This window comes from Uloborus diversus, chromosome 1 (assembly GCF_026930045.1).
Source record: "Uloborus diversus isolate 005 chromosome 1, Udiv.v.3.1, whole genome shotgun sequence".
Taxonomy (NCBI): Eukaryota; Metazoa; Arthropoda; class Arachnida; order Araneae; family Uloboridae; genus Uloborus; species Uloborus diversus.
The window spans coordinates 176089208-176153628 of NC_072731.1; the positions used below are offsets into that span (position 1 = coordinate 176089208).

Below are 64421 nucleotides of genomic sequence, written 5' to 3' on the forward strand. Positions count from 1 at the left end.
ATTTGAAATAAAAGGCACAATATATAAAATCAACTAGCTGCGTTGCCCGGCTTTGCCCGGTCTACCTTGAAAATAAAAATTGTGTCAAGTGACGTATATTCAACAATCAGGCGTAAAAAATGAATTAAAAAAACATCATGATTTCCCTTTCAAACAATGACGACAGATATTAAAATACTCTTAAGAAATTAAATCCAGAAAGATGGATTTAAAATGCGTAACCATGGAAACAAAATAAAATAAGTTTAAGGAATTAAAACGCGAAAGAAAATGGTTCACAATTTGAATGCAATCTAGATTTCTTAAACTTGATTTAAAAAGGCTTGTAACTTTTTTTCCTTTCGAGATAAAAAGCTTATTTTTTCGACCATAGGTCGAGTTAGATCTGGAGTAAAAAAAGGTCGCTTTTTCGAATGGCGTCAAAAAGAAAGCTGTGGGACAGTTCCTTCACTTTTTATTGATTTATTTAATAAAGAAAGTAGTACCTAATTTTCAGTTAAGCCTAAAAAAATTTCAGCTAAAAACGCAAATAACTCCCGCCGTAATAAAGTTAAAGCATTGAAACAAATTGCGTAAAACGCGGAAAATTCTACCCTTTCTAACGATATCTAATATTAATATGTGCAAGTAATTTTTCACCCCCATATTCGGGAATTTCTGTGAAAATTGTACGTAAATTGGAATAAAAAAAGAACAATTCATCGAATGTTTTTCGAACTGGTCTGCAAACCTTCTCAGGACTTAAAGGAACAAATTGTGAAAATTTCAGCGAAATCGGCCGGGTAGTTCTCGAGTTTTGCGAGTTCAAACACACAGACGGTTCTTGGAGACTTCATTTTATACTATGTAGAGATTATCACGTGGGTAGACTCAAACATGTAAATTTTAGTAGAATTAATAGATATGGATATCAAAAATGGGGTTTTTTCATTAATTTGACATGGAATGTTCCCATGGTTTTAATTTGACTTTTGTATGTATCCAACTCAAAATTTCGTTAAAACACCAATGTACAAGTAGTTTTTTCTGAAAATTGTATGACTTTCATGTTTGCGTGTAACATTAAAAGTTCTTTTTTTAAGCGTTAAGGGGGGGGGGTGACACCACAAAAACAAATTACTACCCCGGATGTCACCCATGCTAAGTACGCCATTGGGTGATTGTCTGATTCACATTTTTGCTTCGATTAATAATACCAAAGCTTAACTCGATATGCGTCTTATATATAGATACGCCTTTGCAAATTTAATTATTAATTTTACAATTTAATATCATAATTATATTTTTAAATTGGCTGTTATGGCTCGATTTATTTTTGTGTATGTTCTGTTTTCAAATTTGCGGATATGTAAAAGTGTATTAAAATTGTTTGAACTTAGATATAAAAATTTCTTACTGTGATTCTTAAAATTTCTATGTACTGAGCTTGCAGAAAATTTTACCTTCTGTAAAGGTTCTTTCAAAAGAAGTAATGATTTTCTTCAAAAGAAATTTCATTTTTATAGGCATGCTTAGGTGAGTAATAGTTTTGTAAAAAATTAACGGGGGTTATTAAAAAAAAAACGTGCAGATGTAAAATGTAGGAGATATTTTGATAATTGGGAATCCGGCACGGTCGTCTCAATTTTGGTCGTCAAAATATACTTTCCAGTTATTTGAATTTTGGCAATATTTTTTCGTAGTTCGTTTGGCATAAGATTTCGTTTATGTTTTAAATTTTTGACGTTTTTGAGCAATCACATTGCTTATTGTTCTCATTTGACTGTTTTGATGGTAGGATTACGATAACTGCGTCGCGGCGATAAATATTTCATTCTGGCAACCCGCTACCTTACCTTGGCGATGGAGCAATTTTGGTAACCGTACACCAAAGCTGATTTGCTGTTCGTTTGGCCAATCAAAAATTTCCGAATTCATCTTTACAAAATTGTAATGTATTTGTTCAATTCGCAACTCCAACGAACTATAGGGGACACTGCAGCCACTGTCTAATGGTGGACGAAAAAGGTAAAACAAACGCACGCCGTAGCATAGAAAATGCTAATAAGTCCAGTAATTTGGGGATATTTCGATAATTGAGAATCTGGCGCGGTCGTCTCATTTTTGGCGTAAATAATTTTATTTTGGTAACCCTGCTGATTTATAGTAACCCTATGCGAATAGATGTTTCCCATATCGTTGTTTTAATTTGCAATGAAAAATACCTCTCGCGCAGGCGCTGGAGCCAAAAATTGACGCCAATGAAGAAAGATCGCCAGATTCCCAATTATCGAAATATCCCCAGTAATTTTTGTTTGTATGCATGACATTTTTGTTTTATTCTTTTTAAATTAATTTTTAAAGTCTTGTGGACATTCGTGCCCACGTAAGAAGAAATGAGAATTCAAGAATCATTACTAAACGTAAGAAATTAATGCAAATTTCGAAGTTCGTAGTTGTAAGCAGCCATTTCCCCGATGTTGAATTCAATATTTATCAATGGGGTCGTTTCCAAAATTTTAAAAGTATTTTTTTTTTCTGAAAGAGCAACATAGGATCCGACCATTATTTAAATAATTTGTTTAACTTTAATTACTTTAAAAAAATTACTTAAATCTGTGAGCTTTCATTATTTATGCTTCTGCCAATGACATCACAAATGATGAAATGCCATTCAGTGTTGCCATTCACGGTCCAAAATATTTAATTCGCGTCTTTACTCACGTGTATGATGAGCAACGATCAAGTTGATAGCAAGCGTAGAGCGCAATTTTAATTCCCTTCTTGATTATCATTAGAGGAAACGCGATAGAAAGATGCGGCAAAGTGCATCATTTGTGACGTCATAAAGACCACGCCTTGTTTGAAAAATCGGACATTTAAAAAAAATATTTAAAAAATAACTGTTGGGAAAATGAAAGTATTTTCTGGGTTCATGTTTTTTTTTTTTTTTTTTTTTTTTTTTTTGCTTATTCTATCAATTTCAGTGACAAAAAGTATTATACTTTTAACTGAAAGAAACAACCCCATTCTTGATGGAACTACATTTTCATTGTAGCCATAAGAACACTATAAATATTTCATGTAACAAAACCTTTGTTTACCAGTGTTATCAAAAGAGGAAAATGATAACATTTTTGTCTTGCTTGGCTAGAGCTAATTGTTTTACATTTGTTGCTGAGTTATTTCTCAAATTGCCGAATTGGTTAATTTTCATTTTTTCTGTTTTGAATGTTTCTAATTTCTGAATTATGATTTAATTCTGCATGCATCATCAATTAAGTTTTCACGGATACAAGGTGGTAGTTTTCTTTTTAATTGATCTTCCGTTATTTCTTTAAATTCGAATTCTGTAATCTTTCTACCATTTTAATCTACACATGATAAAAAATAAAAATGGTTTACAAATGACATGCGAAATCTCGCCAAGGGTTCTTTGCTATCACAATACTAAAACTATAACCCTAAACTATAATTGCACCATTTTGACGATGAAAATTCTCAGCGTTACACATTTTTCATTTCGTTCTACGATAATATATTCAAGAAAATATTTTGCATGCTGTCCATTCCAGCTAAGCTGCAATAAAATAAAGTTATTTAAATTAATTAAATTAATTATTTTTAAACTAGGCGGAAATGAAAGCCTTAATTCTTCTGCTAATGTCATCAAATCCTTCTTTCGAGCTTAAGATGGAAAAAAAAAAAAACATTCTTACAAATTCACACAAAACAATAAAAAAAAAAAAAATACCTGGTTTAACGTTATCATCTTTCAAAAAAAAAAAATGCATCGAATAGATAGCATATTTGTTGCTAATGGGGTGGTTTCCTCTAAGCTTTAGTTTCCCCCAGTTAAAAGTACTACTTTTAATCATCGAAATAGATAGAATGAGTAAAAAAATTACATGGATCCAGAAAATACTCTCATTTTCCCAACAATTTTGTTTAATTAATTTTTTTAAATGTCCGATTTTTCAAACAAGGCGTGGTCTTTATGACGTCACAAATGATGCAATTTTTTTCGCATCTTTCTACTACGTTTCGACGTTATGAGAATCAAGCAGCGAATTAAAATTGCGCTCTACGCTTGTATATCAGCCATATCGTTGCCAATACACGTGAGTAAAGATGCGAATTAAATATTTTGTTCTGTGAATGACAACAATGAATGGCATTTCATCATTTGTGATGTCACACGACAGAAGTGTAAACAATGAAAGCTCACCGATTTAAGTATTTTTTTAAAAATATTAAACTTAAATAAAATATTTAAAAAATGGTCAGATCCTATGTTTTTAAGCATGCTCATTCAGAAAAAAAAATACTTTTAAAATTTTGGAAACGACCCATTGCATGCAATGCGTTAGTAAATACGCATAACAAAAACTGCCTATGTTTACCAACAGACACACGTTTTACCTTTTTCTTTAATTTTGTAAATCACCGTAAGGTCGCGTATTCAAGCGCTGGAGTTGCGATATTCGCAACTCCAATAAACTATAGGGGGAGCTGCAGCCAATGTCTAATGGCGAGTGAAAGAGGTAAAACAAACAAATGCCGTAACTTATAACTTGCTTTGACGTTTAGTGAATGGCAGTAATTTTTCATCGTAATTGTGGGAAGCTTTCTTTTCTATTCTTCTGAAATTACATCACACAACAAACTGTCTGAAGCCGTAATACACCCCAAAGAAAACACATGGAATGGAATGTTTTACCTTTTTCTTTAGTATTGTTCATCACCGCAAGGTATCGTATTCGAGCTCTGCAGTTGAGAATAGGTTTTTTCCCTTTTAGTACCGAGCATTTATATGAAAAAATAAGGTTAAGTTTCGTAAGGGTAAAATTATTCCATTTCTGAAATACAACATTTACACTAAAAAGAATAAAGTAACAGAATTTTTTAAAAAATACCAAGCACTTTTCATAACGCACTCAAAAGGACAAAATAACCTTTCTGGGTCTGAAAGGACAACTTAAGGATTCCCGTTGTTTTCGCAAATTCCAAGAAAATGACACCACAAACGAAGAAAAGTGCGGTTCTAGTCATTTCAAACCAAAATTTCCCAATAAGAAAAATATGCATGTTTCAACACTCAAAGTTAGTATTGAAAGCTAGATAATGATAAGAAATTCTTTTCATGACTTGAGCCTCACTTTTCTTCGTTTGTGGTGTTGAATTTTCTTGGAATTTTCGAAAACTACAGGAATTTTTAAATTTTCCTTTCTGACCCAGAAAAGTTATTTTGTCCTTTTGAGTGCATTATAAAAAGTGCTTGGTATTATTTTAAAAATTCTGTTATTAACACTTGCAAATGAGTCAGTTTTGGACCTGAGACTATTGAGGTCAATCGGCTTCTTCTTGTACACGAAGTCTTTCGAGTGACCGTGAAGATAGAAGTAGCACGGATTCATATCCGGTGAATACGGTGGCCAATGCAATCCACCAGGGTGGTTGTTCGGATATTGGTAAGTAATAACCCTGGTTCCAAATACACTGTTAACGGTGTCAAACACTCTGACTGCTCAATGTGAAGAGGCACAATCCTGCATGAACCAATATGGATCAGTGTCCTTACCCAGAGCACGGATCTGAGGAAAAACGAATGTCTCCAGCAGTTCTTCATACACATTTTTATAATGGCCTGAAACCAACGTGAAACAGTTTCCTTTCATAACCTCCGCCACTGCATTAATCAGCAGCTCCAAGTAGTGAGTCTCTACGAAGTTATTTCATTTTAAAGTTGTAGGCTAATTAAAAGACATGCAAACGCAGTGCTGCAGTTAGAAAAAAAATTTGAGGGGATTCGCCAAAAAAAAAAAGGTGGTTTACAATTAATTTACATTATATTTGCATAAGTTTATAATACCAAACCAGATATTTCGGGGGACAGGCCAACCTTTTCTCACCCCAACTACAGCACTGTATATGATAAAAATTGCATAGTTTTTTATTCATTTGCTTTTCTTTTCCTTTTAGATTTTGCTACGTCTCGCTCATTTCTCTACAAATCATACGTAAGTATATTTATAAAACAAATGTTGTTGCGTATCAATCTATGCTGATATGAAATATTTAACATCGTGACGGGGAAAAAGGCACAATAAATTATATAGGGTTGGTTGAGGGAAATGGAACGTCCTCCCCACCCTCCCCCCCCTCAAAAAAAAAAAAAAAAACCTGAAATATGCATACATGGCTTTTGAACTTTTTTAGACTGATCATGTGACATTTCGTCACAGCGAATGGTTTTGCGAAATTTGAGCTTCGTGGAACTTTTTCTAGGTCACAAAACTTCTGTTTAAAAAAAAAAACTGAAAAATATTTTAAAGGAGTTTAAGACACATTTTTCAAAAAAGTGTTTTCAGGTTAGGGTTTTTTTTTTTTTATTTAACTTTCATGTGTAGTTTAACTTGAAGCGCATACTGTAACAGGAATTTTCACACAAAGTATTATTTATAAGTGTCTAAGAGGAGGAGTCCCACTTTCCCTGCAAATTTTTCCTATATGGAGTAAGTGATTCCCCTCCCTATAGGGTAGGTGGGCCTCCCTCTTATACTGGCGATTTCAAGATCAAAAGCATTTTTGACGAAAAATATCTGTTAATAAAACACAAGATAACTATTAAGACTTCGAAGGAATTGATAATTCAGCTACAAAAACTTCAAAAGCTAGTGACTATGTATTAGTGAAACTTGCATCAAAGAAACAATAAAGTAGTATGCAGCTCTAAATTTGAAATCTATACTAACATTATAAAGAGAGAGGGCGAATTTTGGTGTGTTTATATGTTCGAGGTAATCTCCGGAACCACTGCACCTATTTGAAAAATTCATTCACTATATGAAAGGTGCTTTCTTACTGAGTGACATAGGCTATAATTCGAAAAAAATCCGATAAATAGTTCTTTTTTTTATTCCAGTTTAGGCCAAAATTTCATATAAATTCCCGAATATGGGAGTGAAAAATTACTTGCACATATTAATATTCCATATCACTGAAAAGGGTAGAATTTTCCGCGTTCTAAACAATTTGTTTCAATGCTTTTACTTGATTACGGCGGGAGTAACTAGCGTTTTTAGCTCGAACTTTATTAGGCTTAGCTGAAATTTAGGCACTACTTTCTTCATTAAATCTATTGAAGGAATTGTCCCACAGTTTTCTTTTTAACACCATTGGAAAAAGTGACATTTTTTAGTCTAGATCTCTCTCGACCTATGGTCGAAAAACATAGCTTCAATCTTTAAAGGAAAAAAAGTTACAAGCGTTTTTAAATCAAGTTGGAAAAATGTCATTTCCATTCAGGTTGTCAACCATTTTATTTTCGCGTTTCCACGGTTACACTTTTTGAATCCATTGTTTCTTTCCTTATTTTGCATTTAATTTCTTAAACTTATTTTATTTCGTGTTTCCACGGTTACGCTTTTAAATCTATCTTTCGCATTTTAATTTCTTAAAAGTATTTTAATATCTCTCGTCATTGTTTGGAAGGGTAATTTTGCATGGTGTTTTTCTTTTTTTTTTTTTTTCTTTTATTATGCCTGATTGTTGAATATATGTCACTTGACACAATTTTTATTCTCAAATTAGACCAGGCAAAGCCGGGCAACGCAGCTCTTAATATATAAAGATTTGAAAGATACTGTTAATGTGATTTTATACTTTTTTGTTTGTTTGGCGAAACATTTATTATTGCCAAAGAAAAAAACATCCGCTTCACTCACAAAAGAGGGCTGGGTTCCGGTAACGCGGTCGCTTGGAGCGTTAGGCGCTGAGCAGTTCGGTCTATTATTGTTTTAAAGCAACTGTAAATGTAATTCATTGTTTTGGCGATTTGTTTTGAGAGAAAAGAAACTTTTGATTCGTTTCTATCCGAATGAAACGTGCGACATTTTCTTCTTTTTTTCTGACGATGATTTTTGAATGTTTTACTGGATGTTTTTTTTTTCTTTTTTTTTTCCGTTAGACGGATGGATTATGATAGCGTGTTTGGTCGGCGAGTTTGGCGATAAACAATAGAGTTACGGAACAGAGTTTGCATTTGAAAGATGAGTTTTAAAGCAACTGTAAATCTAATTTAATGATTTAATGAAAAGTTTTAAATTCCAAAAAAACTTTAATAGGTTTTTTTTTTTTTTTTTTTTAAAAAAGGTGTGTACGCATGTTATACAAAGAAAAATGATCATTTCACATCAGAAGGGGAGGGGGCGTCAATTGTTTTTATTCAACGAACTTCCATTAAATTTTTAGCACGGGCATCGCTGTGCGGGTACTGCTAGTAATTTATAAATTGAAGTAAAGGTGGGTGGCTTACTTACCCTTTCGTATGAGGTAAGTAAGCCATCCATACGATTTTTTTAAATTTATAATCGTTAAGAATATTTGAAGCATTATTTTAGAAAATAATGCTGAACTTTTGTTCAATGATAATGTTCAAGATAAAATAAGGCAATTAGTTTTTTTTTTTTTTCAAAACATTTGTATAAGACTTCAAAAACAAACTGTTCTAAAAAAGGGACCCACTTATCTCAAACCCTGGTATACCATTTTTTGGGGCTATTTCTCCAGGTAACATTTTACTTTTTTTCCCAAAATTTGAATAAATACATTTAAGTCACTTCTTTTCATATTTTTGCATCTTTTTTTTTTAATTAATTTCTTTGCATATTTCTTCCAGTTGTGTCCCCCCTCCCCGCACACACGTTACGGTAGTCACAAAAAATCGATTTTCGAATTTCTTCCGCGGCACCCCCCTAAAATGTGCCAATGGACTAGAAACCATGATTTGCAAAGTTTCAGCTCAGTCCGATACTATTAACACGTGCCGCAAAGAGGCTAAAGTTACGAAAAACAGTGATTTTTAGCAAAAAACGGTAATTTTTCTTCTTTAAAACCAAAACTTTTCATCCTAGAAACTTCGTTCTGGTCTCATTTGATAGGAAAATTTATTCTCATGATGAGTTATCTTATCCATTTTTTAAAACACAATTTATAGAATGGTACTAGGCATTTTTAAGGTCAGGTCACGTAAGATACCATCAATAAGGAATTTTCATGCAAATATCTAACAGCATTAAAATATTCAATTACATTTATTTGCTCTTTGTTGATTTTAATTTATCCATTAAAAAGGCTTCGTTTGGACGTGCTTTAAAAATCAAATACAACAAATTGTTAATTTAAAATAAAATAACTAAGCAGTTCAGAAGAGAAAGCAGAGTTAAAATTACAAAAAAGAAAAGAAAAAAATCTAAGGCATTTTATTGCTTACACTGTTAAATTATACATCATTATGTTATTACTTTTCATTCAGAAGTTAAAGTGGTATATTGACTTCAATATGACAGATTTTGATGAATGTGGAAAAATGTGCCTGCATTCGGTTATAACTTGTAATAGAAACTGTCGTTAGTTAGAAATTAGTTTTACACCTGTTGCTGCTGTGCCATTGACAACGTTTAAACTGTTTAATATTTTTTTAGCTTTAATATAATATTGGTTTTCACACTATTCATCAAGTTAAAAACTTTGCATCGATTTCGAATCTCTAAAATATTGTATTTCTTAAAAAGTTTGAGGAGAAATGAAAAAAATCTACTTCTTTGTCCAGTAAACTAATCTTCTTTCAGATTGAGTTGTGCTTTTGTATCCCTATCGTCACAATCATCTTCATTATCTCCTACTTCAGATTTTAATTTTGCAGCTTTCTTTGGTTTGATATTTTTTTTCTCTCTAAAGTATAATCAAAAAAGGAAAATGCAACCTTTTCTGAGTTCAGGGACCACGAATGATTTTAGGTAGTTCTGTGCCTACATCATCTTCATAAATACTCTTGTATTAAACCAAAGATTTTACTAACTATAGATCTTGGTTGGGGGCCAAAGCTGGATCGCAGACAATAAACCATACTTTTTCATAAATATTGTTGATAAACAACCAAATATTTTCAACACCTTTTATCTTTAAATCAATTAAGGAAAGCTGATCCCTGAGAAGATATATTTTTAAAGAGTATATGAGGCAGTGATAAGCAAAGGAATGTAATGGACAAAATTAAAATTTTCGAGATAATCATTACAAATAACAGGGGAACGTCTCCTCTGCTTAGGGGCAAGAGATAGTACTAGTAGCTCTGATAGGGGCTGTTATATAGCATGATTTAGAAAGGAAGTTCAACGAAAGCCTACTTAGGATCTGCAATTTAAACGCATTTTATGAGGAACTTGAAAAAGTCCACTTATATCCATTTGCTTTACCATTTTTTTTACCAACTTGAGCCTCTTTGCGGCATGTGTTAATATCATCGAAATGACTTGAAACTTTCCATATCACATTTTCTAGTCTATTGGCGACATTTTAGGGGGGGTGCCGCAAAAGATTAGTTGAAAAAAGTTTTTCCCCCCATGTACCTTGTGACCACCCACACACATCCCTGATTTGTTTTACCGCTTTTTAATTTTACACTTTGTACTTTTATCTATCCAAAATACACTTGTGGGCAAAATTAAGAGATGTAAAGCATTTTCTTACACGTCTCCTAAAAAAATCACACAAAACGGGGCAGTTGGGTTCCATATAATATCAGTTTGGCATTGTTGTTGCTGAGATTATAAGTTTACATACTCATACGGGCTACTTTAAGCCAGCAAGGACTATTAAAAGCCATAAAGCTGCTCAGATAATTCTACTTAGCAATGCAGTGCGATTTTTTTTTTTTTTTTATTTATTGCCGTTCTAGGTAAAACTTGATCATCTGCGGTGAGTTTTAGGTGAAAAGAGTTCACATGATTGATTAGACGAAGGTCGGTAGACTTAAAACGCAACATTCTTTTGCAACCAAGCTCAGGTTGCAAAAGAACTGGATGTAACAAAAGTTTAATTTTGAATGTCTCGAATTGGTGGAAGTAATTTATAAACAGTGAAACAGTATATAGAAAACCAAGACAAGGTCACCCGAGAAGTACAATGACCAATGACAACCCGGTATTTTTTACTGCCAATCGCCAGAGCAGAGGCAACCACACAAATATCCTCTCGTGAACTCACTGCTGTCCGAGGAACAACAGTCTCAAGGAAGACAGTTGCCAGAAAGTTAGAAGAGACAGAACTCTATCCCAGAGAGCCGGCTATTTGAATCCAATTCACTCATTTCACAAAAGAAAACATTTACAACAACAACAATATTTTACGCAACTTCAATGAGCTAAAAGGCTTTTTTCCCGGACTACTACAGATTCAGTCTGCAACCAGATTATGGCGAGTCTTCATATGGAGAGAACGTGGCACCCGATACTACCCCAGCAACATCATGGAAAAGGACACGTCAATCGATTATTTCAGAAAGGGCATAAGTCCAACTAATGCAACTTTTTAGGAAACAATAAAAAGTGATTATTTCATTCAGAAATGAACTAAATTCTACGAAAATTTTTATGACTAATCTACCCACACGTAGAATCATTCCCTCACCTTAAATGACGTTTCATTTCGTCATTGAAATTATTATTATTATTTTTTTTTTTTTTAATTTGGACTTATGCTCTTTCTGCAATAAATGTCATGAAAGACTAGTTTAGAGTGATGGAAATGTAACTCAAGTTAAACAGATTTGTCTCAAACTAATTTATGATAATAAAAAATAATGTAACAAAAGTGACAAAATAATTAGTGAAATTCGTATTCATAAATACATTATCTTAAGAAAATTTATCGTGTATTTTCCTCTTTCTCTCGTCTTGTTTTAGTGAAATAATAAAGTCTGGTGTAAAAAAAATTAAAAAAAAAAAAAAAAATACAAAAACTAACAAATTGAGATAGAAAGCAAGCGTTTTACATGTGTATAAAAAATACATTTATATTCATATTTATCAAATATATCTTCCATAGAAATCTTTTTTTTTCTATCCTTTTCTTGTCTAGTTTTGTGTACCAAGTTCGATGTACATTTTGGTATGACTATGTTCAAAATTGCACTGAATAATCATCTTGATATTTGTTACTTCCAACAATATGAAAATTTTCCCTTTATAGTCAATATTGACAAATGTAGTTCAGCCATCAAGCATTACTTTGCAATATTCTCTTGAAAACCGTCTACAAAATAGCTAGCCTGAAACCGTTCGTTTGATGATATATCGAATATTTAATGTTAATAATTAAAAACCTTTATCGCACAGTAGAATATTTGTCCAAAATCTCAATTTGCCAGATAAGTCCTCTTAAAACATGAAGGGCACCTGTTTTAGCAGTTACAGATTTCATTTTTTTCAACAGATTTGACGGTGAATCCTGATGTAATTTCGGAATTTCACTTATAAGAGATTGGATTTCACAAGGTTATAATCTGTCATATCTGTTTAATACTCACTTTACTGTCCCAAAATCCTGGTTGCAAAGGACAAACGAATGTTCTCTCAGAGGAAAGTCATCAGCAATCCTGTTAAACTTCTTCGGTGTTACTTCTAGAAAAAGTATCCTGCAGTGATGTTCTTATTTTGACCAGTGTACATCTCACTAAAAGCATACAGTTTTTTTTGCAGTTCCTAGAGTGATGTTAATAAACTAATGAGAAATTAGCGAATTTCATTCTGAATCCGTGATTTCGAAGCTCCTCTCCCTACATCCCCCCCCCCCCCCCCCCCCGCCGAATTTGTGAATCTACCATTACCGAAATTATGCTAGATCAAAGGAGTTATTTGTTTCTACTTCATCATGCCAATCTAGTTCTTCTATGATCTTGCCATTGTGTCTTATTACTATTTCTTCATTCGAGGTTGAGTGCAGAAAGGTCATAAGTCCGGGACTTACGCCCTTTCTGTACTAAACGAAAAATGTTACCCCTAAACAAAGTGCTTTGTTGTACAAGGATGGACTTGCCTGTTACACTAGTCGATGTCTCTACATACAAACATGGGAAAACCACAACTAACTCAATTTTTAAAAAAATTTTACCTATGCCCTTTTTGGAATAATCGATTCACGTACGGTCAGAAGCGCCCCGAACTTAAATTCTTGGGATGGCCAAAACTCTCCATTTGCCGAATGGAAATCCACATTTTGCCGAGTGATTACAAAATACGACAGACACAGAAGTACATCTAATAAAAAGGGAGTTCAGGCATTCAAGAATTACATTGTTATAATTATGTTCCCAAATTTGCCAAATCGTAAGGCAAAATTTTGCGAATAAGGAATTTTTTGGGAGGTCACTCTGACCTCCCATCGAGGCGCTCAAGCATATGTTGACAGAGGAGTGATGGCCTATGCAAAGATCATGCAAGACGCACACCGCTACATGTGCGGGATTCAGGTTCCATGAATACCCAAAAATATGGACAAGATGTCCTACAGAACTACGAGCTACTTTTTAGCTGTGCTGTTAACCCTTTGTTCATTTTTATGGATGATAATGCATTACCACATAGGGCCAGGCTATTTGATGACTATCTTGAAAGCGAAGATACTCACAGGCAAGCAATCCTGTGATCTTAATCCTATATTGAACACGCTTGGGATGGTTCTGGAACCCTTATAGTGTAGTTTCAACAAGTTGTGCATGCTGCGTGTACCCTCAGACCCCATGGAGGAAGGGGGGGCACATCCTTAAGGGGCACAAAGACCTAAGAAATTGAAAAAATAAAACTGTAAAAAACTCGCACTAAACCTTATTAACGTTACAAATATACATTGCTGGTCTGGGGAGAAGCCCAACATATTTTTTTGCAGGGGCCCAAAATTTATAGATCTGGACCTAGTTTCCTATAATTCTAAGACGATTCTTATTGAAAAAAAAAGAAAAACCTATACGTTATATGCTGTTTAACATGTGTTATTAAGTATAAAACTTTTTTTTTTTAGACGGGGCACCTTTTGATATCAGAACAAGTCAACAAATACGTATGCTTTATTCAAAATTTAATGAATCCACCACTGGAATGGAACAAAATGCAGCATTTACAAGTAATTTCTCTAAACAACACCCAAACTCTGTTGCAGAAAGAAAACCGAAATTCAGCAAAATATTCCCTGATCTAATTCAGGAGAGAGAAAACAGAACCTCTGACTGGAATGAATTGCAAGATTATGAAGTGGCAGATCTGAACAAATTTCAAAATCATACTTTTGAAGAAACGAAAAATAAGAACATTTCAGATTATTTCTATGACATGAATTTAGGTGAAGAAGATTTAATATTACATTTGCAAAGTGAAAAGGAAAGTTTTGAGGACGATGCATCATTTCTTATCAGTCAGTGCAAGAATTTTTGCGACTATGTCTTCAACGATATGACGCATGCCTTAGCACAGATTATTGGAAAAATTTGCTTCTGTTACAAAAAACAAGAGATTTTCCCTCCTTCCGTTAAAAGTGTTATGAAAAGTCATTCCCTCTTTGGCATTCAACAGCCATATGAATAACATGACTAATTACAATGTTTTAAAAGACAGTATTTGTTTCAACTCTTTTCAATAATTTATTTTAGTGAAATAATTTCTCTAAAAACTCCTCATAATGAAGCATTCTTTTGTACATGTTATAGGAACGTTTTCTGTTGCTGTCTTTGTTTTGTTAATTTCGTTTTAGTCAGCAAAGTCATCAAATGTCATACTACTCTGAAGTTCAATAGCTTAAAGCTGATAAAATGCTTTACTTAAATTTAGTCGAAAGAAGAAGAAATTAAGAACAATTTTCCTAAAAATTTCTTTTTAATGAACGCTAAGCAAACATGGATATGTTTTTTCTTTTTTTTTCAGAAAACACATTTTAATTCTTCTCAGATGCAAATGTGTATGCCGCTCGATTGTAGAACTATTTTGGACAAAATTTAAGTAAGTTCTGTTTGAATAAAACTTTTTGTTCAATGCCAGTCCAATGCCCATTTTGAATACATTTGTAATAAAAGAATTTTGAAAAAAAAATAGAACCGACTTCAAAATTGCTCTAAAAAGTGAAAAATAATTTTATTCTTTAAACACCTTCGATAATACTTTTAAACATAATTTTTGAAGTTGGCGCAAAAACATCATTCACAGCCATAACTCAACTACAAGTATAAATTTAACCAGGTCCAGTTTCTTCATTACCACATGCATTACGCATTGATGACAGCATATTTGAGTAACGATATAAATGTTTCGTTCCTAAGTTTGGATGATTTTTTGATAAAAATATGAACGAAGCATGGTTACAATGGATTTTACTTTTTGTTTTTGCGCCAACTTCAAAAATTATGTTTAAAAGTATTATCGAAGGTGTTTAAAGAATAAAATTATTTTTCACTTTTTAGAGCAATTTTGAAGTCGGTTCTATTTTTTTTTTCAAAATTCTTTTATTTCATTCTTTTTAGTGTAAATGTAGATATTTCAGTAAAAGTAAGAAGTTACCTAGTAAGAAGTGCGGCTCTATATCACTGTATTGCTTTAGAAAAGCCTTAATTCAAAATTATCATTACAATTACTATTAATGTTACAGTTATATGGCACCAAACTTTTATAACAATGAGTTTCATATTGTCGCGTAGATGAAGATAGTGAAGACAATGTGAAAGCCAATTGAAGCGAATACTCGTAAGTCTCAACTCGAGATCTTTATTCAGAACCACGAATGAACGTTACATCTCCTTATATACAACTTGAAAAAGTGCTGGAACTTTCCAAACTTGAAAAGATACAGAAATTAACAGAACATTCGAGAAAATACGAGAAACAGTAGAAACAAAATTTTAGTAAAATTCACTTTGTCATAGTCGGGATTTGAACCCGGGTTGCTCGTGTGGGAGACGAGAATTCTACCACTGAGCCACCGTTATCCACGGATGAAGAGAGCGAACTTCGCTACAATATGATTTTAATCATTTAATAGGGAAATTTACTGTTTTTTGCCCATAACTTTTTATCTAAAGAACAAATATGGTCAAACAAAGTAATGGGACCTAAGTTGAGCCACCCTCTATCCATTAAAAAAAGAATCATCAAAATCGGTTCACTAGGTGAGACGCTATGAGTGGACAAACAAAAAAAAACATACATACGGTATGAACTGATAACCGCCTCCTTTTTGAAGTCGGTTAAAAATTAAGTTATAAAAAGAAGCGCATTTCGATTCAGAGAATTTTTTATTATGATTATGGTTACTCACATGTATGGGATACTCAAACTTAAAATAATGGTTAGGTTATCAGGCAGTCTTCCTATATTTCTCCAAGTTTCCCAATCTTGGACTTGTCTATTTGTCAAATCTGTTCTGTACCCTTCATTCAATAGCATAGGGAAGTATGCAAAGAATCAAGTTTTTCTCAATAGCCATCAACAGCATCGTTGAACTACTGCCTCCTGTAGTTAAGGTCAGGGGTGCCGATTCCCCCAAGCTCGATGGCGCAAATTCCCCCCCAAAAATTTTCTCGCTTTCGAATCGGGTTAAACATAACAGTTTTTAGAGTGTTTAATTTCAGTCAATTTCACGGGGGAGGGGAGGGGGGGTAGCGCTAACAAATACCATTTGAACTAAAGTATTGTTGGATTGTTGACCCGCCTTGCCTTTGCAAATATTACAACGTGGACCTTGAGGAACAAGTTTTGGATACCCCTGAACAAGTTTTGGGTACCCCTGAATTTTGCTAGACTTTTTTTTTTTCAAGCGTATTTTCAGGGAGAGTGGATTCAACTTTCTAGCTTAGGATGGAGTCATTGCTAGATGTATACAGTATGAATCTTGAAACGGAAATTTATTGTTTTTTAAGATAGGGGGTCCGGGGGGACATTTTTCGAAATTGAAGTTTTAAAACCAGTTTTAGACGATCTCTGGTGATGTTAGGGGGGGTAAAAGGTTTGGTAGCTCTTTCCCGGTAATTTTTCAATATTGAAACTTTAAAATTGCAATTGTAGATAGTCTAACGCTGTGTTAAGGAGCGTTCTCTTTTGTTTTCAAAATTGTAGTTCTCAACACTCAGTGTTAGACTATCTGTGGTAATGTTAGGGAAAGAAGAGATCTTAGGGCTCGCACCAGGAATTTTTTTTTAATTTTAAGTCTTAAAAACGCTATCTATGGTTGGGGGAGAAGCAGTTTTCTGACTTTAAAGTTCTAAAATCGCAACTATAGCCGACCTTTGTGACGTTAAGAGAAAGAGTTTTCGGAAGCTCTTCTGGAATTTCCTCGAAATTGAAGCCCTGAAAACCAAATTTAAAACGGTTTTTTTAATAATGTTGACGATAGTAGAGGGAGGGGGGGGGGGGTGACGCTCCACTTAAATTTTCGAACTTGTAGTTTTAAAAACGCAGTTTTGATAGATCTTGATAATGTTAGTGGAAAGTGAGTATCGGTGCCTTTAACCCGGCAATTTTTTTAAATTGATGCTCCAAAAACGCAATTCTAGGCTTGTCTTTGATCGTGTTGAGGAAAGAGAGGGGAATCAGGGGCTCTCTCCTATAATTTTTTCAAAATTGCAGTACTAGAAACGCAGTTTTGGATGACTCTCATAAGGGTCACACGTCGAATCGTCTGATCCAGCTTTGAAACGGACACCAACTCCACGCTCCTTTACTGAAAAAGAGACAAGTCATTAAATTTTGGAATGCGTACCAGGGCCGTCGCTAGGTCCAGAAACTTGGGGGATGGGGGGGGTACGCTTTGACGGCCCCTTAATTGTTTCAAACTCATGTTCTAATATGCAGAGAGAGAGAGAAAGATCTCGGTTTCTGGTTTAGCAGGGATAGTCATATTACTAGACCTTAGTACTAGCAATATAAATTTAATCGTAAGGAGGATAATATTCAGTCAGAATTAGGGGGTTTCGGAGGGCTACCTTCTTGCATTATTTCGAAATTGAAGACATACAAACACAGTTTTCGACTATATTTTAAATTGGGAGGAAGGGGAGATGAGGTCCAGGATAGCATCTCCCGATATTTTTTCCAAATTTATGTTTTCAACATAATTGTAGGTTATATTTAATTTTGTTCAGAAGAGGGGGCCCGGGGGCTCTCCCCGAGAATTTTCAAGATTGTTATTTGAAAAACACAGTTTTAGACGATCTGTGGTGATGTTAAGGGAGGAAAAGACTCGGGGTCATCGTTCTATAATTTTTCAAAATGCTAACTTCAAGCACGCATTCCCGATTGTGAATTATTTCTTATTATGACACGTAAAGGGGAGTCTGGGGGTTTTTCCACTGTGAAAATTGTATTTCGAAAAATGTAGTTTTAGACGATCTATGGTGATATTAAAGAAAAGAGTGATGCGTCCCATGAGCCCCATCTCGAAATTTTTTGAAATTTTGAAGCCTTAAAAACGCGATGAGTGACTCTTTTTTGTTAAAATGTAGTGTCCCGCCAGTTTCTAGAAATTAAAGCTCCGAAAACGTAATTTAATCCAACCTTCGATGAAAAGGGAAAGTGGAGTTTTGGGCTCGCGACCAGAAGTGGTTCGTAATTGAAGCACTAAAAGCGAGATTTAAAATATTTTTCGATGATGTTGGCGAGAGAGAGTGGGGGGGGGGGGGGGGGGGCAAATTCTCTCGAAAACTTTTCGATTTGTTGAAACCACAGTTTTAGAAGATTTTTGGTTATGTTAGTGGGTGGAGAGGGAGTCCTCCCATGGCAAATTTTCAAAATTGAAATTCAGTTAACGCAATCGTAGACGATTTTAAACACTCTTTAGAGGGGTAGAACCCACCGAAACATTTTCTGAATTGAAGCCTTTACAATGAAATTTTTGAGGATCTTCGGTAATATTTGGAGAACGAGAGTTTCAGGACGCCTCAGGGAGTTTTTTTTTTTCAAATTAAAGTAGAAAAGACGAACTTTATTCGGCGTTTAATGATGATGAATGATTATTGAGAGGGCGTTTCTCGGAGGTTACGTTGGGAGCACTCTCACGGTTTTTTGAAATTGCAGTCCTAAATACTCATGTGTATGCCATCTTTGGTTACCTTAGGGCAAGGGATGGGGTTTCAGAACGATTTCTCGGGATGTTTTCAGAACCTAAGTTTTAAAAACTCACTTACAGGCCAGTTTTGGGGACGTAAAAAGAAGGGTTTGGAATTCCCCACTCTTCCTTTCAGTTTGGCTACGTCCTTCCTATCTTCATTGTAAATTTTAGTTATTGATAAACATATTGTGGTAATTTTGTAGTAAGTTACCGCTCTAAAGCCAGGGCTAAGGCAGAAATACTTAAAATACACCGGCAGCTCAGTTATTCATTCCGGGGACTGCAGTTTCGTGCTTTTTAGCACTCATCAGCCCGGAATAGGAATCACATGAGCTGGAGGCGAAAAATCTCTTAAGGGAGCCAAGAGAGCCAAACAAACTGGTAGCTAATGCAGAATTAGCAAACCAGATGAGCGACAAATGAATAACTGAGCTGCCGGTGTATTTTAAGTATATTGTGGTAATATTTTCTTCCAATTTTCCTTTGCTAAACACGATGATTTGCTTGAATTTTCCATAATAAAGTTTTCAATTTCCCGCCCAATATTTTTAATTTCTTGCAATACAAGCATTTACGGCTTTAGAAAAAGGACTTATAACATTTTAAACGGATGTGGTAATTTTTTGCGGTACCCTATAGGTCTCTATTCCACTTCATTTTATTTTAAACATGCCTTTTCCCACTTGCATCTCTTGATCAAGCTTTGATTTACTTACGATTTTTGCATTCAAACATTTAGAACTCTTGTTGTGAGTATTCATTGCAATATTTTGATTCTCCACTTAGCAATGATTTTCAGGACAACATTTTTCATCAAAAAAAAAAGAATGTTTTGGCGACCCCTATCCTTTGAGCTGCTTTAATGAAGCTGTAATATTTATTTATGTATTTTTTTAACTGAAGAACCATGAAGCATGGTTTTTTATAACCAGGGCCGCCGAGAGACAAGGCGTGCACCATGTTACTTTGTTCGGCGGTCCTCCCTCCCGTTATGCTAATTTTACTCGATGCATAATACTTTAATTTGAGTTAGCTCATAGTTTCCGACTATGCAGACATACCCACTCTGCGGCCTAGTGAAGAGTGTATTGTTCTGATTTTTTTTTTTTTTTTTTTTTTTTTCGCGTTAATAAAAATGAAGTGTACATCTTTCCGCCGCTCGTACTTAGATACTCTTAATAAAAGAGAATCATAGATGATCTAAAATTGTATTTTAAGATTACATTTTCTATTCTGATTTCACAGAAAAAATACTTTTTGCCACTATTATTTCAATTGTTCATTTATAATTACTATTTTAATTTTTTAAAACAACGATTTCACATTTTCCATTTTTCTTCATTAGTTGCATCGCTAAAATTATATTGGCGGCCCCACTTCTGAAAAACTATATGGGGGGGGGGGGTACAGTGATGGCCCTCAAGAGTACGCGAAAAAGTATTGTTAATGCATCTATTTCTTGTTGAATGAGTTTAAATATTTTTTCTTTCCAAAATTCAAAAATGTCATGTTCTAAAGAAAAAAAAAGCCTTCTGAAAAAAAATCCCCCCCAAAAATTTTGATGGCGCAACTTGCGCCATAATCCCCCCCTGTGGGCACCCCTGGTTGAGGTAAGATGTTTAATGTTGATTTCTAAATTGAGTTTTTGTTATACAGGGTGGTTGTAAAATAACGTGAGGTGTTCAGAGCCCTCTAGCGAGTGAAGTATTGCACGAAACATTGCCAAATTTAATGAGCGTATGCAGCAGATCATGGGATTTCTATTTCTGAAATTAAAAAAAAAAAAAAAAAGTACCAAAAATAGTCACCAGGGAAATTTTTGGCGTTGAAAAGGTGTATTACTGTGAATATTGAAAGATTAAATGCTAACTGAAAAAATATGCATTAATTGTATTCACAAAATATGATTTTTACTAACAAATGAGGTTCAATATGACCAACATCGAGATTTTCCAGGTACTGCATACAATGCACAATATTTTCCACACATCCGAAGTGGGGGGGGGGGGGGGGGGGATTAATTTCTCCTGCCTGTAATGTTATTTGAGTTTTCAAAATTGAGATATCGGGAACATGCCCTATATACACAACACTGTTAAGAAATCATCATGGCGAAACGTCACAAGGTGAAAGATTGGGCGACCACGGTGGTCATACCATAGGAAATGCATGACTAATAAAACTGCAATAAAAGAAAGGTTGCCGCCATATACACAGTATACCCAGAGCTGCCAACTTTTGAAAATCCAAAATCGTAGCAGCATTTTGCAGAGGGGAGGGGGGGGGGCGCTGCTGCAGATTTAAACACACACAGTGATGAATTGTCAACAGCAGGGCCGGATTAGCCATAGAGCAGAAGTAGCAAATGCTACGGGCCCCGCGCCATGAGAAAAAATTCTAGAAAAAAAAAACTACTTTCCGTACTTTAACCCGTTTAAATTTCTCTCTATCTTTCTCTTTTTATTTAGATTTAGCTTTTCTAAATGCTCAGGTAAATTAAAAATCTCATTTTCCGATAGATTGCTTTCAGAAATTTCTCCCATTTCTTAGTGGAAGGAGAAAAAGCTCCCTTGGGTCAGAAAAGTTTTAAAATTGGCCTAAAAATTACAATTTTAGGCAAAGTTTGGAGAACAGAGAATTGGGTTTTCTCTGGATTTTTTTTTTTCTTTTTTCAAAATGAAGTCAGTTTTAAACGTATCTTAGGAAATTTAAGAGAGTTACGGTCCTAAAACTTTCAGCTATTCAAACCTAAAAAAAAAAGTTTTGGTTGTTTCATAACATTAGAGAAAAGGGGAAGGGGTTCTTTCCTGAAATTGTGCTCAAAACTGAAGTCAATTCCAGGCTACCATTGGGAGGAAAGGGTTTGAGGGAACGACCCATGGTATAGCTGAAAACAAAATTTCAAGCTATGTGGGAAGATTATAGAAAGGGATGAGGGTCTAAACTCCCCCAGAAATAATTCTGACTTTCAAACCGTGGTTTTAGATTATCACTGGAGACATTATCGGGGGGGGGGGGATACGGGTTTGCTTCGCAAAATGTTAGAAACTAAAATTTTCAAGACATAGGCTAACTTTAATTCTAACTTTAGGTAAAGAGTGATGCTTTGGAGCCTTTCCCCCGAATGTTGAGAAGCTAGGGAAATAGGTGGGTATTATCCTTTGGAATTTTTTTGAAATTTTGAAATTGAGATGGTTTAAGGGTTTTCTCTGGAATTTTTCGGAATTTAGGCTCTAAAAACTCAAATTTAAGCAATTTTTGTTGATAGCACGAGAAGGAGGATGCTGAAATTCTTAAAGTATAAAATCCTAAAACCACATTTTAAGGCTCTCTTTGGTGATGTTAGACAAGGGAGGGGAAAGGGTTACCATCCAGAAATTGTTTAAAAGTGGCTTTCTTCTTAAAGCTTTCGAAATTGGAGTCCTGAAAAGGTAATTATTAGTCATCCTTAAACTATTTTTGGTTACTTAACTTCATGTCAATTTATCACCCTCAAAATTTTCCGCCCGTGACACGAGCCCGTAGATCCAACACTGTAAACAACAATGAGCAAAATTAAGAGATCATGATAGAAGAAAAGAAAAAAATTCTGAGACTTCACACTTATGCAGAGCGAAATAAATGAATTGTTAAGAGAATATTACTTTTTGATGAACTAAAATAATTATGTGTAGAAGAAAGACTTTAAATATCGTTTTTAATTTTTTCCTCTGAATGGGAGGGAACTAAAAAGCTGTCACCCATGCCCCGAACCTAACCCCTTTCTTTTGCATCACCAAAGGTAGCTGAAATCTTTTTTATTCGACCTTGAAATTCAGAAAAATTCAGTAAAGCTCTAGAACTATATCCACAGTTATGTTTTCATGCATGTTATTAGTACACCCCCCGTCTCCGGGAAGAAGTGCTATATTGTTTACAATATCATTCGAAAACGAGGGCCCCTTGGAAACATTTGCTACGGGCTCCGCGCTGGCTTAATCCGGCCCTGGTCAACAGTATAAAGAACAAAAACAATGATACTTAACAATTTTCAAATATGATACAGAAAATATTAATATGGAATAAAAAAAATTATTCTTCACGAAATTTTTTGGCCGTTTTTTCCGCTTTTTTGCCGAAGATTCAATGACTGGATCAGCGTTGAGATCTAAAAACCAATCCATCTTTACACCATGCAACTTTCGAGGAGAGATGCTTGTTGCGCAGAGACCGTCAGCCACACGTGTAGAAGTTTAATTTTCTAAACTCTCCGGGGTTTTTTTTTTTTTTTTCGTTTTTGGGATTATTAATTTAAAAACAGAAAATCGTAATTTTTGGACCCACTTTCGTAGGATTGTAGTTTAAAGCTGTAATTTATAGAAACTGCGACTTTTTCGTAGCAGTTGGCAGCAATGAGTATGCCTAAAGTCCAACGTGGGGTAGTGCACCATCTTACTGTCCAACCACAGATTGCATGGAATTTTCAAACGTCTTGAATCTATGTGAATAAGGGGGAAAAGTAAAAATTTGATGCGCGTATTCCGCTCATTTGAATGAGTGCTTCTGCAAAAGTTGACATTGGTAAAAAATAACAGATTCGTCCATTTCCGGCTGTAAAACGGATGTTTGTCTTTCCATACAATCCCTGGTCAGACTGTACATGAAAAGAAATCCTTGCTGTTGCACAAAAATTTCTTCCTGACGACTTTTGGTATTCTTCTTCTATTGTTACAAATTGAAATTTCTTGTTGGTTTTACTGAACCTCATTTGTAAGCAACAAACATTTGTAGCATAAAACTTGATGTGTGCTGCATTTTTTGGCATTTAATTCTTCAGTATTTGCAAGTAATACACTTTTGCAGAGTCAAAATTCACCCTGGTGGTGACGTTTGGTACAAATTTTTTTTATTGTAGAAATCAAAATCCCATGGTCTGCTAGGTAAGCCTATGAAATTTGGCAACTTTTCGTCCAATACTTCACTTTCTAGAGGGCTCTGAACATCTCACGTTATTTTATAACCACCTACCACCCTCTACAACACGAGTATTATTATTGAAAGAATTACTAATAGTGTGTTTTTGTTCTAAATTGAAGAGGGAAAGGGGTAATGGGAGTCACTTATGCAAAATATCAAATTAAACTTTTTAAAAATTCACATTTTAGGTACTATAACGAACAAGATATTATTCTGAAATACAGTTCAATCATAGTTAGAAAAATGATTTTGTAATTACTGGTTTAAATTAAAAACATACCTGCCAACCTCAGAAGGAAAAAAAACCAGGAAATTCCACTAGAGGTATATAGGTGGTTCACCAGCGATATATCTTCACAACAGAATTATTTAATTATGCTTTTAAACAACATGAATACTAAATTTAAAGTGATAGGGGATTTTGTACTGATGTAAGCAAATTGGAAGCAGCGAGAAAAATATAGTGCAAAGGAAAAACCAAATAATTAGGAGTGAATTTGTTTAAAGTTTGACTACTAAAATTCAAAAAAAAAAAAAAAAATCAATATACAATGAAAATAAAATATAAAATAAGTAGGTATAAGATAGCACATGTTAAAAATATCTGCAAACTTTTAAAATAATTGAAATATTTTCAAGATGCAGAAGGATTGAAATCTGCTGCGATTTTCGGCAAAGCACGTGCTTTGTTGAACATGCAATGTGGAAAGCATCCAAAAAATTAATTTTCACTAAATCAGTTATTAATTGGAAAAATTCTTATTCCTTGATATTGGTAGACTATAAAAGGGTGCCATGTATTGAGAAGAAAGTGAAACTTTTTAATCATTGACTGATAAAACTGCAAAAACGGGAGACTCTCGTTAAAAACAGTAGAGTAGGCAAGTATGTAAAAAGGACTTTGAACATGATTTTGATTGTCCACGAATTATATGGGAGTAATTGAGATAATCCTGGAAACAATGAGAGTCAGCATGGTCTTGTCGCACACCTCGCCATCTGCTGAATCCCACCTAAGGTTCTAATCACCTGATCAATAAGGCGTCGGACTTGTAACTGAAGGGTCCCTGGTTCAATGCCAGTCGGTCGAAGATGTTCCGTGTTTGCTAATAGTGACTGGGGCAGGCTAAATATGTCGTGGTCACACACTCTTTCAAGTGAATCAATACCCCTGGAGGGTGCTGAATCAGTGATTGTTTAGTTTTATAGATAAAAAGTGGCAACAGTGGTTGTAAAACCTTTTAAAATATAATTACATTTAAAGATAAAAATATGGAAATGTAACTAGTGAGTGCTCAGTTGATAAAAATGTATATGAAAACTTAACATATATATTTGGCATTGTAAGAGTTGTTCGAAGAAAAAATAAAATGCCACGGAAATATAAGTTCGTTGCTTGAGGCACCTAGGGCCTTGCCCCTTATCCTCTGGTGTGCAATGTTGATAATTCCCCGGTTGAGGACTGGGCTTTATTTTGACGCAGAAGATGATTGCGTCGATGTAAGAGGGATGTGGCTTCCTCTAACAGGAGTAACCATAATGGTTAGCCAAGGGCTCAAAAAAACAAAATGAAGAGTTTGACTTTGTAGGTAGGCATTATTGATTCTATTTAAACATCTTTTCTGTTGAATATGAGGTTCAGAATTGTGTACTTACGCCTAAAGAAGCTCTTTAACTTTCAAAGCATTCGACGCATTACAGTTTAAAAATAGCAGAGATTTCGGTGAAATTTCGGTTGCTCTAACAGTGATTGTTCGGCTTCTGGTCTGGATCCAAAAAACAGAGCTGTATTCAGAGTCCCATTCAATTGGTAAAACCACAAATAGTGATAGATATGTGGGACCCTGGAGTGTGATATTATGTTGAACCCCGGCCAGTACATTCTGCATATGTTCACAGTCCACAAGATGTGCCTCTATTCAACATCTTATTATTGTGGGAAATTTTCTATCTATTAAGACGCAAAGCGATTGAAATTATAATTTGGTACTACATGTGATCTCCATTAATATTATGGTTATACCAAGAAAGTACCATGTGATTTCTTTCATTTTTCACTTTTCTAAGCTGAAACAGAAGTCCAAACTTCCTCAATTTGGTTCCTTGATCAAAATGAAACAAAAAAAAAAAAAAGAAGAAACTTATGAAGTAAAAATCAAAGTTGAGAACTGTTCTATTCGCTTAAGGCAAGAAACAACAATTTTATTTGATGCCACTCTTTTCATTTCTAGTCGACTTTACTTGTAAATAATAAAAAAATGTAGCTAAACAACACATTGGCTTTTGAGTTGATATTAAAACATAGAAATTATCAGTTTAAATAAAAGTTAACTGAACTAATTATGTAATGGCATTAACGCTAGTTTTACAATCTGTGGTGCCTAAATTCAAATTTTTGGGATGGCAGAAATTCTCAATATGCTGAATGAAACTCCAATTTTTCCCTCAATAATAAAACGCGAGTATGTACACAAAAGAATATCTAATGAAAAATGACATTTGGGCATTTATTTAAATATTTATTAGTATTATTATTTTATTTATTTCTTTATTTATTTATTTATTATTATGTTTTTTTTTTTTTTTTTTTTTTGCAATTTGGTTTCCAAATTTGCCGAATCATCATACAGAATTTGCTGAATGATAATTTTTTGGGGGGTCACAGTGATGCCCTATCGGGACGCCCCTGCATATAATCAATTGTTATTTATGTGGAAAGATTAAATACATTTTTAAGAGGAATGTTTTGAATCTGAGAACTAAACATTGTTCTTCCCTTTTATTCATAATTCCACTGGTATCTAAGAATTAAAAAATCCTTGCGATAACAACATTAACAAAATAATCTATACCACATTAGTATTGACTTTGTTTCATAAATACATGTTTACCATGGAAGTAAGATTTTTCAAATCATAATATTATTCAACCTCATGAATACAACACAAGAAAGAAGAAACAAACAGTTATTAAAAAACATCAAACATACTTCAGAAAGATTCCTTTCCTGTGAAATATATATTTATATTCTTTATATTTTTCCTTTGCTTAATGGCGTGGATAGCAACGATATTTGAGCTAAATTGTAAAATGATATTCAGATCATCGCCTACAAAGATACATAATGGACTTACCACTCAATCAATTGAAAACTCCTTGTTACTGGTAGGAAAGAGAAATGCAACCCTTCCAAAACAACGCCTTTCCCCTCCCCTTACCGAGGAAGCAATTGACAAGAAGAGAGCAGCATTGACAAGAGGGCTGTAAAGCACATGGCCTAGGGCCTAGAATCAGAAATCAAACCCTACACCCATTCTGTCTCGCTTCGCAACTACACAAATTTCTGTCTGATGTTGGTGACAGCAATTACGGCACAATAAACATAGAACAAAAATACCTACAACTTTCACGTACTTTTCAGATTCCCAAGCCACAAAAAAGGAATTATGTTTGCAAAATACTTTTGTATAGAAGTATGTCCCTAATGAAAAATGCATTTTTGGCATTCGAATTAAAATGCTGCCCCTAAAATTTGCCGTCCCAGACAGGGGTTCGGTTTGTCCAGCTTTAGAGCCACTCCTGCCATTATGTGGCCCTGCCGACCATATTAATTGCTGATAGTCATTAAAAAATTTTATATTGGTTCCACTACCTAGTTTATCATGAACCCCAATAACACTATGTATATGCTGAGTTTCATGATTTCAGAAGGTGAGTAGAGGGGTCAGAAAGAGCATAGTGTAGCATATCGGTGCTTTTCTACTAGGTCAGAAGCCGGGCTGGAATATTACTTACTTTCATTTTCTTTTTAAAACATAATTTCTAAGTAAAAATGTGTAATCTGACTCTATTCAAATCTGACTCTTTTCTAAAATGAATAGTTATCAAACCACATAACAAAAGATAACATTATTTCAAAATGCAAAAGCCAAAATTAGGGCAGAGAGCATAAGGGATCCCACATTAAGCTACTTACTAAATTTATTTGGCATCAGGTTTTTTTTTTTTTTTTTATTTCAATATAATTCATAGTAGCCAATGTAAAATTTTATAACATTACACTAAAAAATCCAACCAGATTTCTAAATAATCTCCCTCTTCCCATATAGGTCAATGAACAAGGCGCAACAACATTGCCCAACAGTTTAGATTACTTTCTTTTTTCTTCAATGAGAAAAAAATTGACAATAACATTAGATTGTAGATCATTTTTCTGTGGAGGTAGGTATTTTTTTTGTAACAGAGGTACTCAATTTAACCTTAAATAATAAATACAGTTCTTTATTAAAATATTAAATAAATGTAAATTTTAAAAAGTGAGGATGATCTTTAGCAACAACTATCAAAACAAATGAGGTGAAGCAAAAAAATATTTCATTCATTACCAGTTACTTGCTCCTGTATCAGAAAATGATATACCCATAAAATAGTTCTAATTTCTTAAAGGATCAACAGAATAAGTTTCAAAGCAGAATAGTTTTATTTCCAAAGCTGCTTTTATGCAAAATTAATTTGCAAACTTTTACCCAAGTATGTTGCATTTTACAATTTTATAAAGATTTAAAAGTTTTGTTTCAATTCCTCTATTTCAAAATCTTTTTTTTTTTTTTTCTACTAATCATAAATTTTGAGATAGTAGTCAGCAAACAACAAAAATGAGGTTAAATTCCAATCTATTAATTTGAAACAAACCTTTTCCTCTATTACAAGTTCTTAAATTCAGTAATTTATGACCTAGGATAACTCATCTAGTTTCTAGTGGTAGACTAAAATCTACATTAACAATTGATGCTTTAAACAAAACAATATTAAAAACTACAAAATGCCTTTTATTAGTATTTAAACAATAAAGTCTATGTTAATACATTTATAAATAACACAATAAAGAAACACTTGACAATAAATTGCACAAAAAAAATCAAAAATCTTGTACTATAGCAGGAAACTAAAAGTAATAACAAGATGGACCGGATTCAGCATTGAGAAACATAACTGGGCAGTTTTTAACATAAAAATTCATCACTGGATTGGCTACATGTACTGTAAAAGGACTTACTTGCAATTCTAAAATATGAATATGCAAATTATTACGCAAATTTTTGATTTAATATATTTTTCAAAGCTGTAATGCAGTGGGTGCCCAACTTTTTTTATAAGAGGTCTGTGTCTTATTTTGAGATGAATCTTGTGAGGAATGAAGACCTTGTGGACTAGAGCACAGATGAAATTCAAATGTACGAGTATATGATTTTTTTCTAGATAACATGGGAATACAAGGAAAAGGAAAAAAAAATACAAATTAAGAATTGTAGTTATCATTTCAACTACGCTTATTTTTACATAAATACAAAGTTTTCATTTGTATTTTAAAAACCAATTTCACTATTTGGCTTCAAAATTCGCAACAATAATTTATAATAACGAATAAACACTATTGGCTGTTTTGAAAGTCACTGCATATGTTTTTCAATTCTTACCATTAAACACAACAACCGGCCACGTAGATCAAATTCTCGGGCCTCATATGAACTGCAAGCTGTAGGTTGCACACCACTGATATAAGGTGATATTTGTTGCTCCAGTTCCTTTAAGAACCTAATGATCTCATATTTTATTCAAATTAAACCAATAGCAGAAGTTAAGCTGAGTCATTGTATAAGTTATTTCTCAAAACTATACCACAGAAGTGACCTTAAAGGGCTGATCCGTTATTAAAAATGCTAATAGATTGTTTCCTCTAGTGGTCAGAAAAGTCTGATGCGAATGGGGAAGCCCTGGGTTTGAATTCCAGCTTGGGCATGGATGCACTTTCTCTCTCCTGTGCTTTCTTTGTGTGAATGCATTGCGCTGTGAATGGTTGCCTACCCTATAAACGGGTTCTGATAACATGTGTATACTCTGGAAGTCGGACTTCACACCAAATTAAGGTATAGTTGAAAAAGTGAAGCAACGCATACCAAATTGCTAGCCTAGCTGGCACAAGACAATAATAACAACAAATCAACACTAAACAGCTTTTTTTTCTGGTACTTTGGTTTAAAAAAAATTACAGATTGTGATGCAAGCAGATATGGTGCAGGAGTAGTGATATCTCAACTCTTCATTCCTATGACGTTCTCATTGCATTTATGTCATGAAGATTAATATTAGCAATAACAGTCAAGGGGAGCAGTGGTGTAACTGGCTGATGAATTAAGCTTTGGTTAATATAGTTGAATTTATCAACTTCAACATTGGAAGCTTATGTTATTCAATAAAAGCAGAACTTTTGTCGGCCAATCTCCCTACTTGTTTTTTTTTTTTCTAAAATTAAAACCATATAACTCCACTGAAAAAGTTTGTACCACCTACCTTTCAGTTAACAGCCTAATGAGCTAGCCAACTGAGTCATGGAAGCTTGGTCGCAGATAAATTGTTAAATGATTTTATAACTAAAGCTTTGTGCATGTGCATCAAAGTTAAAACGCTTTTTTATCTTTTTTTTTTTTTTTTTTTTCCAGTTCACTATGCCCACACAAAATACCACAAGAAGCATAGCTTCAAAAATATTTGAATATATCTAAAGAGGCACTTTCATTGATAATTAGAGTAACATAATTCCAAGAAATTCACTCTACTTAAAGATCACAGACCAACAGTCACCATATTTCCAAACAAAAAGAAAACACGCCATTGGTGTTAAATTCCAGAATTAAAAGACAAACACTTTTGATTATACTGTTCATTACCAAAAGGGAGAACATAATGTCAATACAAGCCCACTTCCTGACAAATACTTCACAGCCCTCTATCATTAGCATAGTGAAGGAAGGAGATAGAAGAGTTAAAACCCACCTATTAACATGAAGAATTAAAATTACATGTATATACAAAGTTGTGGCAAAGGGGGATAGACAACAAAACAGCCAGAACCTTTGGTTTTACATCAAACTGCCAATCCTGGTATGATAATCAGGGTATTTTGTAATGAATGGGACAAAAGAAAAGCAAACCCTAAATCAAATCAATAGTTAAACTTTAGCTAGCTAAATTTCTACAGATACTCAATGTGTACTTTCAGGTGGGCCGCGGTGGCTTGATCGGTAAGGTCTCGAATTTGTGACCGGAGAGCCCCGGGTTCGGTTCGATTTTAGATGGTCGAAGATCCACTGTCTTCATTAGTGGTGACTCGGGAACGTTAACTATGCACATTGTCTTTAACAAAATCCCATAGAAAAATTCACAAAGGGATCTCAGTGATCAATACAGCATTGGTATATTGTATAACACAACACAAACAACCAATCTGACAATGAGGGATAAACTATCAAGCTGAAACTGCTTTCTCCGCTGTTTAATAGATGTTCAAATTTGATTAAAAAAAAACTATGACTATGTAGCAGTTTTTTATCAAATTTCGTGCAAAATGCCTTTGAATGGTGATAAGTGATGATTTTTTGGGGCGTTCCAAAATTGCATGCTTCTCCAGCATGTATGATGCTATTTTGATAAACTGCCCATAAGGACAAATTCGTAATCCTCAAATTCTTCGGTGTTGCTATGTAAAACTTGGAAAATGGTAGCTTCAAATTCTAGTTCCATATAAATAAATCACTAACAGAATTTTTATTGAGATATTATTGTGGTTCAATTCAATATGAAACGCCTAGTTTAGATTAAAAGTCTATAATGACCTACCTCCCTCCTCATGAGAAATGCTAGGAGCAAACCTTCTACAGAAGAAAACTGTAGCTACACTAGCCGTGTATTTATATTTGTACACATTTATACACTATACATGATACCTCTTTCATCAAGAAAAATTTCTGCCTATTACACTACCATTAGATGCCAGGTCATTTACCGTTAAATGTTTTCACCCCATGCAAAAAAATTAAAAAGCAATCAAAAATTAGTCTATTTGAATTGATTTAAGGATTATCAAGTATCATCAATTGATTTAACCTTTATGAAAAAGGGTATATTTCTTTATCATTATCAAAATAAAATTATTTTTCATAAAAAGTTACGCACAGTATCAAGAAATTCAGCTGGTTTCTCACTGTGAACCCAATGACCTGCTCCAGGTATTACAACAAACTGGGCCTTCGGAAATAATTTTCTTATGTAAGGATAGTCTTGCTCTCTGAAAAGAATATATATAAAAAAAAAAATAGATGAGTGCAAATAAAAGTCAAGAAAAAGATGATAAAAATTTATTTATATTCAATTATAATATTTTTTAAACACCTTAGCTCATACAAATAATTTTCAATGAAAATCTAACTTAATATTAGAAGCTATGACTCTTATAGTTCAAATTTTATATTTCATACTTCCATTTGTTGACTATAGTAGGGGCAAACCTAACTTGGCAGCATATCTTAATCACAGCATTACAAAGCTGTAAGGTTAGGTTTGCCCCAAATAACTAATAAAGTAAGAGTTTCTTTTCGTGAAAAAATCTTCATTCAGTACTTAGTATGTCAGTACTGTAACATGAAGAAAACACGAAACCAGAAAAAATAAAGTGGAATTTACCAATAACTACAAACCTCATGATAAAGAACTGAACTATATTGCTGTTGTTGCTCTACTTTTTTTTTTTTCATTTCATTTCATTTTCATTTCTTCATTTTTTTTTCATTCGACTTTTTTAATGTTTTTTTAGTTCTAGCTTCTTGAATTTTTTATTTTCTAGTTGGGTCTTTAGCAAAATAGTTAATTTTTCACTTTGAAATTTGAAACATATTTTGGCATTGCTGATATTGTTTCTTTGCTTTTGAGCTTCTAAGCAAGTTCTTTGGACTATCCTCACCGCACCCATTTGCATATACTTAAAGCAAAAAGTATTTTAAAACTTTCTAGAGCCTGTTAACAGGGTCGGACTAACACTCTGTCAGTCTGTGCCTTGACACAGAGCAAAAAATTTGAAGGGCGCAAAATTACCTAATCAAAGTAAGAAAGTATCACAACTGAATTTCTGTAAAAATAAAATATAGCAAGGGAGAAAAAGACGGAAAAAAAACAGTAAACAAAATCCTAAAAATAAAAACTATCTAATTCATACATGACTAAACCGTTTTCAAAGTTTTGCCACAAAGAGAAGTGAAGGAGGGGGGCAGCATTAAAAAAATACAGAAAAACACTTTATAAAGCGATAGTGGGAAAACATCCATAAAAAATCCATGCGTAAAATTGCTCATTTGTATTCATAAAAAATGTTTCTACAACAGATTTTTTTAATGCAAAAAAGAGTAACAGAAAGGCAACTTTTATTCACAGATAAAGAGGGTGGACCGTGAAGCCTCCCGATCATTTACTCTAAACTCAGTCGTTACCTAAAAATTGTATGAACTAAAGGATGTTAGTTCTTTTGTAATTTTGACTAATTGCATTGATTTAAAAATCATTTCATAGACAGAGAATTGTCTCAGAAAAAGAGGGTGCAGGAGGTGGAGTAATCCCTCATTTTTTTAGAGGAGGAGCCCCCCTCTCCAGGGCAATGTCATTCAACAGTGGCGTATATATTTAAATTTTAATTTGGATGGGGCCAAGTTTAAGGACTTCGGCCACTCCCCCACATTTCTTTCCTAATGAGAATTTTTTAGAGGTGGAAGCAAGTGACAGATCATGAGTTTTTCTAAGGTGGGGCAAACACTTGATACTGTCATCCTAATTATGATTTTTTATTAAATTTTCTCTCTTACTTTATTTATTTCTAAACGTAGAAAAGGAGAGAATTCATAAAACTAAGATAAGTTTAATACTGAGAAATTCTTCATGTGTAGCAGTGCAACTTCAGTGTTGCCAGATTGGGGGAAATTTCCCCATTTTAGGGAAATTTGGTGCTTTTTAGGGAAATGGGTTTTGAGGGGAATTCTTTGGGGAAAAATTTTTTCTTGGGGAAAACCTGGAGGAAAAAAAAAACTCAAGGAAAAAAGAATTTTTTTCGTATTTAGATTCGCGTCAAGAAGTAGTAGTTACATTGTTTGTATCAAACAACGTTGGTTTAGCTTTAATCAACTTTAAGGAATTCGCATTTCGCATTATGTGGAATATTATGCTACGGAATTTGCATTAATGTTCCGCGTGAGTAACTAGTTGATACGCGAAATGGGTAAAAATAAGTGTGAAGAATGTTCTTGGATAAATATATACAAAAATCATAGTTTAAATGTACATACAGAAGCAGAGTAGTAAATGCAAGTAGAAAAAAAATATTTGGCTATTTCTCATCTCTTGGTCAGGCACTTGTATTTTGACTAGTGGCACTTGCATGGCTTTGCCCGTAGTAGAAAATTAAAAGGTCTTTTGGTTCCCCTGTATATTTACAAATAATGCATGGTGAATTTCTCGCCAATTGGCTTGCCCATGTTACGGTTCCACTTTATGATAGCTTGGTAATTTACTCGTCCATCTTATGATAATTTTGCTCTGAAAAATGTTTTTAAAATTGGAATAGAAAAAGAACAAAATCGAATTTTCGAAAAATCGCTTAAAGGTGCACACCCCTATGCTACCAACTACTTCTTTGCGAAATTTCATGAAAATCGGTCGAACGGTCTAGGCGCTATGCGCGTCACAGAGATCCTGACAGACAGAGAGACTTCCAGCTTTATTATTAATACAGATAAAGAAAAAGATATTGATAAAGAAGAAAAAAAAAAGCCAAAATGGGAAGAAAAAAAAAATTGGGGAATTTTATAAGAAAATTTGGCTATTTGGGGGAAAAAAATTTTTCATGAGACAAGAATATTAGAGGAAGTCGATTCATTTTCTGAAAATATTAGTAGAAAAATTTTTTTTGAATCTGGGGAATTGTGGTAGAAAACATCGCTTTTTGGGGAAAAATTGGAAGGGATTTGGGGAAATCTGGATTTGACCATTTGGCAACACTGTGCAACTTATCAATTTGAAGCAAAATGGATACACCTATTTTAATCTATCTCTAGCTACGTCAGAGAAAGAAAAGATGGATGTAGAGGGCCTGGGTGTAAATCCCCTAAAAAATTTTTGACATTGAAGTTGTAAAAACACCTTTTTAGTCAATCATTCAGGTTATAAAATGAAGGAGATGTGTGTATGGAAGAAGGGGCTGCCTGGAAGAAATATTCAAAATTGAAGTAAAACATAAACACTTTTGGTATATATAGGGAATAGGGGAGGTTTGGTTTCTCTTCGGAACTTTTTAAAAAATTGAAGCTAATTTTAGGCTATCTTTGATAACATTAGGGGATCGGGGTTCCTCTGAACCATTACTAAACTCTAACTGAAACTGTTCTAAATAAGCAATTTATTTATGTTATCTTTAGGGACGTTAAGGGAATTGGGATGACTCAAGACAACTCTGCCGAAATATTTCGACACTGAAGACATTTTTGTTAATAATAGGAGAAACGGAGGTGGTTCCCTCCTAAATATGTTTTCAAAACAGAAGTCAATTTTAGATTATCTTTGGGATGAGAAGGAAGAGTTCAGGGATCCTTGCTTGAAGGGTTTCCGAAATTCAAAAGCGCAATTTCAATTTAACTTTAGAGGCATTAAGCAGTAAGGGGCGGTTAGGGATCTCCCTCCAAACAATTTCAAAATTGAAATCTTAAAGAGGCGATTTAAGAATTCAGACTACCTTTCGGAGTAACGCTAGAGAAAGAGGGGTGGATTGAGAATCCATCCGGACATTGCTTCAAAATCGATTTCCTAAAAACACATTTCCTTAAATGTTTTTATGATATCAATTTCCCATTGTTACTCTAACGAATAATTTCCTGCGGGGGAGAAGAGCTAGTTTTGACGACTTTTTTCCAGACGGACTAGAAAAAAAAAGGAAATAAAAGAACGAGAGGAGAGCGTTATTTGCTGCCCAATAATGAGCGCCTGTTGAGAGTTTTTGGTTAAAAGATTTCTTTTTGAAACAAGAAAGATTTCTCCCACAACATTTGCTTTTTCTTATTAAAGTAACTTTGTTTTATAAATACACGTTCTTTTCTTCTATTGAGCAAGGGGTGCGAACCCCTGACCCCTTTGGTTGCATCACTGCCTGGTGCCATCTAACGTATTATCATTATTCATTTGTTTTTTTGGAGATAAAACCATGGAAATTATTTGTGAGTAAATTTAAACCAAATAACAATAACTACCCTTACTTAAATTTTCAAAAAAGGATTTGAGAGGGCCCTGGGTTCCTATCTCTATGTGCCCTTGGAGTCATTCAAGAACGTCTAAAAATTTATTTTTATATAATTTCAATTCCAAAAAAGTCTTAGGGAGGCTCCCCTAGCCCCATCATACTGACATAAACAAAAATCGGCTAAAATTGGGTTTTTCAAGCTAAAATTTCCTGGGAGAGGAACCCCAAATCTCATCCCTTTACCTAATGTTGTCAAAGATGGCTCACAAACGAGATTTTAATTTGGTTATTGGTATTGTCTAAAATTTTGCGTTCAATACTTCAACTGCCAAAAGTTCCAGGGAACAGTTTCCGAGCCCCCCCTTTTCCTAACCTTCCTTTGAAACTTTAAATTTCAAAGAATTTCTGTGGGAAAGTACCTAAATCGATTTCTCAGACAATCATAAATGATTTGGTATACAATCCCATTTTAATGCTTCAATTTCGAAACATTTCCGGGGGGAGTTTCCTAATCTCATCGCATCCCAAAGATTGGCTACACCTGATTTTTGTGCTGTATCAGATCTGATGAATTTTTACTTGGTAACGCTTTAGCTGTTTTTGAATAGTTGAAATATTGACTAAAAAAATATTTTTTTAATTTTTTGTAAAAACCTCTAAACTTTTGTTAATCGTTTTTCGAAACGAAACACTTTCAGTCAAAATTCTGATAAATATTTACATTTAATTATCCAGTTACCGCATGCCTTTTTTTTTTTTTTTTGCATGGTTGTTAAAAAATGTAAAAATACTATCTTCATTTATTTGGGGGGGGGGACAAAGTTCAATAGGTTCACAGTTTTTTACCTTAGCAGGAAGTGGTTCAAAAACTAAATCCGGCCCTGCTGTTAACCTGCTTACTGGGGAATAAACCCTTGTTGAATTTAGTTTGCAATGTAGAAGAGAAACAAAAAACTCCCATAGAACATTTTGTAAGGCTCATTGAAGTAGTTGCCCACATACGACAAAATATTTCATCATGCCCAGAATATCTAGGTATTCCACCACTGTTAACCAGGAAGATTAACCCTCTCAGAGACTGACCACGCCCATTTACTGTCAAACTCCATAAAAAAGCTTGAGCATACTTCGGCTTGCCACAATAAGTGTTAGGATTTTTTTTCTTTTTGTAAAATCGAAAATGCCAGAATAATGCAACCTTTTCCCCCTGAAGCGATATATGTTTGAGGCCACATATTAAAATGCTTCATTTTATATTTGGCACATTTACAGATAACTAAAAGGTGAAATATAATATTTGTTGATAGGTAATACTCACTTAACATATGGAGAATCTCCACCACAAATAAACAATGTATCTTCAGTAAAAGTTTCTGAAAGATCTGGAAATTCTATTATTTCTTGCTCGAATTTATCTTGCAAAACATCAATATTAGGCTTCCATTGTATATGATTATCTTTTTCAACAAGATTTGTCAAAAGAAACTGACGTATACCAAACTCCTGAAATAGTAAAATAAAAAAAAAAAAGTCAAGCAATGGTTTTACGTAATTATTCTTTGTAGAACAAAGAACAATTAAACAAATAGATTTCTTATTAATTTTTATTATTTTATAGTATGCAGATAAAGATATCTTGCATCTGCAAACATTGATTACCTTTATTCCTACAATAACTCTTTTTTTTGCAGTTAAAAATATAAGTATGATTTAATAAGCATACAAACAATTTATTCATTTATTCAAAATAGAAGCCTAATTTTTGACAACAGTATATATATAAAATTTGTTTATTAATTTATTACTAATATTTTGTTTTTTTACTTATTGTAACTATGTTATCAATTAATTAATTTTAATATTATTCTTATCATTTTATCTATTTGTTTAGTTTTTAGAAACAATTTTGTTAAATCAGATAAAGATAGCTCCCTGTGAAATAAATGCAAAGTTATGCTTTTGGTAAAAACTAAAATACATGCTAAATTATTTCTTCATTTTACAAATATTAAGTTCAATAAATCTGGGGCATAATGGATCAAAAAGTAATCTTTTATACAGTTACATGTATTTAAAGTCATACATTGAAAAAGCATTAACAAATTCTAATAATGAATTTGTCAACGCTAAACAAAGATTTATCCCTCTAACAAGATTCTAATACACAACAGTAGTGAGGTGTGGTCTGTCTAAGCAGACCAAGCCACCAATTTCTTCTCACTGCATAGAAGCTAGGGTAACGTAGGTTGTCATGGCAACAACCCTTCAATTCCATTTCTGCTTGGATTCAGCTTGAATTCTCATAGTTTGCTATTAGCCAGTTGTGAGAAATGTGCATGGGGGATCTCGGTCGTGTTAGGAGAAGGTTTTACTCATTTTGAGGAACAGAAAATTTATAACATATTCATATTTTGTGTACTTAATAAGCATAAAAGGTTACTGCATAGCAGGTGTGTTAGTAGAATGCCATTTACACTTTCATTATTACTTTCATCAAGATAGAAAGAGTTACTCATTAAAAATTAACTTACAGGAATATATTTTGATAAGTAATCATCAACCATTTTTCTTGCTTGAACTAGTCCAACACTAGGAATGGAGGCAATAGCAGCTTTCATGGTTGTCATATATGAAGGAATAAATGCAGATGCAGATCTGGGCATTTTTTTAGGAGAAACATCAACAATTACTAACTTCTTCACCAAACCTTTCTACAAAAATACATTGAAAATAATTCTAAAGCATAACACAACAAATGACAAATCAAACATAAAAAAATACACGCAAAAAATTATATGAGACAACGTTCTTCAGTAGTAGATATCTCAGAGATAGAAGGGGAAAAAAATAATTGCAAAAGCATAAGAGTGCATGAAAATCAATCCTCAAAAACTAAAAAAGGAAAGAGCTGAATTCTACAAACACATTTGTAGGAAGACGACAACGCTATGGCTCAGTTCATTGTTTGACAGAGGTGCTGAGAAGTGTCCAAGTATCAAATCTCTCTTTTTAATGAATAAATTAGTGTAATAGTTATTTATTAAAAATTCACCTGGTTTCAGATTATTTACATCTATATATAAAAAAAAATTAATTAAGATGTTTACAATATATTAAGCAGCTTAAAAGCTTTATATGTATAAATAAAAATAAGAGGTGGTAGTCTAGTTATTGTATAATTTCTGATTTTTCTGACAAAAGAAAACGAATATGTGAACATGTTGATTGTCTGTATGTATTATATATCATACAGTAAAATGGCTAGGGTGCCATGAGAAAATTCTAACTCTTTGAGGAGTGCCATAACTTGAAGAAGATTGATAACCCTTGAAATAAAGAACACCACACAGGGCAGTTATTTAATCGTCACCAATTATAACTAGCTGAAAATGAAAGCATAATTTGAACATAAATCTCATCCTGAATCACAATACATACTTTATTAGAACAATTCCTAATTTTAATTAAACACAGTGTTTCAATGCCACAAAATATCATAATAGCATTAAAATTTTGCAAGTATTCAAAACTATCTAATGCTTTTTTAGTTCTGTGTATAAAAAAACAAGTCTCTAATGTTTTGAATGCTTTGGAAACAGGCCCGGATCTGCATACCCATGAACCCACAGGGCAAGGGGGGGACATCCTAAAGAAATCCAAAAGAAATCCCTACATCCTAAAGGAGCCCAATGGCCCAAGAAATTGAGAAAACTAACACTAAGACTTATAACGTTGCAAATATACACTGCTGGCCTTTGTTTCTTTATTTTTTATAGCCAGGCTGTCCATAAACTACGAAGGGATGATACAAATGAATAAATAAGCACCAATTTGAAATAAAATGAAAATGTAAAAAGCAGATAACCCAAAATATTGGAACGATCTAGTACAGTTATCTCTTTAGAAATAATTTGAAGATTTGGGTATATATAGTTATAAAATACCAATTCAGAAAATTTTTCACATGGCTAACAAGATGTCAAATTTTGAAACGAGTTAGAATTAGAATGAGAAATATTTTCTTCATTGGATTGGATGATTCAAGAAATAGCATTGAAATTTAAACAAATACCAACATGTTCCCAGGGCTGCCGAGAGTCAAGGTTGGTCTCCACCCCTAAAACTTGCAAAGTTTATACTGCTCTGGTTCTGAACCAGGCCCCAGTTTCTGGCTATAGTCAGGACAAACCTAAGTTGGCAGCATTGTGAAGGCTGTGTACATCCTAATAATAGCATAGCATTGCAATGTTGCTGGGTTAGGCTTGCCTCAACTATAGGCTGATATGGCATCCGTCCGCCACGCATATTCTTCGTGGAAATTATTCATTTTGCACACAATCCCTTATATAAAAACTGAGTGTGATCTAAATGGTCATAGCAATACAAATAATAAAAAATTAAGAATAATCCACTTTTTTTGTAACAATAATTATCATTTAACTGCTTAAATAGTTTTTTTAACAATTTTATGTATTAGGTATTTTTTAATGAAAGTGCAATAAGTTGAGAGAAAGCCCTTAGAGCTAAAAATCAGTTATGCCACTGAGACCAAAATTAGGAAGTTCTTACACTCAATTGAAAATTCAATTATGAGGTTAGACTTTTTTGAAAAGCAACCATAAACAATAGTATATTCAAGCTTTCGTAATAAGTAATCTTTGCTAAATATACCTCAGAAAGAGCAACCGTCATTGCAGTTCGACCACCCATACTATGGCCAATCAAAACAGCCTGAGAAATTTCTTGTGATTTCATAAACTGTTTCACATCATCCGCCATCAATCTGTAACTGAACTGTTCTGAATGAGGGCTATCTCCATGATTTCTTGCATCTAAAGCATAAACCTAAAACATTATTTCCAAAATCATTAAACATAAAATACTGATCATAGAAATTTAAAATGTGTATATAACAATAACCACATTAAAATTTCCAAATGTAACTATCTACAACTTGAAAGAAAGATTTACTGATGTAAAGAATAATGAAGTACAAAATATACACTAGACATTTCAAGTTAGTACAGAAGTAAAAGAGATTTTTTTCACATAAAAACCAGCATTTATTTAATAGCATTAGCTGTAGTTGGAGCAAGGCTAACCTGGCAGCATACACAATCAGAGTTGTCCACCAGGGAAGGGAGGATCATGCCGCAACATTTTAAGGGGTGGTGTTTTCATGAGCATTTTTCACTTTTAGGGGGGTTCTTGTCTTAAAAGAGGGGGAGGTCTTTGAGGTACTTGTGGGGGAGTTCACCATTTCACTTGGGCGGAGGAGCATTCCTGACATAATGGGATCAGGCTTTCTGTAGCCTTCATAATTCTGCCGTGTTAGCTTTGCCTCAACTACAAATTTATCTCTTTAACTCATGTTCCAAATTATTTCAAATATGTGCCTCAAACAGTTAAAACCAAATCAAGGGAGGAGCAAACTTCCAGTTTTGAACCATCCAAAACCAGAAGTTGGATCTGCCCTTTTAAAATAAGAACCCATAAATTGAAGGGAGGGATAATAGTCAAGCACTAAGAGATTTCAGAGACTTATTCTTGAACTTAAAGTCCCTGAAATGTAGTTTTAGGATTTTTTTTTTTGCCATATTAACGGAAGTCATTGCTTCCCATGACTCACTCACTTGCTTCAAACAAACTTAATCCTCAAATTGTTAGGGGCTACATTTCAGTAATTTTTAACTCATTAATGTTTTCAAAGAGATTTTCTTTCTTTTTTTTTATAATCAATCAAATTTAATTAAATATAGGAAAAATAAAACATGTAAAATAATTACATTGTATTAGTACAAATATTCATAATTCTTACGTCACATCTAGATGATCTTGCAATGCTTTTTGCCAAGCCCCTCCAATTTTGTTTTGAGCCAAGCAAACCATGCAGAATTATTACAGGATCTGATACTGGTTTTTCTTCTGGTGTAAAAATTGAATAAGAAAGTTTCACACTTTTAAATCTACAAAAAAAAAGCATTTATTTTAAAGACCTTAGAATGTAAATGACATACTATTCATTGTAAAATGAAAACTACAATTTTGAAAAATTTAAGGCAGAATTCCTTTGAACCCTTCTCCTTAACAACATTAAATATCGCTTAAAGAGATCTTTTTTGAGGATTTCAATTTCAAAAAATTTCCAAGGGAGAGAGCCCCAGAACCCCCCTGCTGCCAGACATTAGCAAATTTTGTATACAAGAGACATCAATTTTGGAACTTTAGTTTTCAAAATGGGGGAAGGGGCAGGGGCAGACTTGCTCCCTTGAGAGGGCGGCAACCTTGGGGGGGGAAAGGGGAAAAAAAAATGTTGCACAAAAAAAAATTAATTTTTAAAAAATTAAGAAAAAAAAAACGATGGTTCTTAGGTTTGCGAGTTAAATGATGAAAAGAAAAAAAAAGCAAAATCGCACAGGTTTGTAAACGCAAAGAAAAAAAATAGAAGGCACAAAAAAAAAAAAAAAAAAAAAAGAAGGCGCACAGGATCTAGGGTGCACAAGCAGGAGAGTGTTTACTTTGGCAGAAGTCCTCCTCCCCCTCTAACAGACTATGTATCACTTTTGGGGTGCTATGAATTCATAGTTAATTATAATACACTATTAATTGTAATTGCCATCTGCAAACTTCTATGAATTGCTTCGAAAGTAAGGGTTAAAAACGAAGGCAACAGGTTCGAGGGCGCAAAGATGCAGGAAGGCGTTCAATTTCGCTCAGGATCTCCTCATCATCCGCGACTTACCCATCTCCTCCCGAGTACAATGAACTCAAAAGTCAATTATAATAACATATTAACTGTGGACTTCTTCAGCAAACTTTGAATGCATTATACGCTTTGGACCTCAGAGACAAAAAACAAGGGCCACAGGTTCAAGGGTGGGAGGATGCATGGTCCAGTGAGTGCTCACTTTGGTTCAAAATCTATTTTCCCCTCCCCCCTCCTTCCGCCTTACCTATAGCACCATGGGTGCTATGATTTTAATGTATAATTCCATTATAATCAAGTATTAACTGAGAACAACAGTAGACTTTTATGGATTGCTTCAAATGTAAAAAAAAAACAAGTTGCACAAGCACAAGCAAGAGGGTGGAAGAACAAGTGGGCCGGAATTTGCTCTCCCTGTCTCAGGATCAACCTCCTCTCCTCGCCCCCAACCCCCTTGACTAACAAAAAAAAAGTTGTAGAAGCAGAAAAGAAAAAGCATACAGGTTCAGGGTGCATAGGTGGGAGGGCGCTAACTTTGGTTCAAAACCTCCTCCTCCCATCCCTGAATTACCTATCACATCCTGGGTGCTATGAATTTCAAATTAATTATCATAAAATATTAACTGTGGACTTCTTCAGTAAACTTTTATGGATTGCTTTATACACTTTGAACAAAGAGACTAAAAACAAGGGCCACAGGTCCGAGGGCGGGAGGATCCATTTGGCGGATCCCCCATGCGGGATCCATGAGGCGGATTTTTATCCATTTTTCAAAAAATCAAACGGGGAGTCTCTAAGCCCCGATCCTCACCCTAAAGTCAACAAATATCGCCTATACTCGCATTTTTTAGAACAATGTTTAAAAACATTTCCTAGGCAGTATCCCTGGATAACCCTATAAGATGGGGGTGGGGGGGGGGGTACAGTCCCTAAAACTATTTTCTGGTTGCGTCACTGATGAAAAGAACAATTTGGTTATGACAGGGGTCATGGCACCCTTAAAAAAAATTGAATTTTCATGGCACTCTAGCCTATTTATTATACATACACATTGAAATCATGAGCCCTTTGTGGCACTTCTCACCTCTCCCTGTGGCACTTATTTTGGGCACCCCTGGGTTATAAAATACATCATGTATTATTATTAAATGCCAATTATTAAATCAAATTCAACAAAAACATAGAAATGATTATTAATGCCGAAAAATATTATGGGTATACTTTTGACAAGTAATCAGCAGCAACACTTCCAGGCTTACAGGGCAGAAAGTTCTTTATCGCGTTCAGTGGTTTAAAAATTCAAATTAAAAAAGGCTAACAAGTTCTAAGTTCAAGTCAGAGAGTAAGGCTGTCTGTGACTATATGGAGGATTCTTACAGGAGTTGACCCAGAAGGTAGAAGGCCCTCTGAAGCAGTTCATGCCAATGTATAACATGAAATACTGCACTAACTTCTCAACTCAAATTCGACAGATAACTTCTGCTCTTAATGAATATTTTCATTCACTCGATTAAATTCCTTAGCACAAAAATGAAGTGAAACTTTTTTGGCAATATTAAAATAAAGTTTTAAGAAAAGATCTTTTATTTGAATTTATGAAAAAAAAAAAATTCAATAAAAAGTTTCTCTGTACATTCAGTTAAAGATTTTTAAAGCACATTTGAAACAGATCATCAAATTTAAACACAAAAATATTTTAGAAAATTACCTAGGATTGCTTATGGATGTTGATATGAATTTGTTATGAATTAGTTTAGAAATATTTTCTTTAAGAAAAATATTTCGACCAAATGATTGGAGATAAGAAGATACATTCATGTTTAAGCCACACTATCTTTTATTACGTTATTACTACGTTGACAAGTAGGTAATTTCAACACTACATGAGAGTAGACAGTGTTTCATACACCTCTGGACTACACGCTTTTCGGATATAGAAATAATTTCCTTCAAATTTTGCAAACTTAAGAACTGTTCAATCGAAGTTCATCCATAATAAACACTTTTATTTACTTTAGTTCGCCAGAGTTAGTATAATATGTATGAAAAATAGTATAGTATCTTTCCTACGGAAAAATGTTTACAAATTTCAAGTGCAAGTGCATGGCAGCAGACTACAAACTTTTTCTCACACACGGTTACAGTGTTTATACTTGAATACAGTTAAAATTACTTTTAAAACTTTGCAAATCATTTAATTCTTAAGCTTAGCATGAAAAATCGTTTATTGATATGTTTGAAAAAAATTAACCAATAAATAACTAACGTGAATAAGTAGAAAAGAATAACTTGTGAGTATAAATATAGTGCCTAGAAAGAATAGTGTGCCGATCGGCGCTTTTTCCCCTTCGATTCTTGAAGACAAAAATGTATGAAAACCGCTAGAGGGCAGTGCGGTCGAGGTGTACGTTCAATTTCGCGGTGTTTACATTAGTAAACGCGGGATTTTGTTACAATTCAGTTCCGCGTTTCTCTTTTTTACCTTTATTTCGTGAACATTTCATGAAACGGCGTTTAAGGCTTTTAATGGAGGCATCAAAGTTTAATATTAGAAGAAGTAAAGCTTCATCTTGTTTCGTACCAAGGTGCAAAACTGGATACAAAACATGCAAAGAAAAAGTTTCGCTTTTTAAAGCTCCAGCAGATGAAGAAAAACTAAAGAAGTGGAACTCGTTAATTCCCAGGTTAGATAAAGTTTTTGATAAATATTGCTCAATTTGTGCTCTGCATTTCGAAAAACATTTTATTGAAACGCATTATAAGCATATTATAAATGGTGAGGAAGTTTTGATTCCTCGAGGAAGACCTTTTTTGAAAGATGAGGCAATTCCGACAATTTTCCCAAATCTACCAACATACTTTACTAAAAAAATACCAAAGCAAAGGTCCATCAGGAATTATGCAGTTAAGAAAAATGTTCCCTGTTTGAAAAAAATAAAACTTGATCTTTCCGCAGATGAAACTGAAATAACCACGTATAAATCTATTATAGATGAAATTGTTCATATTAATTTGCCTAACGAATATTGGGTTTGTATGAAATTTAAAAAATCTCCAAATATTGTAGTTTTTGTATATAATGAAAATTATGTGGAAAATAATATTGACGATAAAAAGATCATTATTGAAGTAGAAGAAAATTTACAAATCAATGCTACTATTTTAGTCAAAGGTGTAAAAGTAGATTATCCTGTTCTTAAATCAGTGTCGGATGTCAGAAAACTTTTTATTGACGTTGACGCTAGAATAGTGTGCAATGGGATGGGTCATCAGAGGAATTCAAATTTGTGTTGCCTGTAAGGAAACGAACTGAATATTTTGCTGATGGTTCATCTTTAAGACACTGTAAATGTCAAGGTTTTGTATTGAGTGAAAAATTAAGTTGTAATTTTTGTAAAAAGAAACGTAAATATTTGTTGACACAGAGAGATTTTAATTAGCTTCAAGAATTTAGAAGCAGTTTTATTTTGTAACTAGCGGTACCCGCACGACTTTGCCCGAAGGAGAAAATTAAAAGGTCATTTGATTAGCCTGTATATTTACAAATAATGGATGATGAATTTCTCGCCAATTGGCTATGTTCATTCGCTCTTCCCCATGTTACGATTCCACGTCAGGATAATTTCGTAATTTACTCGTCCATTTTATGATAACTCTGCTTCGGAAACTGTTTTTAAAATTTAAAAATAAAAAAAGAACAAAATCGAATTTTCGATAAATCGCTTCGAGGTGCACACCCCCATGCTACAAACTAACTTTGTACTAAATTTCATGAAAATCGGCCGAACGGTATAGGCGCTGTGCGCATCACAGGGATCCAGACAGAATTCCGGACAGAAATCCAGACGAAAATCCAGACAGACTCATTTTTATTATTAGTAGAGAAATAAGAGACGCGATGTTATTGAATACTTAAGGGCCATTCATTAATTACGTAAGGATGATTTTGGCAATTTTTGACCCCCCTCCCCATGTAAGGGTACGTAGTACGTAAGAATTTTCACCCCCCCCCCCCATTTTTATGTAAGATTCCATTTTGTTTTTCAAAATGATAAAATAACAAATCTTGAATCGTTACATCACTGGAATCGTTATTAAATTCACATTATTAAATTAAACCTTTTGCGTAAAGAAATAGTTACTAAAAAGAATCTAAACTGAATGTTTTTTCGACTTTTTTTTTATGTAAAATTAATTAGAAATAAAACATGCCGTACGCAATGCGACTCCTTTATTATATTTTACACTATAAATTCTTTGTAAAACAAATAAAAAAACATCTTATTCTAACACGTTTCTTACCTTCCAGACGCAAATGGAACATAATCTCTGCCAAATCACTTGACCGCGCAATTTCTAATGTGAAATATCGACTTGAATATTATGTAAGAATGAGTTTGACCCTCCCCCCAAGTAAGGGTACGTAGAGGCTTTTCCAACCCCCTCCCCCTCGGGACCCTTACGTATTTAATGAATGGACCCTTATAGTCTACTATTTTCATTGAAGTAAGGTAGTTTTATAATAAGGTAATAAGGTAATTTTATATGCTTCAAAAAATAAACGAACACCCATGTAACAATTAGCACTTATTACAGAATTTGTCTTTTGCGCAAAAATAAATTTAATCCGAAAAACGGGGCTTTTAAACTGCGAAATCAGCATGCAATCGCCGATTTAAAACGAGTCTGATTGAGGAGCATAACGTACTACTCGAGTGTAGCGCCACCTGGATTTTCCTCAGATCTGACCTCACTTTTTCCCCGCCGATCGGCACACTACTCTTTCTAGGCACTATAGTATAAAAAGAGTGAAATTGTTTCGTAATCATTAACCTCAACTTCCATCTCGAGCGAAGTATGAATCATACACGCCCCCCCTGTTTCCGCTGTCACCTGTTGTAGTTTTTGTTATAAAGGTGTCATCAAATTTTATTATGGCTAGAGAATATGATCATTTATTCAAACTTCTCATTATTGGCGACAGCGGTTAGTATTCAGTTTTTGCTTCATAAGACAACATGTTTCCGTACTGTAAACAGTACTCATTCTCAGTTTTTAAGGTATTAAAATAACGATATTTATTCTCGCTGTTCATCATCAATCTGAAATGTTATGTATTTTATTTATTTATAGGTGTTGGAAAAAGTAGTCTGTTGCTACGTTTTGCAGACAACACATTTTCAGGTAATAGTTGCTTTTTAAGCAATAAACTTCATTATAACTGGATTCCTGTTGTCTAATCAAAGTCAATCAATTTAGTTTTCAATTGATATTCTTGCAGCCCTGTCAAAAAATATCCCATGCAATTAAATTTGGTTTTAATTAAAGCAGCAAATAATAATTGTTGCTTTAAATATCATTAATAATTTTATTCCAAATTTTTTAGGTAACTACATAACAACAATTGGTGTGGATTTTAAAATTCGTACTTTAGAAATAGATGGCGAAAAAGTGAAGTTGCAAATTTGGGACACTGCTGGACAAGAAAGATTTAGAACTATCACATCAACGTGAGAAATTTTCTTTTGAATTTTGTTATTATGATAGATATTAATGAAAGTTATTTCATGTAAACCAAGTTATTCATCAAAAAATTATGTTTGTGGAACATTTGCTGTTGTATTAATCTGGTCCAAAATTACCTTATTTTAACTCAAAACTGATTCATAATGGTGACTAGTTTCTTTTTCCTGGCACAATTTGTTAAATTCCAGGGTGTTTGACGATGTAAAAATTGCACAAAATTTACTCACCAAAACTGCAACTTCTAGTGGTAAATAGTTTTGAAACTCGTCAAAATATAAATTCAAGCAGATTTTCAAGTCTGCCTAGGGTCAGTATAGACCTAAATTTGGCACTGGCTATGCATATATTTTAGATGCATTATAGCACAACTTACCATATTGTGTGACACTGGTACTGGCAATGCTCTTAAAATGCACCTTGTTTTACATTTTGTGTGGTTGAAGTAATGTGGTATCTTTCTTTTTAATTTCTTGATTGTTGTAATTTTACTCTGCCTCAGACTGACTTATGAATGATTCCTCTTCCAGATATTACAGAGGAACTCATGGCGTTATAGTAGTGTATGATGTAACTAATGGAGAATCTTTTGCTAATGTAAAAAGGTGGCTTCATGAGATAGAACAGAACTGTGATATGGTTCGGAGAATATTAGGTACAGTCTTTGAATATTTGCTTCAATTAATGCCATCTAAGATCTATTTTTTCATTTATTTTTTGGTGTAAAACCAGAGTATCAAACTCATTCCTAGGAGCCTCATGTCTGAAAAAAAATTTCACATTGTGGAAAAAAAATTCTTAGACACATCACACACTGGATATGCGTCCTCATCCAGACCTTCAGTAAAAAAATTCCAATATTTACATTTGTTCAAGTTGAGTTCACAGATATAATTAAAATTAAAAATGAAATTAAGGATGTTTATAATGCAGCATTAATCAAAAACAATATTTTTTTCTGTGTACATTTGTTTTGCAATTTTTTCACTGATTTTTTTTTTTTGGGGGGGGGGGGGAACCAGAGGATCAACGTCACTCCTATGAGCTTAATGTTCAAAATTGTCTTAAAAAAGTCTTTGAAAAAACTGAATGTTGTATACAAGTCACACAACTGATCTTCAGTCAAGAACCTTCTCATGTTCATATTTATTCAAGCTGCATTCAGACAAAAATGATTAAAAATGACATTAAATATGCTTGCAATATGGCATTAACGTATTTTTATTTTATTGGGAGGTGATCCTTCCCACCCATTTATTTTTCACTTATTGTAGTGATAGAGCAGACTTTAGGATATTTAAACACTCTTTGATAGAATCAATTACTAACTGAACTTTTCATACCCTGTTTTATCTCTCCCTATCTAAAACATCCCTGTCAACAATTTTAAAGTTTGGACAGAGATAAAAAATTATATTCCTCTTCATATCAATTTTAGCAACTGAATACTACTTCGCCAGAATATGCAGAGTCAATTGGGATGAAAGGACACACAGGGTACAGGGGGGGGGGGAAACTTGATTACCTCACTAATGAACATTTTTGAAACTAAACTGTTGGTGAGTGAAGATTATTCGGCTCTCCTCTGATATGCCCCCCTCTTGGCGAGATTTTAATTTTTCGCTCGATACGAAAATCGCCAATAAGGCGATAACTTGGCAACCCTGGTTTTGCAACTTGAACGCTGGAAAGTAGTTTCTCGAAGTCTGTCTTTTTGCACGTGTGTTTGTGGTAGGAGGTAGGTGCTCATATGTTCCGCTCTTAGGGAGATTTTAAGTTGAATACTCTAAAATAAAGTTTCAATTCAAACTTTATTTTAGAGTATTCTTTTTCTTGTTGTTTTTTAATGTTAATTTAGTTGAATTTTCTATTTTAATTATGAGTTCGGTTTGTGATGTTGTCCAAATGTATCAATTGAAATTTTTGAATGAATCTTCTTTTTCTTTTTCGTCAGGTCGTCCAACGTTTGGACGTACCGGAGTCCTAAATAGATTTTATATATATATATATATTATATTTAAATATTTTTGTAAAGTAATGATAATAAAAAATGGGATAATTTCCCTAAGAGCGGAACATATGTGCACTGCCTCACGTGAGGAAGTAAAAGAAAAGTAAAAAAGGTAAGTGAACATATTTTGAATTATTGTGTTTTTAGTGTGTTTCTGGTAGTTTGTATTTTGGTCTGGTTGGCATTTTTGTAGCACAAAAATGGTGTTAATTTCACATAAAATCTGTGACTTTATTGTATACTGAACGGAGGAGATCTGTGACTTATATCCGACTGTGATGTATATTAAAAGTCGGAGGGATAACGGACCGAGCGGCAGCGAGGTCCTGGCGAGCCCGAGGTCTCATAGTACTTTCGTAATGAGACCGAGGCAGGGCCGGCGAGCCGAGGTCTCATTACGAAAGTACTATGAGACCTCGGGCTCGTATCCCGGAGAAACAACGGAAAAAAATTAATGCATTAATTTCATTAAATAATTAATGACATAATTTGAATTTTTCCTGTTGGCGCTAAAAAAGCATCGCTAAGAACGATGTATGACATATGACGTCATACATAGTTTTCTTGGCGACGCTTTTTTGGCGCCAACAGGAAAAAGTCGCCAAGAGGGGGGTATATCAGATTTGTTCCGGATTATTCCTTTCCAGCAAGTCTACAAATGCAAAGTCACTAGTTTCAACTAATTTTACTCGTCAAGTGTAAGGTTACTGAAAATAATCATTTATGTTTTTTTTCTGTTGCCCCTTGGAGCACCCAAGGTTTTGGATAATGCAGGCATTAATCTTTTTTTTAGGTATAAGAGGCTTCAGGGCCATATTTGAAAGTGTGGAGGCCCCTAATCAGGGTTTGAAAAAATCATCATATTTTCGAAAATATCCGATACATTGATATATATCCGAATATTTTGATATATGTATATATCCAATATTTTGGACCTGTGAAAGTTAGGATATTTTGAATAAATTTTACTGTGGAGGCCCCTTTGTTGTGTAGGCCCCGGGGCAGTTGCCCGGCCTGCCCTCCCCTAAATCTGGCCCTGAGTGGCTTCCGTTTAACTGAGCCCCATTTAGGTGGAAGTTTGACTTTTGCTCGGACACATAAGACAGATAGCAAAATTCAGATTTATTACAAAAAGTCGGAAGAACACCCAGGGGCAGTAGGCGGGAATCAAACTTGCTCCTCTCTGCTTGCAAGCAGTTGCTGAGCGATACCACTCGGCCTCCGTGGCCCCAATATGTCTGTAATTTGGTCATGCTCTGTGATTTGGATGTTACATTTTTACCATTAATATTGTCTCTGGGATAAATGGAAACAATTAAGCTTATCATTCTCCCTTTTTTTTTTTTTTTTGGAAGATTAAAGTTTGATGTAAATTTTACTTTTGTGTGTATTTTATATAAATTCATTTTTTCTTTGAAATGTTATCTTCTTTAAGTGGTTTGAAGTGGCATATCTTCATAGAAATTCGTTTTTTATCACCATGCTGAAATAAAACATAAATTTTTTTTCCAATATTATTACTATTTTATGAATCTATGAAACTTGTATTTTACTTGTATTCTTTTGCTTATTTGCAGTTGGTAATAAAAATGATGATCCTGATCGTAAAGTTGTATTGACGGAGGATGCTCAAAGATTTGCTGATCAAATGAATATTAAGCTATTTGAAACTAGTGCTAAAGAAAATATAAATGTAGAAGAAGTAAGCAATTATAGTAATACCTGTTTAATAATTTTTATTTTTAGTTCTAACTAGTATTAGTTTTGTTTCTGTTAAAATAATTGACTTCAACATTTCAGTTTTGCATAAATAGAATAAACAGCATGAACAATTTAATAAATATTATACAAGTTGTTCACAAAGTAAGTCTTGCAGTGATGAAGAGAATTCCTTTAAAAAATATTTATTTTAAATTTAAACATATTTGTTTTTAATTTGATCTTTATCTCAGAAAGTTATTTCCACAGTATTACACTTCTATGTGTGTAAATTTCATAGTTCAGAGAATTTTCAACTTGGCATCAGACGAATGGGTTATCCAAAATTTACCTTCGCCGTGGGGGGGGGGGGGATCATAGCGATTTTTATACAGGTTGTCATGGTGTGTCGCGTTAATTTTAGAAGATTTATACATAATTCATCAAAAGATAAAGAATTAACTTTCTAGGCTGTAGAAGTAGAAGCATTGCCGCCGCAAAATCTTGAGGCCAACGACTGCCTTGAATGCCCAACAAACATTAAAAATCTAAAGACACTTACCCATGATGAGTGTGTGTAGACACTAGTAACGAAACCATTTTATTATCATACAACATTTATTGAAGAAGGTCGCTACGTTTCAAAATGACAATATCGCTTTGCAAACTGGTCACCCTGGGAACGAAAAAAAAAAGATTTACATTAGAGAAAATGATATTGCGAAAGTTGAAAAGTTCTTGAACGTATTAAAATTGGAGCAGGAACTCAAAATTAGATCAGGGTGCAATTTGGCGACAAATGCGCAATGAACTGTTCAGAAGCGAGAAAATAAAAAAAGGATCCTGGCAGGGGCATTGTAATGCACTAGCGTAGGTGACAATTTTATGAAAATGGTTCTTCATGGTTGGGGTGTTGCTTTGCTACGAGTACTCAGGTAGCTTTGCTTTAGAAGGCTTGCAGTTATCTGACATCACACAAACTCGCCGCTGCATGGCGAGCGTTTCGTTTTTTTGAGGAATCGGGCAATAATTAGCTTATACAATCAGACAGGGCACATTGAAGATGAACGACTGGGAGGTCATCATTGGACGGTATTAAGTTAGATCTATGTTGAAACGTTTAAAACTTCATATCTTCTTGATTGATATGACAAAATACTAAATAAGGTAGAATTACATAGCCGCTTTACAATTATGTCAGATTGGGCACTAAGCCCTCAGCTTCACTGATTGCCATTTTGGATCGCCGTTTTTTTGCCGCCGTCCCGTTAAACTTCGCACGCCACGGATGTGCATCCTCTCCTCGTAGGAGATCAACAGGCCGAGTGGAGTGGAAAAGTGAATCGGCGAATGAGGGATGAGATCAGGGGGCGCCGCAATGTGCGAGAACCAATCAGTACGTTTGGTGCCTAAACAACAAAGGAAAAGACGCTACCGAAATTTCAATGGCCATGCAAGAAGATGAAAAAAAAACGGATTTTTGATATAAACGGGAAAAAATGAATGCAAAGCTAGAATTGGGAAAAAAATACTAAAACAATAATTGACACGTTAAAATGCGTGGAATTTAAATGAGAACTTGGAGGGAAAAAGAGAATGCGCCCAAAAACAAACAAACAAAAAAAAAAACGAAGTGGGGAGAAAACAATTAAAATGACAGAAAAAAATGGGAAACAAGACCGTTAGCAAAAAATGTGATATGCATTATCACACAAGTATAAATTCCTATTAGGATTACAATTATGTTATGTGTTAAAGCTAATAATTCTGAAAGGGCTGGCATCTCTTGCTGTGCCTTTTACATTAATTATAATCTAACATACCTTTTGTACCCCATGATAATGCATTCATTATGATTTTCTTTAACATGTCAACATTGAGGACCAGTGTGGTAACTCTTTGTCATTGACAAAATTCTACAATTAAAAGAATGCATTGAGCTTTTTTTTTTTGTCATTGAAGCCCATTTCAGTTTTCAATAGCCCCACCTACATCAATATAGCTAATTTTACACCAATGGGAAGGGTGTAAACATCCGGTATTTCCTACACAAACTAAAACAATTATGTGAAGAAAGTAAACACGAAGGAAAAGCTTACCAAATTATTTAACTACATTGAGGGATGATGACACACATCATGGAACAACTAATGAAAGAACTGAAATTATAGCTACACATTTAGATCAGTATAGTTAATATACACAAAAATGTTTGGTGCTTGCTTGGCTCATTAAGGTAACCTAAGGCAAGCGGGAGCGTGCACAGGAATTTTGAGGCCCATTAAAAATGACTCTTACGCCCTCCCCCATATTGTTTACCCTGGCTGGTGGAGCTTTTTTCGGGAGATGACAAACATTTCAGCTGATTTTATTTCATTTGCATTAAATTCTAAAACTTAGGAGCAAATTATCTTATCAAATAATGGATGGTAGTTTGTTTCAGCTGGGGCGGGTAGTCAAGGTATTAAGTCATCAGAACCTGAATCGGAGGACCTTGGGTTTGATGCCTCGTGACCTTAAAGGCCTACTGAATACCATGAGTTAATTAAATCCATGGTCCCGAAAGTCCTGTGGTCAAGTTACCATGGGCATAGGAAAAGGGAAAATCTCCTTCCTCTTTAGTCTCATGTGGAAGTGAAGATGACTGGTGGCAGTATTTAATTTTGCAATCACTGAGCAAGTGTTATCGAGGTGTGTTAGAAACAACATTGGTACAACTACTAGGTAGTACACAACTACTAGGTGCCCCTTTACAAAAGACCATCAATATTGTGACATTGAAAGGGCGAATGCCCATATGGCAAAGTGCCCCCATATTAGAAAAAACTAGTATATTGTGGCCATCACGAAACTTTCTTCTATATTTTTCCTTTTTCTGATCCCTCCCCATGTTTGACGAGGAAGCAATATTCCTAACAAAAACAAAATTACACATGCAAAAACTTGACGACCATCCCAATGTCTGAATTATTGTAAAAACAAAACAGAGAGCAAAAATTGAAAGTTACTTTAAAAGCCTTACTTGAATTAATTACAAATATTTTATTTATTAACAAACATAAGATGGCAACAGTTAAAAATTTTAAATCATTGAGATAATATTTCTGATCATTTCCATACAATTAAAATCACGAGAAATACGCAGACGACAATCTATTACGATTTAGCTTTCTTATTGTTGCATTAATAAAACTATCTTTATTCGCAAAAAAAAAAAAAAAAAAAAAATCAACACCTCTTGGAGCGATTGGAGTCAAAATTGAACCAAAGCCTGTTTACGTATGGATTCACATATATTCCAAATTTCAACCAGAACGTAGCATTACTTCTTGAGATAGGGCACTCACAATGGGAAAAAAAGAACGGGCGATTGCGCTACCCCCTTTTTAGCTGTTGACACCAAAATAAAATCAGCTCTTATACCCACTAAGGGCTACTTGTCAAAAATTTTTTGTTTGATTCCGTTCGTTATTTCTTGAGATACAACAGTCACAATTGACGACAAAAAACGTTCTATAACTCAACCCCCGTTTTAACCATTGACTCAAAAATTGAATCAGCACCTGCTCCTGTTAGGGGCAACATATGGACCAAATTTTGTTTGATTCCGCCAGTTACTTCCTGAGGAATAGCAAGCACCCGTAACTCAAAAAACGTCCCATTGCTCCACCCCCCTTGGAGGAATTCGCGCCAAAAACCAATGGGCACAAGTTCACATAGGGGCACATTTGTGTATCCAATTTCATGCGGTAGTTTTTGCTGTAGAGCGGCCACAAAAAACTGGTCACACACAGACGTGACACACACACACACAGACAGGCAGACAGACATTTTCCAAAAATAGTCGAAATGGACTCAGCACACCTCAAAACGTTCGAATCCGTCGAAATTCGAAAATTTGCACGAATCCAATACTTTCTTCTATATATAAGATATAGAAGAAAGTAAAAATTAGCTATCAATAATTATCTTTCTTTTTTATACTGCTATTATTTGTTCTCACCCTTGTATTTCTTTTTCCCTAACCTTCTAAAAATCAATCTTTTAGTTTTTTTTTAGAGGTAGCAATTTGTTTCTTCTCTTTCTTACAGATGTTTAATGAAATAACAAAAATGGTACTACAAAGTAAGAAAGAACACAAAGAAAAACAACAGGGAGGAGAGAGCACAATAAAATTAGGAAAGGTTCCTGGCAAAAAGAAACGAAGATGTTGTTAATATGTTTAAAATAATTCTGGTTCTTGATTTATTTACTTAATGTTTAAAATATCTAAATTTTGAAAATCACATGCATTGTTGCAACACTTTGAAAGTTTTTTTATTAAATAGTTAGTACTATTTTTTGTAGTTTATTATATAAACTCATGTCAATCAAAAAATTTTATAACCTCTTACCTTTTCAGCAAAACATTTTAAGATACATTATTTTAGTTTTCATACATGTTTTCGTAACGTATATATAAATACTTAACATGTATTTATATATATGTTAATAATATCTTATATTTATCCATAAAACAAAGTTGAAGTTTTTGTGTAGTATATGTGTAAATACCCTGAAGTGAAGTTTGAAATATTTAAAAGAGCTTGCATTGTATTTTTAGTATAAAATGTCAATGCAAAGGTTTTTAATATGTTTTGAAATGTTAATTTTATAAGCCCCTCAAGTTGCTTCTTTTACAATATAACATTTTTTTTTAAAAAAGGAGGTGGAAGAACATCACATATACTAAGTGAATTGCTCGATAAAGAATACTATTGCCTTTTGCCTTTAAATCCCAATTTCAGTATAAAACTTTGTGGAAAAGAGTCATATGTATAAGGTACTTTATTAATTACCAGTTTAAATGTTGTTTTAATAATTGACCTGATTCTGATGTATATATTGTCAAGAGAAAAATATTTTCCACCAATCTAGAAACTTGTATTTCTAAGATTTGAGTAGTTTGGTTTGTGATAAATATCAAATGGTATATTTTTATACTCTCATACTTGACTTTGTTGTATCATATTACATGTGTATATTTTATTAAAATGAAGCTTTTGCATAAAAATATAAATTTATTTTTCTTAAAGTGAAATCTGAGACCTGCTATAATATAGATCTGTTCAAAATTAGTTACAAAAAAAGTAACTTTTTTAGCCAATTTTTAGTGTTATTTAGAATTTTTTTTTTTTTTTTAATGCTTGTTTTAGTGCAGATAGTAAAGTTAAAAATAAGTTTAGTTTTTTTTTTTTTTTTTTTTTTTTTTTGGAACTTTAATGCTTTAAATATTAAGTTGATTTGTTATGATTTTGTTTGAATTTAATTTTCTTCTGCATGATGTACATATAAGAAAGTTATAAAATATATGTATAAAAAAATTCTTGGAACATGATAGAATGAGATGACAGATGATTGTGATACAAATCAATGGTAAAAGTAATTGTAATGTAAATATTACATGATGTGTTGTGATTAGTTTCATTGTTTTGAATTGCAAAAGATCCTTTTTTTTTTCATTTTAATCAAATTACTAGGTTGACATTTTATTTATGTTATTTTATTTGAAATCAAATTACAGTAAAACCTGTAAAGTTGACCACCTGTCTAAGTTGACCGCTTTTTTCTTGCACAGAATTAGCCCTTATCATATAAATCAACCTCTGTTGACCACATGTTTAAGTTGACCACTAAAGTAGTGGACCACAGGTGGTCAACTTACACAGGTTTCACTGTATTTACCCCACCAAAGCAATAAATGCTGACTGAAAAAAAAAAATCATTTTCTTATTTTTTTTCCATTAACAGTTTTGGTTGAATGTATTAACTTTTTAAAAAGACTTCAATCGATTTTGTTTTATATAAATGAAATTTTAAATTTAAAGAAAAATTGTGCTGCTTCAAAATTGAAAAAAGAATGGAAGAAATACACAAGTTGAAATACAAAGTTGCATTGACCTTTACTTTAGCAATAATTAACTATAACAGGGTAAGCGCTAGGACCTGGGATTGCACAATTCCCCTAACTTTTTTTAAAATCCCGCTCAAAAAAAAACCTTTGTGCACTGTTCACCATAAGCGGACATACGTTTAAAAAATTCAGAAATTTCTCATCTCAAATTTTTTATGCTTCAAATTTATTTTATGCAGCAAAAATAAACAGGAATAGCTGACGATAATTCTGAACTGCCATGTTATTACTCACAGTGAAATAAAGAATCGAGAAATTTAGTCAGAAATAAACAAAAGAGAAGCATAAAGCATTATTCTTTTGCTTTAATGAGAGCTGCTAACTTTTGAAAATCCAAAATCGTAGTTGCATTATTTTGCAGGGGGACGTGGCCACTGCTTCAGAATCAAACAATGATGAATTATCAACGGTATAAAAAACAAAATAATGATACTTAATGAATTGCAAAAATGGTCCAAAAAATATTAATACGAAATAAAAGATTTTATACTAAATATTTCAAGATGATGAATTTTTGATTATTAGCTGTACCTTTCACCTGGTCAGCATGTCTTTTTTAAGTAACATGCTTGCAGCAATTATCATGACCACCATGTTCAACTGAAAAATCGCTATTGCAAATAGTACATCTTGCATAACCCGTCTTTGAAGATGAAATAATAAATGACCAAATGCTTTTATACTCTTCATATTTTTGGCAGTTTTTCCGCTTTTTTGCTAAAGAACCCATAAAGTGCATGTAAACCGGCAGCAACGAGTAGAAGTTTGATTTTCTGATTTTACCGGTTTAGTTTTCATGCAGTTTATTTTTATTTATTTATTTTTTTTTTAATTTTCTTGGGATTATAAATTTAAAAAAAAAAAAACAGAAAATGCTTTTGTACCATCATAGTTTAAAGCTGTAATTCGTAGAAACTACGATTTTTTCTTAGCAATTGGCAGCTCTGGCTTTAATGAACATTTAAACACCTTTGGAACTTTCTCTCTTTGCTAGTTGCTTTTTTTTTTTTTGAAAGATTGGGATATTATCCTAATGTTGATGGAAATTGAGAGTATATCATTAGAACACTATTTAGTAAATGATTGATTAGAAGAGGAATACTGCTTATGTAACAAACGTTGAAAGAATGTTTAATGTTAATCAGGGCGGTAACTTGCTATTGTAAAACTTATTTCTGTTGTTTAATTAGCATTTTGCTCATTTAAAAAAAAAATGTGCTCATATTATGCATGTATTTTGTTCAAATAAATATTTATATGAAATGTTTAAGCAATAAACTAAACTGGAAAAAGTAAGCAAATAAATGAAAAATGGGTATTAAAAGAAAATAATCCTTTTAATTCTAAAAAATCCCGCTCAAAATTTTAGTCAAGATGGGAAATAATTTTCCCTAGTGCAAACTCTGAACTATAATAACTGAATAAGAACCGAACTTTAGAATATTTAAATATTTTTAATCTCTTGGACTAAATAGTTGTGCATAATCTTGGTCACTTGTTATTTAATGTTATTGACTAGATACATTTTCAGTGGACAGATCTATATTCTTGCATAAGTGCCATTAAAGCCTAACAAAACTGTCATGGCATTTATTTTTATTTATATATTTTTAAATACTGCTAGGTAAAAATACTCTAGTTTTTTAATGTATTTCTTACATTTTTAACTACAGGTACTGTTTCACTGCCATAATCAACCCCTCCCCATTTTCTATAAAATATTAGTTTTAAAAGCTACTTAAAATATTTGTCCTGATATATTTTATGCATTGTTTTTCTGAGTTAACTGTGATAAATTTTCTTCCTTTTTTGTCCAGTATTATTTTGATTTTCATTTCTTATCTTTGGTAAGAGGAAACAGCTGTAAAATAATTTGTATATATTTCAAAAATATTGAATAAAATTGAAAACATTTTGAACTTGAAATGTGCACTAAGCTGTATTTTTAGTATCTATTATTTCATTTTTTAAATTATGTGGCAGGGTTCATTCTCTTATTTTGAAAATCAGCACCTTTTCAGAAAAATTAAGCACTCAACCAATGTACATAAATGCATAACAAGTTGCAAGTTAGAAATGTTATTTAAAAATTGTGTAGTCTTGCATTAAATGCACTGAAACTAGTGCTAGTTTAAATAAACCTTAATTGAAAGCGCCAAAAATTTGCGTCTCAAAAACGAGGGACAAAACTGTTAAAAGCAAATTATTTATTATGGATATCTCCTCTTAGTTGAAAGCTGAGAAGTTCCAGTAATTCAGTCAAAAATTGATTTATAAACAAAAATGTTTTCAGCATTGACTATTAAAAAAATAATTCAGGGAATTATTTTCAGCTTCAGATCACATGAATTAAATCAACCTTTTTTTACCTCTTGGGCTGAATTAATTACCATAAGGATGTACCAGCACACTATCCGTGTCATAATCATTATAAACACGTTTGAATACAGAATTATACTGCCCTGGAAAGGTAAAGGGAAATCTGCAAATTTCATACTTTGTATTTTTGCTATTGATTTTACTTTAGCTTTATTGTACTAGCTTGTTTATTTGGTTTCCGCTGAAAATAAAGCATGTAAAAAGTGTCGAGTTCTAACATTTTATTTTACAACTGTTAGTATAAAATCTAAAAATTGTTCCTTCAAATATCTCAAAAACCCATTTCTGCGGATACTAAAATTTTCAGTCAAAAAATTAGTTTAAAGAAGGACAGCGTTACAGTGGCCACTCACTGTGGAAACCTAAAAAACAGCGAATTCTGTCTCTGGAAGTTACGACAGGCAATGTATTGGCTTTTAACTCAAATGTAGTCATGTTATTTTTCAACAATTAGCTTTTTGTGGGATTCACTGAGAAAGTTTGCTTTGTACTTTAATATTAGTGTACTCGCTTAAGAGTTTGATCCTTCTACTTTCATAGAAAAAAATTAGAAATTCACGTAAGCAGACTTCATGCTTTAAAAATAAAAAAATTAATTTGAATTTTGACATCTTGAATTTAAATTGTTTTTCGCAATCGCGAGTTTGTGTGTGTGTATGTAGCATACCTGCCAACCCTTCCGGATTTCCCGGAAGTTTTACGGATTTTTATGTCCTTTTCCGGTTATGAGCAAAATCTTCCGGATTTTTCACGTTTTGTAGGGAAAATAATTATCTCGCCAATTTTGGCGCTAACGATACTTTTGTGGAACGCGGCACCGTGTTTTAGGCCAAGTAAAGGTTGCCGTAAGAGAATGGCACGAGAAGAAGCGAGGCAAGATTATGACGTCACTGAGTGATACGGCGCATGACTTCATCGGGATCCAATCAAAGCAAGCATCGAGGCAACGGACTAAGGGCACAATTTCGGCGCCAATTATCTTCTCCTTCTCTCAATTTGAGCCGTTTTTGCTTCGTTCTTTTTTCAAGATGAGTAACAAATGTTATTTCCAAACTTTTAAAGAAAGCAATAAAAGTAATATTTACTAAATGAAAGTAATTTCAATTGATATGAAATTCATAACTAATATATTGTTAAATGTAAAGAGGGTAGGTGTCCTGTTTGATTTTATTTTGCGTTAAAATCTGGTGGATAAAAATAAAAAAATCTTTCGGATTTTTTTTCTCGGAGGTTGGCAGGTATGATGTAGGCGTGTGTTTGTGTCCAGGCATGAGTGTGTGCGTACGATATGGACGCAACCTCGAGATGCTGCTCGCTAGAGCAGCAGCATCGGGAAGGGCCAGTTGATGGTGGTGCTGCAGAGGCAGGCAGGGGCAAAATAAAAGCATAGGACATCAAAACAGTCAAATGAGAACAATAAGCAATGTAATTGTTAAAAAAAAAGTTTTTCTTGGAAATCAACACTATAAAAAGTAAAGGAAAATGTATGTTTCCGCCTCCATTTGTTGGTTTCGTTTTTCAATCTAGAATTTCGATTAATGGCTTATGTTTTCAGTCACAATTTTTGTTATTTACAAATTTATTTTGAGTTGATTCCAATAAAATTTTGCTTTTCATTTTTTTCTAGCTATATTGTGGTTATTTTTTTTAACCAGCTGTAATTTCCACACGGTTAATTATACAAAAGATTGGAGAGTCCGGCGTCCCATCAATTTTCAAAGGCAGGTACAGAACCTGAAAGATGGAGAGCACCAGTAGTCAAAGAAAGGCTTAAATTTGAGCCACTTGAACATAACAGTCGAATTCTGTTTCAAAAAAAGTCTAACAAATCTTAAGTACAATTGATTTTTCGAGTTGATGATTCGAAATCATTACTTCTGCATGTCTTGTGCAAATCTTCATTTGTAATGCATCAAGTGCAAACAAACATATGTCCATCAAAGAAGAAAAGCCTTTAGAGCTTGGACATCAGTTCACTTTTATGTGGAAACAGTTAATGAATGAACAAATTAAGGGTACAAAGGTAGGATAAAAATAAAATAGGAACCTCAATATGTCTTTTAAATCGCATGCCAATTACAAGCTGTTGCATTGTTAAAGAAAAATTTTGTTTCATTGAAATGAATTTCAGGTGAATTCAAATAGGTTTTCCAAATTTAATTTATCAAAAAAGAATCAATGCATTTAGGTACCATTACTAGTAAATTTTATATAATTGGCATTTCACACAAAAATGACAAAAAGTCAACATTTTATAAAACTCATTTTAATTTCAACAGGCTTAACATGAGCAAAATGAAATCAACAAGGCTTTATATATGGCAATCGACTATGAACAATAAATAATTATGTACATTATCAAATGAATAACTAACAAAAATTTGTATAGAGCCTCAGTTAATCCATAACACATAAACTTTAAAATTTACATAATAAAAATATTTTACTTTTCATAATCTACAATGATTGATTTTGACTATACAAAGAAAAAAAAACTCATAACACAATGCTAAAAAACAAATCAACACAATACAAAATATTTGGTACCTTTCTAGAATGAAATAACCTACAAATACCTCAATGGCAGCAATCAATATTTATGATTTACGTATTGTTAAAATCTGAAATTTGATACTCAATCTGATTCAAATGTATTGTAATTGTACCATGTACCAACCAATATGCTACATTCCAAACCAGGGGTCTCTAACTTACCGCGTGCTAACAGATTTTGTCCAGCCCATGAGAAGCTCACAAGCTTTTTTTTTTTTTTTAATTTGATAATACATTTCCTTTTTTGCAATTTTTAAAGAAAACTTATCCCAGAAAACCATTATCGAGTGCTTAGTTAAAAAAATAAAAATAGAGGGTGATTACGTTCCATATTTTACCGGATTTCTGGTACTTTCATCTTTGAAAATGCTTTGCTCTTTGAACTCTGGTCTTTTTAGAAAAAACTTGTTTTCTAAAATTTAGGATAATCAAATATGAAATTGAGAATTTGTTCTTTTTTTCACTGTGATGTATTTAGGATGATACACGGGAATTCCGACATTTTTTCAGGTGTTAATATCGGGAATGTTTTTTTTCTCCCGGCCAGGGGCATCCAGAAAAATTTTGGGGCCCATCACAAAAGACTTTTACACCCCCCCCCCATATTGTCAGGAGAATTGATTGAAAATAAAGATTGATGATTGATTTAAAGATATTGAAAATAAAGTAGTCCTATATTTTCAAAATAATCGTCAAAAGTGTCCTATATTTTTAGCACTTGTCCTATATTCCCATAGTTTGTTGCATATATTTTTAGAAAAACCTTTAGGTCACTTGATTCACACTTTCTTTCAAAGCTTAACAAAAAATAATTTGAGACTGCTTAAAAACAAGATACTTCTATATAAAAAAAAAATTTCGAACCTCTGGCGGACCTGTTTTAATTTTGTTATAGGTATCAAGTATTTTTGACAATGTTTAAAATTGTTTTAAGAGCTTTAATGATCCATATTTTATAACAAGCTCTCTTAACTATTGATGAAGTACTTTGTCAATGAATCGGCACTAACACCAAAATTTGGGGAAAATTAATCCAATATAAATGTACAAAGAAAAGAAAAGCCTATTAGAAATGCTTAAATGTAGGTAACTAGGCAAAAAAAAAAGCATGAATGAACTCTCCCTGTATTCAAAATTTGAATTTCTTGCAAAAGTTAATTTTACATTATTGTAACATTTTTAGCAGAATTTGTTATTGAAAAATAGGCTTTTCAGAAATTTAAAAAAAAAAAAAAAAAAAGTTGCATCCTCTTATTAGAAAGGAATCTTCCAAACCTAGGTCACCATCTGAAAAATATCTCGGCAATATTTTGCCCTAAGTATTAACAAAAAATTCTCTAGGCAAACTAACTGATAGAGTCAAATCTTTATGTAAAAAGTGTTCAAATTTTTGAGGAATGGAGATTCGATGGTACTTGGAAAACCATTCATTTTGGAAAAATGTTTTTGCAATGATAAATAGTCAACTTTCTAAATACAAATATTTAGAATTTTTAGTAGTGAAAGTCATTTTGGCTTTTTCTCAGTTCGTATCATCCGTTGAACGAAGTTTTTCTCTTAAACAAAAAGATACTGACATAAGAAAGATCCTCTTAAACATTGATGCTATATTGAGATTTTTAAGGTT

The 64421-nt window shown here is 33.4% G+C and overlaps 2 protein-coding genes across 2 annotated transcripts; one reads left to right on the forward strand and one right to left on the reverse strand.

Annotated features, from left to right (window-relative positions):
• Nucleotides 1–28686: 28686 nt before the first annotated feature.
• LOC129223215 (protein ABHD11-like) lies at nucleotides 28687–44728 on the reverse strand. Its single transcript, XM_054857783.1, has 6 exons — nucleotides 44386–44728; nucleotides 41790–41937; nucleotides 40643–40816; nucleotides 38503–38682; nucleotides 37290–37474; nucleotides 28687–31987 (listed from the first exon to the last, which is right to left on the reverse strand). Exons 1-6 carry the CDS (start codon nucleotides 44493–44495, stop codon nucleotides 31858–31860), a joined length of 927 nt encoding a protein of 308 aa, XP_054713758.1. The 5' UTR covers nucleotides 44496–44728; the 3' UTR covers nucleotides 28687–31857.
• A 2804-nt stretch (nucleotides 44729–47532) lies between these two features.
• Nucleotides 47533–60524, forward strand: LOC129223226 (ras-related protein Rab-35-like). Its single transcript, XM_054857794.1, has 6 exons — nucleotides 47533–47663; nucleotides 47811–47861; nucleotides 48064–48187; nucleotides 48731–48855; nucleotides 51789–51913; nucleotides 56001–60524. The coding sequence occupies exons 1-6, from the start codon at nucleotides 47612–47614 to the stop codon at nucleotides 56124–56126; spliced, it is 603 nt and encodes a 200-aa protein (XP_054713769.1). The 5' UTR covers nucleotides 47533–47611; the 3' UTR covers nucleotides 56127–60524.
• Nucleotides 60525–64421: the final 3897 nt, after the last annotated feature.

Excerpts from the sequence above, each read along its gene's own strand:
- LOC129223215 (XM_054857783.1), bottom strand. The coding sequence starts at position 44,495 with ATGAATGTATCTTCTTATCTCCAATCATTTGGTCGAAATATTTTTCTT. Across the intron at positions 40,817-41,789 it reads CAAGATCATCTAGATGTGAC|GTTTATGCTTTAGATGCAAG; the intron begins GTAAGAATTATG and ends ATAATGTTTTAG. Across the intron at positions 38,683-40,642 it reads TGACGGTTGCTCTTTCTGAG|AAAGGTTTGGTGAAGAAGTT; the intron begins GTATATTTAGCA and ends GTATTTTTGTAG.
- LOC129223226 (XM_054857794.1), top strand. The coding sequence starts at position 47,612 with ATGGCTAGAGAATATGATCATTTATTCAAACTTCTCATTATTGGCGAC. Across the intron at positions 47,664-47,810 it reads TCTCATTATTGGCGACAGCG|GTGTTGGAAAAAGTAGTCTG; the intron begins GTTAGTATTCAG and ends ATTTATTTATAG. Across the intron at positions 51,914-56,000 it reads AAAATATAAATGTAGAAGAA|ATGTTTAATGAAATAACAAA; the intron begins GTAAGCAATTAT and ends TCTTTCTTACAG.